We start from the raw sequence: 70,955 nt of genomic DNA on the forward strand, positions 1-70,955 counted from the left end.
ATAGTCCCACAGTGAGGAAATGTGTACAGCAAAAGTGCAAAGTTAGATAGCAGAAAATGAGAAAACAGTGGAATGCAAGAAAATACAATACTATAGTACAACTGAGTGAGGAAAATACAAAAAAAAACTTCCGTGCAGAAGGAAAATTGTACAAGAATGCACAGTAAGCAGTATGCCAGTGGGGTGTGAAACCAGCTGCAAAGTCTTATGTGGAGTCTGACAGCAGGTGGGGAGGAAAGACCTGCGAAATCTCTCCGTCCCACACCGTGGGTGCCGCAGTCTCCCACTGAAGGAGCTGCTCAGTGCTGTCAGAGTCTCATGCATGGGGTGGGAGATGTTGTCCAACAGGGATGACATCTTAGCCACCAGAACAGAGCTAATGACAGGCCACTAAATCCAGAGTTATGATAAAAATATATATAAGCCATGCTTTTTTCTAAATACACTCTAAAAAGTAATTCATCAGGCCTTTTACCACCACTTGATTAAATCCATAGCTGCAACATAAAAATTCTAATTTATTGATTAAGATAGGCCTTCTAAGTTGCAAACTTTATTTTTTGGGTTGTGTTGAATTAATAATGTTGGTAATTACATTAAATTAATTTTATATGTAATTTGAAATTAAATCCCAATGTTAGTGGGTTCAAAATAAAATTCAAGTTGTAATTACTTAAAGAAATTGAATAGATAACTTATTTTTTTTCTTCTGATTTCAAATTCCCTCCCCTACCGACTTAACTAGTCCGGGCAAATTCACACATGTTGGGTTGCATGGTGCAAGCTTTTGTAAAAGACATTTCAAGGTAAGTAACATTTCATTTACAAATAACAGTTTCTACCAAAGCAAAGCATTTGTGCTAGTCACCTGTAGTGGATTTGTGTTGATGTGATGCTCATACAGATAAGGAAATTACTTTGCACTACCACATGTAGCTAATGCTAGCCATTCTAAACTTTAGCACAGCAGAGGATAAGACTTATAAAGTTTCATTTGAGTCTTCAGCTTCAGCTAGAGAGTGCAACTGTGGCTAGGAAAAGCGTGGTTAAAGTTTTGCTACACAGTGCAATCTAATTTCGATCTTAGGCTAATTTTGTTTTTCTTTTTACCAAAATTAGAAGCCTTTAAACTGTGAATAGTTTTGTCAGAGGGGATAACCTAGAGGCTTCTTTTTTCCATCTGGCTCACCTATTTTATGTCTTTATAAAACTTGCATGACCTAATACATTTTTTACAAAATGGGCTGGGAGTGAACAATGTGTAAATTCGAAACCTCTGCAAAAACAGGGTTGCTTAAAACATTAGAGATTACACCACGTTATGGTGGGGAAGTCTCCCTCGTCTTCACCAAGATTGTTTTTCTTCCCTCAAAACTTTGGGGTAGCCTTAGATCACTTCTATCCTCTTTAAATAATGTATTAGAGCATTCATTAATGCAGTGTAGCTAATAGTCTGCAAGGTTTAATTCTTCTGTTTGTGTGGTCTACAGATAAAGGAGGAGTTCAAGAGAATAACCACTGTAAGCCTTGAATGGCTACACTTGACAATTGCACCCCAAAACTGATGGATGTCATTTTATCAAGGGGAGGAGCTAAGGGAGTGAGAATCAGGCAGATCAAGGACATGCTTCTTGAGGTAGGACAACCTTAGACTTTGGGTAGCTTTGAAATGCACTTTGTTGTCAGTCACCCATGTATTTTATACTCATATTTTATTTTTCTTAAATAGCACAAGACAATTGAAACAAGCAGAGAAGTAGCCATCTGCTGCCTTATCACTTTCCTTGGAGAGAAGGACGAGGACCTTTTCATGGAGTTTGGTGTAAGTAATTCAGCATTGTGTGTGTGTGTGTGTGTGTGGTGTGTGTGTGTGTGTGTGTGTGTGTGTGTGTGTGTTCGTTCCATTGATCATCTGAATTCATTAAGATTCTATAATTCACTAACCTATTTTTTAAAATTTGCTTTACAAGGACACCGAAGAACTTAAGGCAGGTGATGAAAACTGCCATCATCAGTAACCGGTACACCCCTGGATCTAACCATAAGACTGCAACCATTGTGGTGGAGGAAACAAAAATCATGGAGGGCCAGAATTTCCCAAGGTGCTGTGTTTTGCTCATGGGCATAATATATGCTCTCAATCTGAGCTAATGCAAGGATCTGAAATATACTTTTGAAGTTGTTCAGAAGCTGTTCCTTGACCTTGATGGAACCATCATTATGTTAAAGATGTTGACTCTGTTTCAAATTGTTAGCTGTTTTGAATCCTGTATGTGTAAAATTGATCTTAAAGGTGTTTGCTGCATTGTGTAATAGAAAGATGCAAGATCTTGTAAAGTTTGGTAGGCATTGAAAGTTAACATTTACTGAACACTTGCATGGAAGTATTACTGCAACAAAATGTTTTCTAAGTAGATTTTTTTAACCAATTGAACACATTTGTTTCTGTGGTGTTAAATACATAAAGGCATATTCTATAACTTGGCTGTGATGGTATAAATCTAAATTTCTGGTTTATTTTCACTTTTTAAATACAAAGTGTTGAAATGCCTACTGTTAAAAAATAAAAAAAGTTATTTGATTAAAAAAATGTTTGAATGAATTCCTTTCTTAAAAGCTATTACAATAAAAAAAGAGAAAGCTAAAATGATGATAATAATGATGAAAATCAGCAACTTAATATTTTAAGTAATGAACTTTAAAAAATTGTTTTTGTAATTGCTGTAATTGATTACATAACACTTAAAAATCATTTCAAATAATGTGGAAAAAGTAATTGGAGGAACATAATTTTTATGAGTAAACAACTTAAAAATATGTTTTTAAGCTACCAAATATTACGTAAATGGTAATTAAAATCACCTTTGATTATGGAGGATAATTTAATTCCCGTAACTCAATATAGTTTGTTGGTTCAATCTAATTTCAACATAAGTTATCATAACTCAAAAAGAGTAATGGAAACTGTTGCGTTAATTTTTTTTGTTGAGCTTAAACAATAGTTTTTAGAGTGTACTATTGTCACAGTTTTTTTGTTGTTGTTTGTTTTAAAAGCATTTCTAAGGTCAGCGTGAAAACAGTAAAGTAAAATGTACCATGTCGACCAATTTTTTAAAAGTCAACACGTGGGATTTGGTTGTTTAGGAAGAGGGGGCAGAGAGACAGAGCAAGCGAGTGACAGAGAGAGAGCGAGTTTTGAGATGGGCGAGATTTGTGACGTTTAGCTTGGAGTGCATAGTGTGCGTTGTGTAGTTAGTCTTTTATGTTGTTTTTGTGTCAATGAGGGCACTAATGACTGTCACAAATGCAGATTACAATGTAAACACCGTCTCTAGGTGGAAAAGAGGAGTGATACACCTCCTGTTGTTAGGCCTGCAGGTTTATCCCTGTGGTGTTCTCCTTTGTCTTGTGGCGGACAAACATTTTTTTTTTTTACTGGAACAAATAATTTGTGGGGCATCTTATTGCAACACCTGATTGTTCTCTCATTTTAGTTATAGTAGTTTTTTTTAATTGGTTGCACAAAATTAAAAAACGGCAGGTGTACTGGCTGCATTTTTAGATAAATAGTTGTACATGTTTACAAAATGTGTGCATACGTTTTCAAAATGTACATTTATATTTACATTTCAACTTATAAAATAATTTACTCAACATGTCTGTGATTTGTACAGTAAAAAAAAGCTATGACTAGGATTTTATGTTTTTTGTGTGATTTCAGATGAGTTGTGTTAATACAGTATGTCAATGAAAAAACAACTGTAAACTCGTGAGGTTGAGCTGAAAAGAATGATACCAAGCAAGGCAAGACAAAAAAATGGTGAAATACAAATGTGAAATCAAAAGGAGTCAAACATGGACGGTTATATTTTAGACCTCAGTGGGTTAATCCAACAAATCATGAAAAATTTGGTTTAAATTTTTGCTCATGACAGTGCAGATTTCTGACATTTTGTGTAATTTAATCGTGTAACAATTCGATTTTTTTTTTCTAACAAAAAAGTGTGACACTTAAGTTAGACTTGTGTTTGTAAATGAACCGCCCCACGTTGTGTAGCTTTCTGGATTGTATACTTAGTGGGCTACATATTTATTTATTATACAGGCTACAGTACATAGTATTAAAATTCGCATGTTTAATTATGTGGGCTACAGAAAATAATTAAGTTTATTAATAATTAAGATTATATTTATATGAAAAGCGTGTATACTTACTGAATTTGAATAATTTTAACCATATGTAACCACCTGTATATGTGTTTGAAAAAAAAAAGCCTTTGATTTTTCCACCCCATTTGATTCCGTTGACACCCTAATTTCTCTAGATCCGCCCCTGTTTAAACAGTCAGGAAGCTGTAAAACTAGGAAAACTCTGGTAGCTGCAGGAACTGCAGAATAGTTCTTCAATCAGTCAAATTAATTTAGTTTGATCTGCATACAAGCTAAGAGATCTTTTATTAGACTGGCACAGTGGCCTTAAATGTTTAAATGTATGCAGTTTAAAGTTTCTGATTCTGATGTGCAGCTGTCATTTAGTGCAGAAGAAGCGGCACCTGACCCCTTTGCTCGGGAGCGCGCACTGGGCAGTGAGATTGGGTCCAGTTGACTCCGCCTTCACAGTCCAACCAACTGGACGTGGAAGCAGTGATGTTTTACTTTGAGAGTCATTTCATTACCGTTCAACTTGTGGGTTACAACATAAAGTGATACATTTATTGTTCTCACATGGTGTCGACTATTTCAACAAACTGAGGACGTTTTGCTGAAAAAGAGGATAATCATGTCTGTGTGAACTTGATTCATAGAAAGTTGAACATTAAAAAAACATGTTTTTCCATGATTTGGACACAAATTGTGGCTGGATTAGAGAGAAGGTGGGTCAGCCCCTGAGAGCATAAGGAGGATCCGTGGCGGTAAATAAAATCCATTAGCAGTGGTTGAACTTTGACCTCTGACTTTACCACTTTCTGGCATCGTTTCAAATTACAGAGAGGTGTGTTTAAACAAATAGAACTGTGACAGGAGAGCGATTAACTACTGATGAATTTACTGGGAGGGATATAGAAACAGAACATATAGAGTTACATGAGATACACATGAGCTGCTGGACAGAGAGGTGATATTCATGTGAATGACTTCTCTAAGTACGAGTTTGAATTCTTTCTTTATTCTTTTGTCAAATCCCGATGATTTTTGTCATGGCTAGTGGTCGGAAGTACTCAAAATGCAGATTTCAGTACAGTGTGTTTATTTACAGTGACACATGATCACACAGCAAAGCAACAGTCTGATGACCAAATCTCTCATAGGTGTGGTAATCGACCCAGGTGCAAATAGGCTGAGACACGCCTTTACAAAGCAAGGTGTGGCTAGTGACAACAGATACAGAGGGGTAGAGAAACACAGAGAGAGAAAGAGTGAGAGAGGAGAATATGAGCTAGGAGACTGGAGGACCATGATTTTTTGATTAATCGGATTATTTCAACTGACTGTTTTAAAGAAGCCAGTAGGATTGTGTAGACAGTTTATATAGACGGTAAGTGATGCATGAGACTGTTAACTACACAGAAACTAAGGACCAGAAAAATGTTTTTTCCTGTGTGACTGTAGGGCAAAGTTTCAGATTTCAGATTTGCTTATGTAAACTTGATTGCTTTATGGAGGTACACCATAATATATACGATATGTTAAGGTATATGTGTTTTTGTTATCATCCTGAGGGTTGAAGACTTTTCCATAACTGCTCACCAGGTGATTATTTTTCTCCAGTTTACTTTTGCATTAAGGGAGCATGAGGTTTTTTTTTCTCTGTGTTACAAACCAAAAGTGAAACCAAATAGAAGGGAGCTGATAATAGTGCACAGTTTCTATGAATCAGTGATGGCTTCAGTCACAAAGACTGGGACCTAAAGTCAAATGATTACCTTTGAATCACTATCAGCACTGTATACAGCTGTAACTCACACAAACCTGCTTCACCAACACTTCAAATCCCAACCATGACACCAGAAAACCTGCAGCCTGCAAGCTGCCAGAGTCTGAAAGAGCTGCACAAACCAACCCACAGTGTCATTATTTCCACTGGAACATCTGCCATCCTCTGAGCTCTGCTGTGTTTGGATCAAACTTGCTGTTGTTTGTTTTCTTTTTCAGTTTATTGATTTATTGCTAAACAATAACGACGCCTAATCTAAACTTATCTATTTATTTCAGTGTTTAAGTTCTCCTGTTATGTCCGACACTGTCTGGTATTTGCATTCATGGCACTCATCTCTGAGTTCCTATTCATCTCAAAGCTGAAGGCACTTCTAAAAACATTTTCCCAAATAATTTAAGATATCCTGTTTCCAACTCAATCACTTAAAGATGAAGAAGGACATTAAAATATACATGAATGCAAGAATAATAACTATTCCGTTGCATATTTAAGTTTCACCTGTGCTTTTACTGTCTATACTTTAACTTCCCTTTGCTGCTAAAACATCTTTGCTTTTATTTCATGAATTTATGAATGGTTGAGATCAGTGGTGCAAACAAACAAAAACATAAGCTCTGAACTACAGATGTGAGGGAAAAAGGTTAGTCTATATGTTCTCCACAAATGTGACAGTGTGTGGCATATTAACGTTTTGATGAGAAGGTAAAGTCAGAAATGAATCAAATATATAATTAAACCAGTAAAACTATTTTTTCTGTTCAGGAATCTAAGTACATATCTGTGATCTGACGTCTTAATCAAAAAAATCATGATAATAATGTGTTTTACTAATGATTTCAGAATTTTGTCAAAACAATATATTTGAAAATTCATGGCTTACAATAATTATATGTTAGAGTTAAAAATAACATTTAGATCAAGAGCTTATGCATGCTGGTGGATTAACCATAAGAAACATAAGAAAATATTTAAGTAATTAATTACCAGAGCTGTTAATTTAGGGCAACCAAGGCATAAACTTTACACTGAGTGGTAAATTTGTTAAGCACTGTGTATGAATCATCCCCTATGACCTTTAGATTTACTACCGCTCCACTCAGTTTAACAACAGCAGAAGAGGTATTACTGATTAGCACATGATTACCAAAGTAAAAGCACAACGCAGCATTTCTTTTAAAGTTACAGCAATACTAAAAGAAAAAAAGGTAACTGGATACATTTGTGATATTTTCTGTGTAATAACTGCAAATCAGGGCTACAAAATGCTGACTGCATATTTTAATCACAATGCTACTGCATGTAAATAAGTGTCACCATTTTCAGCATAGTCTGTATTACCACTCATCAGATTTTCCTTAAATTTGTTAACTTTAAATGACAGGATGTCCAACTTTCAGCTAAGAAACATTTAGCTAGATTAACCCTGTTACGCATAGTGGTCACTACAGTTGACAGCTATTCAAAGGCTGTTTTCTTGTATTTGCGTCAGTGTTGATGGTATACTTGCACTTAAACCACTACATTGGACACTGATGTGTCACTCCATACCCTGCCATTTAAAAAACAAACAAACAAACAAAAAAAAAAACCACGTTTAAAAAAAGTACATGTTTAAAAAAATGAAGTTCAAAATGCACATGTTGCATGCACATAGTTCAGAAATCTTTTTGTCATGCCTAAAGATGAATAAAAATACTTAAGAAAAAAAATCCTGATTGAGGTTGTCATAATTCCTGCATGAAAGGGTTAAAAAATATCTATTTCTATCCTGTGTTCTCTGTGTTGGAATTTCTATGTGATCACATGTGTAACCACGGTAACTTCTGACCCCACTTCCGCCAGTCCCTTTATTGTGGCGGGAATGAATCCTGTATAAGTTCCGGGTCAATCAGCTGCATGTCCCTGCTCCTCTGGCTGCTGTTGTCCCTGTGGTTGGCGTACTTGTCAGATCACGACAAATTTTGCACTACAGGCCAGTTGACAGCGTGCAATAACCCGGCCGATTCATTCATCTTTACACTACCTCACACTCGACTCAACGGTGAGTTATTTGTTTGTTTTGTTTTGTCACAATTAATGTACATGCGGAGCCGCGATCGCGCATCCTACAATGCCGGTAAGCTAATGCTAGGCTAGCGACAGTAAGTGCAATTACTAGTGTCATCTATTGAATATTGTTGTTTTTGTTTATTCCATTATGGCCGAATGTTGACTTAATGTATCTAGAGTTGAACGAGTGATTTGATTTTTGTAGTTTTGTCCGATTTGGATGTTTTTTGTTACTTTTCTGATGAAATGCCGAAACGGCCTATGAGATTTTGCATTGAGTTAAATTCCATTTACATTATTGAATCTGTTGCGCAACACCTGTGATTAAATGAGTTTTTTAAATATATTTGATTAACTTTGGATAATATTTATTAGCTTTAACGCTGATATACTTTGATGGGACCCATGAGAATGTCTTTCTATAATAGTATTTAGAATGACATTCATTATAAGAGATGATGGTTTATTGATTGTTGTATGAAACGTGGCATTGATTACTTGACTCTGTTATTTATGGATTTATGTATTTATTTTGTCACAGCAGTAGAATGCTGTTTCATTTTCTTCTGTGAATCATAATTTCTGTTTTTTGACCTTGTTTAGGTCAGGTTTTTTTTTTTTTTTGTTCTCCCGCGATCTGCCCTGATCAGCGCGAGATGGCGAGCCACCCGACCACCGCTACGGTGCGGTAGGAATTGTGAACCTATGGACTGAATCACAAATTGTTGACAATGACCTATCACAGGTCCATGGAACTAAACTAAATCACATACTGGACTACACCTCATCCCACCTCCTTTTGGAACCTACTAAGCTGTTTTGTATTGTCAACATTATTTTTGTTTGTGATATATATGCATATGTTTCTATTTCTTTTGTACATCCGTCTATACACTTCTCATAACAAACATTATATATATATATATATATATATATATATATATATATATATATATATATATATATATAAAAAAAAAAAAAAAAAGCAAGCTCTACTTTTGTTTCCTGTGTTTTATTCACACCCTCAGGCTCCATAGTCGAATCTTAATCTGATAGCTCATTGTCTATGAGGCTGCAGTCAGGCGCCCTGGTCCTTTAACCGCGTTACACATGACATGAGAAGTCCAAGGCAGGGTTAAACAACAAAAGCCCCATTTTGAGACAGAACAGAGCGAGCATCAGAGACAACAGAAAATTCTGACACAGTGGGGAAAAGAGCTGTTCTGTGTACAAACTGATTGTTTTCTATGTTACTTAGTGGGCGTTCCCAAAAATGAGTTTTCTGTTCCTGCTGCAGTCTTTTGATGCCACTACAGCTGAAAGTTTTGTTCACTTTTTAGCACACAGCTGTTTGATACATGCTATTATACACTAAGAGATTTGGTAACATAGATTGGTATGGAAATCAAGAAAAGTAAATGCTACATTCATCAGAGCATCTGACGCTGTTTACTGCAATAATAGCTGCTCATCAGAGGCAACATACAGCAAGAGCAATCATGCTCATAAATCACTGATATTTAAAGTCTCACTGCTGATCAAAATCCTTCAGCTTTTAGTTTGTTTTCCTCTTTTCAGAAAGCCAAAATGTCAAAGATAAATGAGATGAGCATTCTGGGGGTGAGGAGCTTCGGGATTGAAGACAAAGACAAACAGGTCATCTCTTTCTTCACTCCTGTGACTGTGCTGGTTGGACCCAACGGAGCAGGAAAAACAGTACGAGGACATTCAGATGAGATCAAAAGTTGACTGTGAAGTCAAACAATACATCATTTAGATTTTAATATTTAATTTTTTTTAAATGATTAGTGTTGTTTGTGTTTTTATCTATGTGCACCAGGACTTGTGTTTCCTGTTTCATTTTTTTAGACGATTATTGAATGTCTCAAGTTTGCGACTTCAGGAGAACTTCCACCTGGATCTAAAGGAAGTGCTTTTGTTCATGATCCAAAGGTTTGTCTTCAGTTCTCTCCTTTTAGCTGATTAGACTCTGAATTTAAAAATGTCCTTAAACAAAGAGTACAAAGAATTTTTTTACAGCAATTATGAGGTTGGATGGGCCAGTTTACATCATGACTTACTTATTTGTTTTAACGCATTGGTTCCTAAATTGTGTACTGAAAGGCAAACCTCCAAGTGTTGACCACATTTTATTATTTGAATACAACAGAATTAACACGTGGTTTATATATATATTGACACCATAGAAAAGATATATTTATTTTTAAAATGCTGACTTAAGTTGAATGTATTCCCAAAGCTACCGGCCTTATGGCTTCAGTTGTTCATACTAGATCCAAAGAGCACAAAAGTCTTGTCAGAAATGTGTTCATCTAAAAAACCATAATCAAATGTTAGACTGAGAACATGAGACTCCTGCCTCTTTTGTACCTGTAGGCAAAATCTTTATCAATATAATGAATGTAGATTTTGTAGTGTGGGCACATCATATCGGAAAATCTGAGATTTGGTGTTGTACTTGACTTATTGTAGCCTGTCTACAGTTGCTGAGTCTGCAAGCCGATTTGCAACCCACCCTACCCTAGATTCTGTTTTTCATCTATTGTCACTGATGTCAGTAAAACTCCACCCTCTGTAGTTACAAATCTTATCATTTTTATAAATGTTGCAGGACGCCCAGAGGACAGTTGTACGAGCCCAGATTGAGCTCTCACTCTCAGACATCAAGGGAGAGGAAATCGAGATCCAACGCTTCGTGTCCTGCTCTCTGATAGAAAATAAATACTCCTTTAAAAGTGAAGAGCAGAACATTAAAAGAACAAAGTAAGAACCTGAGATATTCTTCATTTCCGGTTAATACTTGTACAGCTGCTGTTATTGTGTATATATTTATTTATATTTATATTTCTTCATACATTCTTATATAGTTCTATATTGTGTATTTTGTTGTACAGTTATTTTATTTTCAACTTTAATTTATATATTTTATCTTATTCCTTCCCAGTTAAATTTACCCTTCATTCTAATTTGTGTTGTACAGTTATTTCATTTTTAACCTTAATTTATATTTTATTCCTTCTTAGTTAAATTTACCCTTTTTAATTTTTCACATTTATTTCCTATCTTATTCATAGCCTTTTCCTTTTTTGTTTTCTTTAGGTCACGAGCAGTTGTCCAAGCATTTCACTACATATTGTACTGTGTATGACTGTGTACGTGACAAATAAAATTTGAATTTGAGTTGTTTTAACTGATGTTTAAAAATGTATAATTTGGATTGAGGTGATATGGTGCCTGTCTTCATGTTCTTGTAGGGATGGAAGGAGGGTGAGCAGGTCTGTTAAGTGTGGCGACCTGCACCAGGAGATAACTTCTGCGCTGGGTGTATCAAAGTCAGTGTTGAACGACGTCATCTTCTGTCACCAGGAAGAGTCTAACTGGCCACTTAGTGAAGACAGCGTTCTCAAAGAAAAGTTTGACTCCATCTTCAATGTAACCAAGTAAATCCAACACTTATTTGTGTCTTTTTTCACATTAAATCACTTCAAACCCAACTAAAGATTTAAAAAAATATTGACCAGTACGCTCCTTTCAGATATTACAAAGTAAAGAATGTCCTGTCTTTCTTACAGGTATAACAAAGCGAGGTCAAAGATGCATGAGCTGCGTTTGAAGCAAAGTCGGAGAGTGGAACAGTGTCAGGCAGAGCTGTTTTACCTGGAGAAAAACAAGGAGAAGGCCCAGCATCTTAGAGACAATGTAGCCCAAAAACAGGCTGATCTGAGGGCCTCACAAAATCTGATCCTGCACATAGAGAACCAGATCGATCCACTTGAGGTGGGTTCATGAAACAGGCAAGAAAATTCTGGTACTACTTTTCTGTAAACCGTTCACATGAAGTGTAATCGATTCTGATTCAGTAAAGGACTAGATGTTACAGTTCCTGACAATGCATTGCTTTAAATGGAGAAAATCTTGGGGGATGGCTCTTATGAGGAAAAGTACCCCAGAAACTTTACCAGCGGCACACATCGTTGTGTGCCTCAACTTTCGTTGTTTTACCCAAGCTAATCTGCCATTTTTCCTTGGTTAGGTTTAGGGATTAGAGATCTGATCTAAATTCTCATATTAAAATTTGGGACACATCGTCAGCAATGTTCCCTCTAATTTTTCATGTGTCTGAGCGAACGCACAAACCCCCTGAGCGGTCCCTTGGTCCACTGTGAGCAACAGCAGACGTGTGCACTGTGGTCACGCCAGCATTGAAGCCATCCAAGTTACATGGTTTATTAAAATAATCAAATTACAGCATTTACATTTATGTTAGACTACTTTTAATTAAGTGCTTTAGCCCACTTACAGTGAAAATTTTAAAAAGTCTTGTTCATGACCTGTGTAGTATGTTAGCACTATTGGAAGTAAAAATAACTTGAACTCCAATTTTGAAAACACAACTTTCTTTTACATATATATAAAAATATAAAGCTCTGACTTGTACTATGAGTCTGAGTCTGTGGTCTGGGAGAGAGTCCTTTAACTCTCTGTCTGCAAAATACAGTATATAATGACCAATGCTGGGCAATTCATTTTATAGTTACTTTTTCAAAAAAGTTACTGAGTTTTGTGAACAAAGGTTTTTGCAGCTGTTTACTTAAAATGCAGCCAAGACGTTTTCTAAACAAACATTTCACAATATTTACAGAACAATCAGCTGTTCTGCATCAAATTTGATGCCACACAAATCATTTGTGCCACTCCAAAAATAATTTCCGTCCACTATGAGATAAAGGAGAACAACAGCCTGATACCTGCAGGCCTGACAACAGGAGATGTATCACTCCTGTAACATTCAGCAGTCGCCTCATTGCTCTGACACACACAACAAAACTATTGACAACACTACACACTGACTACACAAGATTTGCACTAAATGTCGCAAATCTCTCACATCTCAAAACACCGCCATCACTCCTAAAACTTCCCCCTTCCTAAACAAAACTAAATGCCATGTTGCCATATCATTTTTTGATTGGTCGACATGGTACATTTTTCGACCAATAGGAAAGGCTGGGTCTTTTTTGGTTTTGGCTTTTCTCACAGGCGGAGAGCGTTTTTCCTTACAAAACACAGTTTTTATATAAGATATAAACTATGATAGTATTCAGGAAGAAAACCAAACATTGCAGATATTTTTATCATAACTCTGGTTTTACGTGGCCTATCAACACAATTTAAAAACTGGTATAAAGTCAACACTTTTCCCGTCAATTGTTCCGTCTGTCCTGCTCACATCTCCAATGGTTGTCCACGTTGTCATTAACGTGGCTTCACTCCACATCAGCCATGCCGCTTTGCTAGCTAAAACACCGGTGTCGGCACATAAGGACGCTGTCGTAGCCTGTCAACGACGTTGATTAGCTGCCTGTATACGAATGTCAATCGCATCATTGGCTGGACTATGGGATAAGGTGGCATCGTTCTAATCCCATACTGGAGCAGCCAGTCACTCACTGACTAACACTGCAAAACAGAATTGTTAAAGTTTTAATTTTAATTTCAATTCAGGTTAGATTTTTTTTGTGTGCAGAGACCGTGCCAGCAGTGCGCAATTGCGCACGCGCGCAGCTTAGAGGGAACATTGATCATCAGTAGTGGACCTTGGATTCATCGGGTGTTTCGGCTATTATCACTAGACGCCCTCATCCAAGGAGGCCCTGCCAGGGTTGATCAGGCCCCGGAGTGTGTCACTGGTTTATGTTAAAATAGTTTTTCTCTTCTTCTTTTAGTTTTCTACAGTTTATTCTATCTATTCACTGCAACTAAGAAATACTTACCTCTTTAACATTTATGGAGCCTAATTTCTTCAAAGGAACAGAAAAGGTGATAGAGAGAAGTAAGGCAAGTAAGTAAGATAAGATAGGAGAGAGCAGAGAAGAGAGCAGGAAGGGGGGCGCCCAATCTGGCTTCCCACACCTCCCTGCCAAATCGGGCTGTACGCTCTACCTTCCCACTGCCTCCCAGAAAAGGGAAGAAGAGCAGAGGGAAGAAGAGCGGAACATTTTTCTTTTCTTTCATTCCTCCTTTTGGGTTTACTACAATAAGGTTAACTGCACAGTCCCCAGGAGGTCCTGAGCTGTATCAGTCAACCAGCAAAATTTCTAATGTTATGTTTTAACCTTTTGACACCCCTTGTTGAAGCAGGCCCACCATGGGTTGATCAATCCTGGGCGTGTGTCTCGCGGTTAGCTGACTGCCTTAGCTGCCCAAGTGATGTCAGCCCTTTTTAGCCATAGCCAGTGACTGGTCCTCTCAGCAGTGTTAGCTAATTCTCTTATAGCCTGCCATTGTGCCTGTCCTCTGATCCCAATCTCTCTAAGTAGTTTTGCTGTTGTAAAACTACTTAGAGCAGGACAACAAAGCCCCTGCACCCCACTTCCACCGGGCGTACCTTGATCTTCCAGCCTCTGTCCTCTGCCTCAGCTGCCAAGTTGGCATACCGCAGCTTCTTACGCTCAAATCCCTCCTCAACGCTTCCTCACATGGTACCGTCAACTTAATGACATACGCAAGTTTTGTGGAGTTAGACCAAAGGACGAGGTCTGGTCGCAGAGTAGTTGTTACAATCTCTGTCGGAAAAATTAGCCTCTGATCCAAGTCCACTTGCATCTACTAATCCCTGGCAACCTTCAGCGGGCCCAGGTCCGGGGTTGAGGGGCTCGTCCTCGGCCTGTCTCCCTCCCGGACAAATGCTGATGAAAACTGACGCTCCTCTTGATTCGTGAAAGGTTATCCAACTCTGCCCACAGAAAGCAAAAACAATACCTGATTAATGTGGCCACTATGCATTTCACGGTCATCTCCTTCTGCACTTCTGGACACTTCCACACTGGTTCTACCTTTAAATTACTCCCATCAAAATAATGGTTTTATTTTGGGGAAGAAGTTGAATTTTCAGGGAACCAAATCTGGAGAACAGAGCTGACAGCAAACAATAACTCTTAACCTATCCCTCCTGTTGCGTTTACCTCCCACCCCCTTACTTTAGTGTACCTGGGGTCTGTTTTAACAGCTCTTAAATTAGCATAACAAACATTTTTCACCACCAAATTCAGTTCAGTCGGTTGTTCAGTGAGTGAGTGGGTTCCCATTCATTTCCTATGGCGGACACTTTTGAACAGGAACACCAAACACATGTCACAAGGTTGATTAAAACACTCACAATTCAACAAATTCATCACTTTTATATGTTCAAGTGCATAGTGTGGAGGACATGCTAAGACCTTGAGGCAATCAGATGTAAAACACAATATTTATGAGTGTTTTAAGTTGTAAATCAGTCAGATTTGACCCGAACGTGACAGGAAGCTTAAATGAGCTGAAAGTGCACAGTGGCACAGATTAGGTGGTTTCTGCTGAATTTTCTCATTCAAATGCCTTTAGATAATTACAGCAGAGCAACGTTCATGTTTGTTCTTGGCACAAGTTTGAGGGTCATGCTGATCTAAAAGTTGCAGCAGAGCTTATTAATATGTATGTTGTAAACAAGTGATACCAGGAGAGCACAAATATAAAAACAATGGGGGTTAAAGAAATGTATTTTATTATTTAATGTTTTATAATTTTTTGCAGACACTGCTGAGCGACATAAAAATGAAACTTGAAAATGTGACGAAGCTAGAAAATGAAACCAAAGCTCTGGACAGCTTGAGGAAACAGATGGAGGAGCACAACAAGGAGCTGGAGGAAACTATGGAAGAGGTAACACAATGTGTGAAAAATGTCTGAACAAATATGAGATGTTTTATTTTTTAGTTACAAAACTTCGAAAGATACTGCACTTTGGATGAAGTTTCATGATCTTGAAACTAATCGATCAAAGATTCATGAGTGTTAGATCTTTGTGATTTTCTGTCAGGTCCAAAATCTTTGCTCAGTACCTGATGTACTCGTTGGTTTTTCTTCCCTGTGACTTCCTCCACCTCCTGAAAGGGAAAATAAGATGACACAACGGAAGAGATCCAAAATACATGACAGAGCCATAGAGGATAACAAGATTTCCAGGGATCAACCTAAAAAACAGTCATGCTTATTTTAGTTTGGTTTTTGTGCTCCTTTGTGGGATCAATCTTAAACAAGAATGACCAAATTTAAATTAAGTTAGGTTTCTGAGGCTCCCAGGGCCATTTCTAGAAGTTCTTGATCACTTCTTTGACATTTTCATCACTGCAGTTTCCACTGGAGTCAGACCTCAAGAACTATTCATTTAACTGTAGAACAATTCCAATCCATTGACCTTTGTCTGTGTGTTTCAGGTGTTTCAGGGTTCAGACGAGCAGCTACAGCATACTTACGATAACCACCAGAGGACAGTGATGGAGAAGGAGCAGAAGCTGCAACAGCACCAGGAGGAGCTGCAGACCTTTGACCAAGAATACCAGAGACTGACCAGAGAAACGAATGATCTGCTGGTAGAAAAAGGTTCACTCACCTGCATATACCAGAGTAGCTCCTGACATTTTCCTCCACACCTGAGTATGAAAAGTAGGAGTGGGTTTTGATTATCAATTTTCCGATTAAAATCAATTCTAGCTTGAATAACGCGATGTCGATTCATTAAAATCCTGAATCAATTTTTATATATACATTTATTTTGCCCGAAACGCTAAAACAGTAAATGAGAGCAGATACACGGATTCTGCACAAAGATGTAAACACAAAGCGTGGCCCCGCCGACGCTTCAGAATCTGTGAGATGCCCGCTTTCTCACTGACGGCACGCACACGGACACGCCATTGGATGAGAAAGCTGACATCTCACAGATTCTGATGCGTTGGCGGGTCCACGCTTTGTGTTTCCGTCTTTTTTTTTTTGCGCTTGATTATGAAGCTGCAGGTTTTGTCTCTCTCCAACCAAATTTGACTGAACCAGCAGCAAAAGATCCAAACTATGCTTCACATTTCGCTTTACATAAACATCATCATGAATTCCCTCTTGCTGTTTTGCTTCCACCACGGTAAAATGACACTTCATGCACAGCTCTCTCTCTCAGGTATAGTTTCCCATCTAAAAATATCTGTTTTCTGGTCTCATAGCTGCTGATTCTTGTCTGTGTACAATATTTACCATACTGCATGAAAAACTCTGTAGTGGGTCAGTTTAAGCAAAAGGTTTCCACTGAAATTGAGCCTTTACGATGTTAACCATGAACTGGTGAAGAGCCCTGACAGCAAACATCTCCCAACACTTACATCACAAACGTGTGATTGGTCAGTAATGATGGTCCTGGAACAACACTGTTAAGAAACAACATCAGCACAGTCCTATTAGATCATGTACTTATCACCATATGTGTAACGAGTCATTCGTTAAGTCGTGTCTTGTTGTCGTGACATGTTTTCACAGTAAATATATCGCTCAGTACACTGACAGAATAAAAAATACTAGAAGTGGAATAATGCACAGGGTGGATGCTGTGTTTCCTCAGTACAGAATTAGCAACTTTTTTCCCACAGTTCGTCTACAACATGAAGCTGAACGTCACACTAAGAACACCGAGGACCGCGACAGCCTGGTAAGAAGAAAGAAAACCTCTTCTTTCTTAACTTGTTTGTTTCTGTCAGGATAAAGCAGACATCGAGCTGTTTCTGTGGAGTCTGTAAATACACTAAGGTGGACTTAATCACTCAGAGCCAGCAGTGACATTAAATATGCATGTGGATTAATACAAGTACACAATGACTCTTTTATTTATTCACATGTCATCTGTGTCACAGGTCCACTCTTTGTCATCCTGTCTGGAGATGGAGGGTTATGACCAGCTGCCCTTTACCGTTTCTCAACTCGAGAGCTTTTACCATCAAGTCACACACAGGCTGGAGCAGGAAAATGAGAGAGTCAGTCAGCTCTTAGTAAGACGTGCTCTGTCACTCTCAGTTTTTGTCAGTATTTGTGTGTAATTTTTCACAGATAAAATAATGTCCAACCAGTCATGGCATATTGCTGCCCCTCCCTGAGCCTGGTTCTTCAGCAGATTTCTTCCTGTTATAAAGGAGTTTTTCCTTCCCGCTGTCACCAATGTGTTTGCTCATAGGGGGATCATCCGATCTGTCGTAGTTTTCTCTGGTTCTCGGTATTATTGTAAGGTCTTTACCTTACATTTTAAACTGCCTTGAGATAACTGTGTGATCTGGTGTGATAAAAATTAAATTTAACTGAAAACAAAATGGGCAGCACGGTGGCACGGTGGTTAGCACTGTTGCCGCACAGCAAGAAGGTCCTGAGTTCAATTCCACCATCAGGTCGGGGTCTTTCTGTGTGGAGTTTGCATGTTCTCCCCGTGTTTGCGTGGGTTCTCTCCGGGTACTCCGGCTTCCTCCCACCGTCCAAAGACATGCAGTTTGTGGGGATAGGTTAATTGGATAATCCAAATTGCCACTAGGTGTGAATGTGCGAGTGAATGTGAGTGTGAATGGTTGTCTGTCTCTATGTGTTAGCCCTGCGACAGACTGGCGACCTGTCCAGGGTGTACCCCGCCTTTCGCCCTATGACAGCTGGGATAGGCTCCCGCGACCCTGAAAAGGATAAGCGGAAGCGAATGGATGGATGGATGAAAACAAAATTCCAAGATAAAATACACGTTAGCTAGAGATGCCTGCAAAAAAGTCATCTGAACAATCATATATGAGATATTTGTGCTCTTCACTTCTGTTCTTCCTCCTCTTAATATTTGGTTCGATCAGGCAGAGCTGCAGAAACTGGAGCAGCAGAAGCAGCAGTCTGTTGATGAAATGAGGGACAGGAAGACGTACATGGAGAGAACGGTAGAGATGAAAAGAGACGAGCGGCAAAAGAAGCAGCAAGAGCTGAAAAACATCACAGAAGAGCTGCAACGACTGCAGGATTCATGTAGTCGACTGCAAGAGCTGGAAAATAAACTGGCTGAAGTGGTGAGAATGCACACACACACGGATCATGATGTTTTTGAGGTTGTGAAATCGTCACAGATTGATTTCTTTGATATTCTCTTTTTCTGGATCAGAGACTGGATATATCATGTGTGTCTCTTACACTAGATTGATCCTACTCTTTTACAGCTTGATGTATTTAACCACTGACTCTGTTACAGCTGCTTTGTATGAATCACAGTTCAAAAGCATCCTTCTTTGTCTGACACTTGTCTCCTCTTGAGCCTCTTTCATGTTCTTATATCATAGATTGTGTTTTGTGTGTGTTTCTCTTCAGGAGCGTGAGGATGCAGTTCAGAGCTCCAGCGTGGAGGAGCTGAAGGCCGAGGTCGAGGAGCTCCAGGAAGAAAAGGCTGAACTCGACTGCACACAGAGACAGCTCGACGAAGAGATGGAGACACTCAACATGCACACAGCTGCACTCACACAGATGGACATACTGAAAAAGGGCAAAGTAATGAGGAACCTAAACTCACTTGCTGCTGCTTTTCTACTTCTCTTACTGATCATCTCCCTTCTTTCCCTTCTCCCCTCTCATCTTTCCTCTTTCTGTCCTCCAGGCCGAGATGGAGGAGCAGATTCTTCAGATCCGGTCTCGTCACTGTGAGGATCTGGTGTCTCTATTGGGCCACTTTCCAAACAAGAAAGAGCTGGAGGACTGGGTCTCTTCCAAGTCAAAGGAAATCAGCAGCACCAGGGACAGACTTACAAAGCTCAAGTTAGTAACATTTAAGTAGAAAACAATGCTTTTAAGATGGATCTTTTCCCGACACTCACCACTGTTACATTGTGGTTTTCATCTCAGAATGGACTTGGCATCAAATGAGCAGAATAAAAGCCACATTACTGCTGAGCTGCTGAAGAAGGAGCTGCAGTTAGCCACAGATGAAGAGAAGTTCTTGAATGTTTGCAGCAGTCGAGATCTGGAGCAGGACCTGAGCAACCTGCAGAGAGAGCTGGATGAGATATTCAAGACAAAAGGTAAATGGTCTCAAACAGGAAGAGTGGTAGCTTCTTTGGACCTTGCGATCAGTTTTACGTGGGATCTATTTTCTTACTACTGTCTTCATCCACCAACCAAAAGAATACTGCAGCTATGTGACATTAGGTCGTCTGGGAGGTGCAGCATGAACGTTTACATCCTGTCATGCTGTCAGAAGCTCTCGTCACAGTTGATGCACGCTTCCTTCTGCAGAGGTAGTCAGAGAGTTGAAAGAAAATAGTTTCTACTTGCTCACAAAAATGTTTGTTTTTTTGTCGTGAGACACTGCTTCTAAATTATTATTATTATTTATATGAAGCTCTGAGCACCACAGGACAAGCACCATTTAGAAGAGAACTGCTTCTTTAAGCCTCCTAATGTAGTATCCATATGAATAATCATGATTCCTGTGTCCTTCTTTCTGCTTCTGTCCTGGTTTAGCTCTACTAGCTGGAACTAAAGTGGTGTACACCCAGTTCATCAGCGAGCTGAGCGAGCACAGGGAGCCCTGCTGCCCCGTGTGCCGACGATCGTTTCCCTCAGAGTCTGAGGTGCAGGAAGTTGTCAGAGTCTTGCAGTCTAAACTACACCTGGTGCCAGAGAAACTGAAGATCACTGAGCAGGACCTGGAGAGGACAGAGAGGAGGAGAGAGGAGATAGTGGCTCTCAGGCCTGTGAGGTACAGTGTCAGAGACGTTTGTGTCAAACCAACAGTCCAGTCTGTCCTCATTTCTTTGTTAGAGATAAAAACGAAGAATCGACTGTCGATTCATTGATTTTTCTATTTTATGTCTCGTCAGGGAGGCCATTGTGCAGTTTCAGGAAAATGAGCTGCCAGCATTGAGGAAGCGGCTGCAGACTGTGGACAGAGAAGCTGAGAGGCTGAAGGGTGATGTGGAGGAGCAGGAGGCTCTGCTCGCCGTCCTGAGGTCTGAGGAGGAAAAAGCCAAAGACTGCCTGCAGGGCATTTCCCTCATGGACTCATACCTGGTACCAAACATTTGTCTGTCTCATTCTTTCTCACCACATGTGCCAGACACAGCCAGGACCTGCACACATCTGTGCTGTTTTCATGACAAAGAATCAAGTTTAGAAAGTACATAAAAAGTGATGAGATCTGGATTTCCTTCTCTGTAGAGAAACCTTGAAGAGGTGGAAAGGAAAATTGATCAGCAGGCATCCAAACTCCAGGAAGTAAACCTGGACAACACATTTCAGCAGCTCAGTCAGGACAAACATGAAACTCAGGACCAGCTCGACACCAGTAAGACAACCAGCTCTGTTTCCAGCCCTGATTTTAACTCCGACCCTTGATTTCTCCCATGAAACCCACGACAGTTTTTACAAACTGTGTAAAAACTGGACTTACTTCATATCTTTCATATCTGCGTCTCTGCATTGCAGCATGATTTCCTTTCCTTTGGCCTTTTGTGTCCTTGCAGCTTACAGCACAATTGTGCGTAAACATAAACAGATCCAGGACCAGCAGGAGCAGATTCAGAGGCTGAAAAGTGCAGCGATAGAGATGAGAGACGAGCAGCTTCAGCTGATCAGAGACAAACAGAAGCAGCAGCACCTGGAGGAGCTGAGTGCAGAGATCGCTGCTAGGATGGAGGCCTTAACCACAGAGATCAGGGTGCTGTTTATTTATTTATTATTATTATTCATTTACCTATTTTTATTTCTCTGTAAGTGGAAACAAATATTTAACGTTGCATTTTTTCCTCTGACTTTGTGGTCGAACAGGAGGGAAATGAAGAACTGTGCCCTCTATCAGCTGCTCTGGAGAAGCTGCAGCAGGAAAAGCAAAAGCTGGTGGAGCAGAAGAAGCAGAGAGAGGAAGAAGAGCAGAAGAAGGTGGATGCATACATGCTCTATTAGTGGGAACGTGTCCTTCTTTCTATCTGCTGCACATTGTCAGGTTCCTTTGCTCATAACCAAAACCAATGAATCAACACAGTTCAAATAACACACAGTTATAAAATACATTTGCACGTAGAACTGTGTTTAACATAACATCATGTGTGCAATGTTCTTAGAGCATTTCTATCAAACAGAGTTGTGATTGTTTATGAAGTAACTGCTGTAACTGTTACTGACAGATTCGTAACACTGAGGAGAGACTGAAGGAAATCACTGCTTTGCAAAGAGACGTCACTAAATATGTTGATGAGGGAAGAGACAAATTCAAAGAGGTAACGTGATGATCGCTGCTGGATAAACTGGATTTGATGTTTCTGTTTAAACAAAGGAAGCACTGAAGCACCTTTCCTGAGTGTTTAGAGTGTTTCACCAGTTTCCTAACTAATATGCACTTCAGTTAGGACTATCTCATCACAACTGTATCCATTTATTTTAAATGTGGACTGTAATCATGCTGATTTCTTATTTTTTTATACTATCTGTCTGCCAATGTTGCAGGACAAAGAGTCAGAGTATCGAGCAGCAATGACTCAGCTCCAAGAGGCTGAGAGGAATAAAGAGAGGATCAGCACAGAGATGGGAAACATCCAGCAGGACATAGACACTCAAAAGGTATCAGAGTCGGTGTTTTGATTCAAACTTAGGGTTATTTACTCTCATTGCTGATGTCACACCCACCTTTGCATCTATTTAAAAGTTAAACCACAAACTGTATATACAAGATGGTTTTAGCCCCATGAAATCAGTCCAGAAGTGACTTAAACCTGCATTGCTTCTAATGAACAGCAGGGGGCGACTCTTTCCTGATTGAGTTTATCGTTTAAACCTTATTGAATAGAATCTTATTTGAAATATTTTTGTAAATTATGGTCTTCATTAGGCTGATAAAGCAGGGAATGCGTTAGGGCGGGCCTACCTTTTGATTGACAGGTCGCTGCTGTTTCTCAGCCAGATCCACAGCTTGCTCGTCACTCTTGCTTGTTGCTAAAAAAGGGAGATGCCAGGAGTTTAATAACTCTACTGAAGCCTTTAAAACTTTGATTTCTTTACTAAATCGTGACGTCACAGTGGCTACATTCATCTTTTATATACAGTCTATGAGGAAACTCTGGGCTCGTTGTCCTTTAATTGCAGAAAAACTTCTTCAACATCCAAATTCTTGTGAGGAATGTAGCATAAAAAAGTCTGTTTTATTATCACACTGACACTTTGTGTGCTCACTGACTTCAATGCTGCCATTATTGAAATGTTCCTTAGGTCAAAGAGCGCTGCTTATGGGACAACCTGACCTTGAGAAAGCACGTTAATAAGCTGAAGAACATGGCGGCCAAACGTGAGGCTCTGCAGGAAGAACTGAGCTACATGCAAGTCTCGCTGCTTCAGCGGTGAGAGTGCTGCACTGTCAGCCCCAGCCTCTGCTAAAGCAGCAGTGTCACACCTCAAGATTACTCAGGGCCAAGTCAGACTCAGTTTTTTACCCTCATGTGTCTTTCTGTGTGTGTCCAGACAACATGAGGAAGAGGAAAGCAAGCTGGCCGAACTGAGGAGCGAGCGCAGTCGGGAGCAGGGCGCACAGAAACCCCTGGAGGAGCAGATACTGGAATACAGGTTTGTTACGCTGCTCTTTCTTCGGCTCTCACCATATCAGGTTAAAGCAGATTGCTGCACACCCTCAGCCTGCTTCTGCTGGACTTTTCTTCCTCTTAAGGGCTTTTTTCCTTGCTGTCACCAAATGCTGCACAAAGGGAATCGCTGGCTTTGCCTCTACAGTACTGCGAGGTTGTGTACTGGCTGCGATCCACCACCTTCTGCTCCACATTTACTCTGTCTGCCCACTTATTTTCATACCCAGTCACATTTTCTGCTAAGCAATCACTTCTACTTTGACACAGACATACAGCACTGTGCAAAAGTCTTGAGCCACCTGTCATTTCTTTATATTTTACTTCTAAGGAGCAAAGCTTGTGTAATGTGTTAACGTGCTCTGGAGCAACAGTGACCTTAAGGTCTTTCAGAGTGTTTCTTTGGACAGTGGCTCAAGACTTTTTCACAGGCCTGTACCTAAAATAAGATCATTTCAGTGATCGATGTTAAAACCACAATGAAATCAATAAAATTCCTTTGACTTTGTGCTCATGACTTAACCCTCTGGCTGTGTTCACCCCCCCCTTACTTTAGTGTTCCCAGTCAAAATTGACTGGTCAGTTTTAACAGCTCTTAAATTGACACAAGAAACATTCTTCACCACCAAATTCAGTTCAGTGGGTGGGTCAATGGGTCGTTCATTTTGTCATTCAGTGGCCCATTCAGGGGGTCAGAGGCCAACATGGGGGGGGGGGGGGTAGATTCCCATTCATTTTCTATGGTGGGCTTTTGACCGGGAACACCACAGATGTCACAAAGTTGATTAAAATACCAACGAAAGAGGTGCTCATCACTTTTATATGTTCAAGTGCATAGTGTGGAGGATGTCATAAGGCCTCCAGGCAATCGGATGTAAAACACAATATTTATGAGTTTTTTAATTTGTAAACACGACGGGAAGGTTAAACACATTTCCCATAATTCATCGCTGTAACCCAGAGTACTTCGGGTATCTCAGGGTTATATGACATGATTCACACAATAAAGGCGACAATTTTCAGTATTCAACATCACATGTGAAACGTGTGCAAAACACTAGAAAAACTCCACGCTGAGTGTGGAGCCTGGACAGAGCTGAGAAATTCCCTGATTCTCCCTGAAAGTTCACATGAGCACATGAAACAAGAGCCCTTCACTCACTTTCACTCATCTCTGATCTGAACCTTTGATTGCAGCAAACAGCTGGAGGAAGATCAGTACGGCAAAGCCGAGGAGCTCCACAGAAACAAGATGATTGAGATGAGAACCACACAGCTGCTCAGCAAAGACCTGAAACTCTACGAAGAGGCTCTAGATCAGTAAGTTTACCGCAGGTCGTCGCTTGATCATCAGTGTGGGACAGAAACCATGTGAAGGTCACCAGAGTTTCTGTTTCTCTGTTGCTTCCACAGAGCCATCGTGAAGTTCCACAGCATGAAGATGGATGAGATCAACCAGAACATCAGAGACCTGTGGCGCAGCACTTACAGGGGTCAAGGTGCATCTCACTGACTCCCTCAGACAAAAATCAGCTCAGTGATTGAAGACGTGCTTGTATCTATGAAACTACAGCAGAGTGTGATCCAGACGTCTCAGACACATTTTACACGTCTGATCACCAGAAAACTGCTCAGTGGGTAAATGTGAGTGTTTGGTCTTCACCTCGTGTCTCCTCTGCAGATATCGAGTACATCGAGATCAGGTCTGAGGTGGAGGAGAGGTCGGAGAGGCGGAGGAGCTACAACTACAGAGTAGTGATGATGAGAGGAGACGCAGACGTGAATATGAGAGGGCGCTGCAGTGCTGGTCAGAAGGTATTTAAAAGATTTTCTGTGTCAGCGCCTCCGTCACTTAAACTCTTGTTTAGTTGGATGGATTGATCCTGTGTGTGTTTAGGTGCTGGCATCCCTGATCATCCGGCTCGCTCTGGCAGAGGCCTTCTGTCTTGACTGTGGAATCCTGGCCCTGGATGAGCCCACCACCAACCTGGACCGGGAGAACATCGAGTCCCTGGCAGACGCTCTCGTAGAGTCAGTGCATGCAAACGATGTGTTACCCAGAGAAACCTGATGTTTGTTCAGCCTAAAGCCGAACCTCTGACTTTGTGACTTTCCCTAAAGCAGACGGTGTAAATAAAAGCTCACAGCTTCAAAGTACAAACTTATAATAAATGGATGAAAGATCTCAAAGATAGCCTGACAGGACAAACATTAAACACACTCCAGACCTTACAGAGTCGTAGCTTCATCTGTTGCATTATTCAGGCTGCTTCTTGAATCCTCTCCACTTCTCTGTCTCCTCTGTCCTCTCCAGGATCATCAGGACTCGCTCTCAGCAGCGTCACTTCCAGCTGCTGATCATCACTCATGACGAGGACTTTGTGCAGCTGCTGGTTCGGTCCGGGTGCATCCAGCACTTCTACCGCATCAGCAAGAACCAGGACCAGAACTCAAAGATCACAAAGCAGAGCACAGCCTTCCTCTCTGTGTGACACCTTGTACCTCAACAGCTATGAAATCACTTCATGGTTCACCCTCTCACACACAGCCACGTGAGCTGCTCGCTCGGCATCAAAATTTGATGAAATTTGGATTTGGCGTCTCAGCTGATGACACGTCAGCACGTGAAAGTCTGTGGACTAAAAGACACAACCTGTTCAGCGATCAGAGGCAGCTTCCTCTGAGGGGACAGAGTTCTCTTATGAATATTTTTATGGGACAAAGAGGTGTGAGTGGTGTGTGCTGTGATTTAGTTTTTTGTTTGTTTTTTAGATCTCCTCTGGTTCCTCTAAAGGGCACCCAGGACAGTTCTGAACATCAGCAGCTGTTATAGAGCCAGAGGTGACCTGCATGCATTAAATTATGTTAATGCATGCAGGAAATCCTTTTTCCTGTTAGGGTGGCTCAATTTTGTAGTTTATTTTTCTTTACTGTTAAATTTGTTTTCCCTACAAATATTTACTGCTGGACTTGGTAGAATAATGCACATTTGTCAGCACTCGCTCACATACGTATGTAGTACCATCGACACTCTATTCGGTGTTTCAGTATTCATGTCTTCTGTTAAAACAGGATGAAGAAACCTTTATGTCTGAGAGGTTTTCATGGCAACAAAGATCTGTCTGCTCTTTGGTGAACGCTGTTTGGCTCATGCTGCAGGAGGTGCAGGTGTTTTTATAGGACAGCTGAGGGGTCTTTAAGACATGTTTGATCTGTGTGAATGTGACACATCACTTTATTCAGGTTTGTGAGAACATTTATTTATTTTATATTTAACCTCATCATAAATAATGTTGTATACAGCCTGTTTAACAACATAAAAAATATACTGCTATTAAAAAACAGAAAGAAACTCATTGTTACTTCATCGGATCTGGTAATAAGATCATTATGAGAACAACGGCCCTCGAGCGGGAGAAGTAGGAACTACAAAAACAGTAAAGGTTTAGAAAAACAACACAAACACTACTTCCTGTTAGCGATTTTAGTGAAGGTTATTGTTTTCGACCAAAGTACTACAGCTTGGCTTTATCTGATACTGTTTTAAACATTAATGTGTGACGATGGGCTGAAGATGTTAATGTGTGAAATTTTTTTCTTTCAGCCGTCTAAGCTAGCTCTCGCTAACTGGCACAAGCTAACCCGAAGACAGTAGGATGACATTTGAAGCTGAGTTGTAACTACCACTAGCTAGCTTCAATGCTACCTCAGATTACTTTCTGTAGAAGTGTTAGTAAAGTTTAAAGAGTAAAACAGCCGCTGATCACGTGAACCACACCGCTGTATCCTCTTTGACTTTATGTCCGTGGATCATAAACTACAGGATTTTCCCTGCCCTCTAGTCCATCGGTCCCCAACCCTTTTTTTGCGCCACGGACCGGTTTATGCCCGACAATTTTCATGGACCGGCCTTTAAGGTGTCGCGGATAAATACAACAAAATAAAACTAGTACCGGTACCGAAAAAAGAAAATTTATTCATAACACACGTGAAAAGACCCAGGAAAACAGAGTAAACGATAACAAAATAACGCTGAAAACCGATAAAAACCCTGAAAACTACACATTTCACACCTGAGCCTCAACTCTCGCGGCCCGATACCGGTCCGAGGCCCAGGGCCGGGGTTGGGGACCGCTGCTCTAATGGACAACTGCATGTGTATAATCAAACTAGAGAAATTACATATGGAAATAACATCCGGTCTGACACTTCAAAATAAAAGGCCCCAATGTGGTTACGCGTTGTGACCACCAGAGGGCGGCATATATCAAACATACTGATTATAAAACTTACTGTAAAGTCTTAAAAAATGTTTGTTAAATGTTTAAAGGTAAGACAAAAGACACACAATTATTCAATTATGGATAAAAATACATTTATAAACCAATAACAGGTACTGTCTACAGGATATATATATATCAGAATCAGAATACTTTATTGATCCCTGGGGGAAATGATTTTTTTAATTAATTTAATTTATATAATACTTATATAATACTAATATCCTACATAATCGCTGATGTGACTGAATTAATTTTTCTGTGTTGTTTAATTTTTCATGTGAAAAGATATCAAAAGTTGACCTTAATATCTATTTGATCATAAGCTGTTTTTTAAGACACACTCTTTCCAGATCACTTTTCTCATGGGCATTTTTTTTTTTAACTTTTCACTTCCAGCTACATTATGTTTGACATGTTTGGACACCTTCTTAGAAAAGCTTAAAGTGCTTCTTATCTTTAAGTCTACAAATTCCTAGTCTGCAGCTAATTGAGCTGAAAGTGTCATCTGGAGAGGCTGTCTTTCAGGGTTTATTGTTCTGATCCCTCAAACACAACTGATGGTGCGTTAAATTAAAAGAATTGGAATATTAAAATCAAGTGATCAGACTGATTTACTTCACTGCCAATTGTGCTAATATTTCTCACTGAAAAAAAAGCACCTGCAGCATGCTGCAGAGATTTCAGAGCTCATGTTGGAAGAGTGAGACATTTCTCCACTCCTGTCAGTTTATTTGTAATGTCAAATGAAGATGTGATTAAAAAGATCAAACCACCTGATTCTAAATGCGCTCAGTGGAGTTACAGATGACCTGGAAAATTTCTGGTAAGCTAACAGAAGACTATAAGGAGACAATGCAAAGACAGACAGTATGTGTGGTTGGAATGGGTCCAGTTTTGCTGCAGGCAACTGCAAGTGACAAAACTTCATCACCATCATCAATAAAGTATATTAACAGAAGTAGCCTAATTTGCTTTAGCTTGCCTCTCATTCTGGTTATTCGTTGTAGCAGGTCAGTAAAGTTTACACAGCTGATATCCAGATAAACACAGCTCATTTATGTTAGCATCAAATAAAGTAGGCTTCATGCCAACTATTGGGTACAAGCTGAAAAAAAATAAATAAAAAAATGCTTTTGTTTGTTTTGTAATTTAAAAAAAAAAAAAAAAAAAAACCAAAAAAACCAAACAAACAAAAAAACAAAACACAAAAAAAAAAAACCCCACATCTATGTTTCTGGCAACAGCATGTGGTTTCGCACTTTGACCACCAGAGGGCGGCGGTGGTCGCCAAACATGGGTGAAAAAAAAACTGTCTGAAAATGTGTTCATGAATAAATGAAGAGGAAAAAGATACACAATTGTGAATTGGGTTCAAAGTAAATTAATAAACAAATACATGATGACGACAACTATTATAGAAATAAAGATACTGAAGGTTGCCAAAAGAAAAAAAAAATCAGTAGAAAGTAAGACTGAGTAAAATAAATTGACAATGGATGTTTGTGTCAGCATTTACAGTCTTTTGATTGGGTGGATGGTGAACAGTCTTTGGGTGAGGTAAAAGAAAAAAAGTCCATTTCGCTCATGGACGGATACTGCTGCTCCAAACGGGAAGAGCGACGGCGGCGTGAGCCTAGCTGCTCCCTAGCGGACACAGCTGAGCGGCCGAGCGGGAGAGCCTCCGCTGAGCCAAGGTGGGAGGCGGAGTCGCTGGGCATGGTGAAGTGGAAGAGCCGGAGAATAAAACAGCTGGCTTGCGAGCGAGGAGCGGGGCGGCGGGAGAGCGAGCGGGCGAAGCTTGCCCTTTGACGCCCACTCTCCGCGGCGAATGCTCCGATGTAGGTGAGGCAGCAGGTGGAGGACCGCGGGGTCTCCGAGGCCCGCCCAGAGCCAGACGAGTCCCCTCAAAGACGTGCTCCCTCTCTGAGCAGAGCCGCTGTTTCCACCTGAGCTTCTCCGCCCAAATGGAGAGGGCTGCGTCCTGCCGCTCGAATAGGTCCGAGTCCGCTGGGTCATACACGTGTCTTCGTGGCACGGGTCGTGTCATTCTGTCAGGGGTTGTCGTGTACGGAGGCGAGGAAGAGACGAACCAAACGCAGGACTCACGGTGCAGAATGATGATGATTTATTAGAGCGAGTGAGTGAACAGAGCAGGGACGGCAGGACTGACTGAAAGACTGAACGGCTGGCTGAACAACGGAATGTAGACGGGAAGGACAACATCAACATCAATGACGCGAAGATGAACGGATGGAACTGAGGACTTAAATACAGGCTGGGTGATGAATGTTTAGAAACCGGTGAGTACGCAGCTGAACTTAGTCTGACTAATGATACATGGAAATAACTGGAACACAATACACAGGCGGTGGCACAGAAAACGAGAAAACTGAATGTGGGAAATAAATTGAACATGAGAAAACTGAAAACGCTGGACCCAGGAAACCTGACAGTAGCACAAGGACAAAGTTCTGATGGTTGAATGGTTTGTGATTTTGTTATGGACTGAAATATTGTTACCACCTAAATCTGGAAAATATGTGCTCATAATGTAATGTGTGTGTGATAGATCTAGAAGCACATCCATTAGAAACGATTGCTGAATGAGGATCTCTATAAAAGAGTTTGGTTGTTGGTACATCCAGTGAGGCTTTGAGGACCTGTGGTTAATGGACTTAATGACAATAAAGTTGTCTTTGTGTTATCCTAGCATGCCTGGATCTGTTTCTGCCTTGTGATAGTCTGGTTGAAGAAGATAATGTGAGGTTATAGTATAAACTGACTGTGGTTGCTGTCCATGGTGCTCACCAAGGGCTGCAATGATGCTATTTATATTACTGATTATTGCCATAAATTATTTTTGCACTTAAAATGTGTGTTTGAGGGAAAGGGAGAAAATGTGAGATTCTGTGTTTACTTAAGTAGAACGTGGCAGTAAAGGCCAGCAAAACGTCACAGTGTTTTTAAGTCTGAGACAGGGATATAGACTAATATCACTCTTTCTAGCTACACACTTTACTGTGTGGGTGAGGTGTTAGTGTTTGTACACTCGACAGGAAACTTCTAACATGTGTCCACATTATTCTGCAGATTCTTTCCTTCGGCCACTGTTTAGGGGCTGAAATCAGCTTACAAAGAGCATTAGTTATGATTCTGCCATGAAATTAGGTTTGTTTCACTTCAGGTCTTTGAATAATTTTCCAGAATGTTAACCTTTCAGCCTGACATGCAATATGCTGTGTTGGTTACATGGCATCAGTGTAACGCAAATAAATGATTGTAAACAAAGGTTCTAAAAAATATAGAACTGAAAAGTTATTTAAAGTATAGCAAGAAGACTGAAGTAACAGTAAAAGTGAAAAATTCTACCTGTACAGGGGGCTTAAAGGTAAATTAGGGTCTTTCCTGTTGGTGCCCTTTGGTATGTGTGGTCAAACAATCCAAAAGCTTAATGCTCTGATGTTACACTGTCAAAGAGAAAATGATGTGGTGTGATCCTGGTTCCTCTGTGCGACTGTGCCAGCTGTACTGACACATCCGAGTCTGCTGGATCTTTTATCTAAATGAGACTGACATACTCGTTAAGTATTTCCTGAATGATACAATCTCCCCATCCCTCTCAAGCTGGCATTTTGTTTCTGTACAAATTTCCTGAATTACAGATACTGTATAATGACTGACTTTCTATAACTACAATCACTGAAACAGAATCACGTCGATTACAGACATCCAAACTTTTATTATTTATTCCCCCAGTCTATATGAAGCTCTACATTAATATGGTAAAAAAAAGTTACATTTAAAAACCTGAAATGCATTAAAGGATAAATTCTTGCACAGTGTTTTTGTATACTCCTGGAGCACTCAAAGCACTTTACACAACATGCCTCATCCACACATTCATACAGGCACTTTCTCTGTGCTTAACTTGGGGTTAGCATTTTGCCTGAGGACATCCGACATGCAGGCTGGAGCAGCCAGGGATCAAACCAGCAACCTTTATATTAGTAGTTGACCTGCTCTACCCCGAGCTACAGCCACCCCTCATTATAAATGAGACAGAAAGAGGGCAGAAAATGATCATTATCACATGTATCTCTTAACATGAAATACAAACTAAAAATGATTTACATGTTTATGATCATTTCTTCCAGTTATGTTAAAGTACCAAACACGGTTTTATCCTAATTGCTCACTTATTGCATCGTTAATCTGAGACATCATTATAGAGTCTCTCTACTTTGTCCTGTTGAAGCATGTAGACCAGAATAAATACCATTATCACAAAAGTACAAATAATAAATATGACCGACTCACTGCACTGATAAATGGTGATGGCTTTTGTGTTTTGTCTCAATAATAAAAATAACAGAATCACAATTATTACAGAAATATCAGATGTGTAAACATCAAGATGATCATCTGGCAAGTTTCAGCAAGGCCAGTATGCAGGACTCTCAGGTTTAACAGGTAAATATAAAAGTGGGCAGATTAATATGGAACGCCAGGACTGCCATAATGAATTAATTAAATACACCATTAAATAATTAATTAAATGTGGCAATAATTAATTAAAATTGGAATTAATTAATTAAATAAATAGTTATGACACATGTAATTAATTATTGACACATTTAATTAATTATTTATGTATTTCACATTTTAATTAATTATTGACACATTTAATTAATTATTGACACATTTAATTTATTATTGACACATTTAATTAATTATTTAATGATATATTTATTTATTTCATTTTGGCAGTCCTGGCGTCTGGCTCTCATCTTGAAGAGATGCGGTCTGCCTCCCCCCACCGCAGGGAAAAGGGTAACACCACCTGGGTCTGGGTGCAGTTCCCCCCTCCAGTGGCAAGGGTACCTAGACCCGGTTTGTAGAGTATGCTTGGGGAGTGTGATCGTGTGTACAGCATCTCTTTATGTCTGTCTCCACGTTGGTTGAGTGTGGAGTAAGTGCATATGAGAGCATGAGGGTGGGAATGGATGTTTGTATATGTGTGTGCCTGTATGTCTGTGTCTATATGTCAGGTTGGGTGTCAGGCGCCACCTCTCTGGGGACATCTTAGGCCCTCCAAGGTTTGGAGGCCTATCTCCCCCTACCACCACTTCCCCTGCCAGTGGCAGACTCCCTCAGACATCGGTGCGTTGGTGGTTCTTTGTGTCCGGGGATGGGCGTCCAGGTACACACCGGCTCACTCCTTGGCGGCCGCTTATACGACACCAACTCTCTGCCATCTATAATCCAGTTTTGAGATCCCTTCCCAGATGCCTTAACGCCCACTCACATCCTGGGCCATCTGATCTCAGGAATTCGCATGATAAGGTGGGGCCAGGTTTCACAATGAACACACCCGAAACTCTGGCTGATTGGGACCCACACCCAGTTTCACACCTTGGCCCAGGCGATTAGAGGATCATCAGGGGGTCCTTTTGTCCCTCTGTGGGGGGTTACTCCCACTAGGTTTATATCTGGGACTCTCCACCATTTGACCTTAGAACTGAAGAAGCTTCTCGGATGAGAGGTGAAACGTCTTCAAGCAACTTAAAGAAGTCCAGACGCTTTTCTTTGCAAGCTCCTTTAACCACTGAGAGCTAAAACTCAGCTGAGGTTTCAAAGCTGTGTGCCGGTGATTGGACATCAGCCGCTGATGAAGCTGTTCGCCTAAAAAGTGCTCTGTAAGGAAACAAGCTCCAGCAGCTCTGCGCTCGGGGAAAATACTATATTTACTTATCTTGTGCAGAAAAATGCGCTGACATTGCTTTATATCGAGCACCGACTGCCCAGTTAAACTGTGACTATCACCAGGTAACGTAGGCGTGTTTCTTGAATTAGCAGCAGGTGTTAAACAGCTGACAGATGAGGAGGAGGATGCATGCAGGTAAACTGAGGGTCTGTTGAGCTGATCGCTGGTTTCGTGAGAAAAATGTCAGCTCGTTCTTTATGTTACAGAAGCACAGAGACACAAGACCAGGCGGAAAGAGACGATCGTTCGGTGAAAATGAGAATCTGCGAATGCAACATGTGGAACACGGAGAGTGGAATATGTAAACAAACCGGTTAACGTAACCCCCTGGGTGCACTCTGCATGCTAATTGTTAGCAGAGCTAGTGAAATCTCTGAAAACATCTGAGCACTTTTGCAAACATGTTCTATGTTGACAACCTGACCAGACATACGTCGCGACATTCGCAGCTAAAACACTGTTAAAAGTGTAGCTGGTGACAGAAAAACTAAACCACCACCATTGCTGCCTGTGATTTGATCTGCATTCTGGGATACCTGGCTGCCCCAAGTCTACACAAGCAATCGATTATCTAGGATCGACCTGTTTTGACTTACTTTGCACGGCAACCAATCAAATGTTAGAGAGGCTGCATGGGCAGCGTTAACCCCGCCCCCTAAGTTTGATGGGTGAGGCTGACAGATAAAATTATTTCGAGAGCCAGGCGCCAGGACTGCCAAAATGAAATAAATAAATATATCATTAAATAATTAATTAAATGTGTTAATAATTAATTAATTACATGTGTCATAACAATTTATTTAATTAATTAATTCCAATTTTATTTAATTATTGACACATTTAATTAATTATTTAATGGTGTATTTAATTAATTCATTATGGCAGTCCTGGCGTTCCATAGTTAAGGGAATGAGACACAGCTAAAACCAATCAGGACAAGCAAACAAAAGGAACACAGACAAATGACTATCAAAATAAAACAGGAAGTAACTGCATGGGGAAATAAAGACTTGAAATCCAAAAGATTAGACCGAGAATGCAAAACTCAAAATTGTGGGTCCAAGACCCAGGACTTTTACATCATCACATGACCAGTTAGACATCTGACCTTCATCAAAGAAAAATCTGCAGTAGCTCAGAAACAAAAGCAACAGTGGGTAATTGAAACAAACACTGTTGGCTGCTCGTTGTCTCCATATAAACTGTCTTCAAGTCATTGTAGAAAAAAGAAAAAAAATCAAGATGGTCTTCAAAACCCATCTGATCTAATGTCAATGTGTCGTACACTACAACATTACACTGAGTCCATGAACACAGTATCAGTGCTCCCACTCCACCCAATATTTTCATGTAATGATGACAAGAACAGAGGAAACCAGTGAATCCCAGATAATGATGATGTTGATGATGTTCATGATGATATGATGGTGACGAGTGCTTCACCAGATCTCACACTGCTTGTGTTCCTTGAAGGCTGCTCTGTGCACGATGTTGTTGCTGTAGAGTCTAGAAAGAGACCAAAGCAGAGAGAGCAGACGTCACTCATTCACTCAGAACAACATGAATCCATGTGAGCTCAGACTGTGAATGATTCCTCTGAGAGTCTGAGGAGAAACTCCTTCACTGATGGAGACTGATTCATGTTGCCTCACCGCACACAGTCGATGGAGGGGTTGATGGAGAGCAGCTGCAGTAACACATCAGTCGAAGCATCAGTGATCTGATTGTGACTCAGACTGTAACACAAACACAACAAGTGGCTCTAAGTGATCACTGCACATCATATTATTGTAGTGTCTGTGAACAGGCTGATGGTTATTGGTGCCTCCCAGAGAAGGATCAGTGTGTGACACTCACTCCAGGACTTGGACTTTGTGCAGATGTGTGATGAGAGGGAGCAGCAGCTGGTCAGTGAGCTGACAGTGACTGAGGTCCAGCTCTGTCAGCCCTTCACACGAGTCCAGCATCTGGACCAAAGACCCACAGGCCCTCTGATCCAGCGTGCTGTGACTGAAATCCAGCTCTCCACCCAGGGCTCTACACAGGGACACCGCCCGCCTCACTGTGTCCCTCTCACTGTTCACAGGAACCAGAGACAGCAGCTGCAGGAGGACAGTTTTACTGACTCTAAACTAGAGATGGACCGATCCGATATTACGTATCGGTATCGGTCCGATACTGACCTAAATTACTGGATCGGATATCGGAGAAAAATAAAAAATGTAATCCGATCCATTAAATATCACGAAAGCACCTCACAAAACTTGCAACACGCCGTAACTCACCTCAGAACGTTAGCACGTCGGAGCAGTATGCATCACGTGATAGAGCGGCTGTGGCATGCGGGACCTGTCGGTGGTCTGGATAGCATTTGGAGCTTCGCTAGCAACCCAGCATTTCATCTCCGACAGTGTGTAAGTCCATCTCTGAATGTTTGTAAAGCATTCCTCCGTTAAGCTTAACGAGCGACTGCCTCTCGCTCTCCGGCTGCTACTTCAATCATGAAACTGCTTAATGATCAGCTGATCGGCTTTTCTGTCGGGAGTACGTCTCTCTTGTTTGTTTTTGGCCCACTTTGCACCAGAAAGAGGAAACCAGCGGCTGAACAACAGCAGAACGTTTAAGCTTGATAAGCTGTTGTTACAATTTATTTAATATTACTTTCTACTCAAGGATCTTTTTCTACATAGCTGACGGCTGGTAACTGTGCAGGGGCGGATCTAGCAAAGTTTAGCCAGGGGGGCCGATAGGGCATGAACAGGGAAAAGGGGCACAAAGACATACTTTTCTTTCTTATTCTCATTTAAAATGTCGAGCTTTTAATAAATAATTATCTGACAGCCAAAGTTTTAATTTGATGTAAAATGAATAGAAGTCAATTACTGTATATAGTGACTATTAAGTCTAATATATATACCCTAGTAAGCTATAGTACTCTTTACTTTGGGAAGGTACCATCTGTGCAGTCTGCAATTTTGTTGAAGAAAGATGTTGAATCTATTTAATATTTCTTGAAAAATAATTGATTTCTGTGCATTTTTTTTCGCACTGCATCAAATTAAGGTTGATTACGTCGATTAAGCATCATGAGGTGGAGCGTGAGGGGTGGTTCCCTATTTTTTATTTATTTATTTTTGTTGTTGCTGGGAGTTGGAACCCTATTAGTTAGGTTGCTTAATATTTACACTAAGTACTCTTTAAAATACCAGAATAGGGAGGATGGTGTAGGTTTAAGTTTATTAGATTGATCAGTATTGCTGAACTATGAAATATTTTTTTGTATACAGGTATAACAGAATAGCTTTAGTGTAGTTGTTGTTTTAAACTTGAGTATGAACTTGCAGACTTGCAAAATGCAGCAAGATATTTTAAAAAACAGTTTTGTTGGTTAAAAAACACTATATCGGATTCATATCGGTATCGGCAGATATCCAAATTTATGATATCGATATCGGTATCGGACATAAAAAAGTGGTATCGTGCCATCTCTACTCTAAACAGGACAAACAGAGCAAAGAGAAAATGTCAGGATGCATCAACACCAGTGTGAACGAGCTTCTCTCTGGTTTAGACTCTTCTGTGGTGTTTCCCACCTGAGGCGGACCCTGTGGAGGAAAGGAAACAGCAGGTCCAGCACGCTGTCCTCCACCTCACAGTCTCGCAGGTCGAGCTGTGTGTCCCGGCTGCTGTGTGTCAGGATGGTGGAGACGGCCCTGCAGTCATCAGCAGTCAGACTCAGAGGCTCAGGCTGATCCTCCTCTGGTAGCTCCACACAGGAGGAGCAGGACAGATCCAAGCTGTGCTGCAGAGTCCTCAGCAGGCCTGACGCTGCCTCCTGCTGGACGTCACAGGCAGCACAGCAGTGGATGAACCTCAGCAGCTGATTCCTGTCAACACTGCAAGGAAAAATGCAAGGAAAAATACAGGCAAACATAAACCAATTCATGACTACTCAGTTTACCTCAGCTGTTCAGTTACTAACATCAGCTTCAAATCCAAATATCGCAAACTAAAAATAAAGCACAGGAAATTAATTTAAAGGGAATTTATTGTCCATTTCCATTTTTGCCTTCATGATAATGTGCGCTTATTTGTCAAACTTGTTAATACTATAAGAATGTTAAACTCTCTTTCACTGGGAAGATAATGGGGATATGGAAACTCCTAGAGTCCAACCTTAAGCCAATTGCACAAGTCACCATAAAGTACAGGATTTACCAAGGAGAGAGTCCCCACTACTGTATAAACCATTGCCACCTGCTCTACATCAGGGACATCAAGCTGTTTGCCATGAGTGAAGAATAGCATTGAGGACAGGTACAAGTACCTTTGAACAAATGGGAACCATGAAGAGGCCATTGGGAAAGATGCGTCTGCAACATAACCTCAGAAAGTAAGGCAAGTCGTGAAGAGTCAGCTGAATTGGAACAAAAGAATTGGGGCAATCACCACCTATATGTATCCTGCTGTGATATTAGCTGGCCAAAGGAGGAGATAGAAAACACTGTCATTAAGAAAAGAAATCCCCTTGCTATGTGTGAAATGTTTCACCCCAAAATCCAGCACCCTGAGACTGTATGATAAGCAAAAGGAACAATGCCAAGGACTAGTGAGTGTCAGAACAACAGTCCAGGGTAAAAAAACAAATATTCAAAGAGGAAGTGGCTGATATCGAGAAATCCGGCAAATGGCTGAACAAATCTGGACTGAAAGACAGCACAGAGGCACTAACCATGGCAGCACAAGGACATGGTCTACCACACCAGGCAAGACCCCAGCTGCAGGCTGTAGAAATATGCCCCTGAGAAAACCCAGCACTTAACAGCAGGATGCAAAATGGAGCGCCATAACCAAGTGGCTGGCATAGTATAAAGGACGTGCTTGCAGATGTGAACACTTTCCTAAGCACGATCCCCAACCATCATAACTTAACCCTTTAAGACCTACCATAGAACCAAGTCCGCCAGAGCTTATATTATATTTTTACATGTTGTAGAGCCATTTTTGGGAGCATTTCAAGTTGCTATACATCAATACAACCATTACAGCCTAAACTTCAATAATATGCATGCATTAAGTGCATAGTAATGACATAAATTGCAAAAAGTGCAATAAACTACAAAAAAATTGAAAATCGTTTTTGTTTTTTTAACATATATTTCTAGTTAGAGAAATTTTAAGAGGCTTATCCCTCAAAACTGTAAATACAAAAAAGTTGCACAAAATAGTTTCCCACCATACAAAATTTATTTTGAGTGTCTTCATAGTTTTATTTTTGAAATACAGCAATTTCTATACACTGCAGGAAAAACGAAAATAAATATTATAATGCAAATTTGCAAAAAAGCAGCATATGCATCAAAATGTTGTTCCCCTACTGCATAAAGATGGCGGCGCGCACGGATGCAGCGGCTCTTCTAAAATTGAAGCCCACGCTTCAGTTCCCCTTCTTGAGAAGGGTGATCATCACCCTGGTCTGCCAATAGAGGCACTGACTCCCGTGTGACGTTGCAGAGACATGTCAACCAAGACAGCCCTACAACATCCAGAACTTTAGGAACTTAGGGTGAACTTCATCCACCCCAGTGGCATAGCCATTGGAGCTTTTTGACTACTTCAGAATCAGAATATGTTATTAATGGTAAAACGAATGTTAAATGGCCTGTATTTGTATAGCGCTTTACTAGTCCCTAAGGACCCCAAAGCGCTTTACACAACCATTCACACACTGGTGATGGCAAGCTGCATTGTAGCCACAGCCACCCTGGTGCGCAACACTGGCGCCACCGGGCCCTCTGACCACCACCAGTAGGCAACGGGTGAAGTGTCTTGCCCAAGGACACAATGAACGAGACTGTCCAAGCCGGGATTCGAACTGGAAACCTTCCGATTATAAGGCAAACTCCCAACTCTTGAGCCACGATCGCCTCTCAATCCCTAATGAACTTATGTACAAAGAAATAAGTGAACTAAAGACAAAACGCAGGAACAACTGTAACAGGCTGCATGAGCGGTTGACGCATGCACATTTCAGGTACACAAAAACAGTGATTGGTAAACAATCCCCCTTGTCCCCAGACTCTGCTTCCAATACAGCGTCTGGCCCGAAATGCCAGAATCTCAGGTTAAACCTTACAAAATTTTGACAATCACCAAACAGCTAAAACAGTAAATGAGAGCAGGTACACGGATTCTGCACAAAGACGTAAACACAGAGCGCGGACCCGACAACGCGTCAGAATCAGTGAGATGTCGGCTTTCTCACCAGACGACGCGTACACGGACATGGACATGCTGTCGGGGTTGAAAGTCGACAGCTCACTGATTTTGATATGTTGGTAGGTCCGCTCTTTGTGTTTACGTACTTTTTGCACTAGATTCTGGAGCTGCAGATTTTAGCTCTCTCTCCAAACAATATCGACTGAACCAGCAGCAAAAGAAGATCCAAACTATGCTTCACATTTCGCATCACATAAACATCGTCATGAAGTCCCTCTGACTTTTGCTGTTTTGCTTCCACCACGATAAAATCACACTTCATGCAGTGCTTATTACCCACCAGTCTACCGTTGTTTTGCAAAATTGCAAAATGCTTAGCTCTGTCTCTAATAAAACCTCTGTAACTTTGCATTGCTTAACTTCAGCAGCATCAGCTAATCGTCATATGTTGATTAATGTTTTTTTTTCAGTTTTTGTTCTACTGCACAATATTTTTAAGGTCATCTGCTAAAAAATCCCAGGCCAGGAAAATCTCCTTCATGTTTTTCTGTGTTTTATCCTCAGTTACTTGGACACAAAGGCATCTGCTGTGATGCTTACACCTCTGATGAAGTCTCACAAGTCAGCTGTCTTTTTATAAATATAAAAATATTGATATGTACTGATAAGTGTTTTATAATATTTCTGACTGTCTGATGCAAAGTTTGCCCGATTCGAATTATATCGAATCGAATCGTGGATCGAATTGATTCAAGACCTTGTGAATCGACGATACCCAGCCCTAGAACAGATCCTCAAAATATTCTTTCCATCACCTTTGCACCAACAATTTCCTAAAAACTGACTGCAATGATGACAGAGACACCAATGCCCATTTTAGTCTTTAGTCTAAACTTTTTTGTTTGGTGTTGTATCTGGTCAGAAAACCTGGGAATATTAATTTTAACATAAAAATGGGTGTATGTAAGATGTAAAGGAATATTCTAAACAGATTAGCTTAATCTGATTTACATCACTATTCTTCTAATCAACTAACCCTTTCATGCATGAATTATGATAGTCTCATTCAGGATTTTTTTCTTAATTATTTTTATCCATTTTTAGGCATTAAAGATGGATAAAAATAATTAAGAAAAAATCCTGATTAAAGTTGCCATAATTCATGCATGACAGGGTTAAATAACAATAATTACAATGAAACAAGTGATACATCTATAGTAACATTAAACGATCAGTGGGTGGCAGGGTATGGAGTGAAACATCAGTGTCCAATATACTGGTTTATGTGCAAGTATAAACCAGGTATAAATATATAAGCTTCACTCTCATCATGTGAGCAGCCTGTCAGCTCCACTTGTTTCTTCTCTGGTTGGAGTTTCAGCACTTCCAGGAGGATGGAGGTCTTTCTCTGTGAGAGGTTTATGGACCAGACTGCAGGAGCTGACTGGAAAACTGACTGTAGAGATGGAAGGACACTCAAGCCTGTTTTAGGCTTACAAGAGTACAGATCCATAAGGAAATCACCCCATAAGATGAAATCCTTTGTATCTGCACACTGATGATAACAGCTCCTGTCTGTTGTTCTCTCTCTGCTGCTGCACAGAACAGATTCCCAAGGAATTTGATTTCAAATAACTGAGAAAAGATGCTGAAATCACAAGTACAAAATGTGACAGTGTTGTTATAAACTAGAAATACTATTCTTCAGACTGTAGAACTGAATTTATGAGAAAAGAAAGTATCTATATGCACGCAGACTTAAAAAAGACGAGGCAGCTACAAGAACAAAAATGAGAGAAAGTTTGTTTACCTGAGCTGTGAGATATAAGGCAGACACTGAAGGAAACTCCTCACTTCACTCTCTTCATGTGAGCAGCCTGTCAGCTTCACAGTTTTCTTCTCTGGTTGGAGTTTCAGCACTTCCAGGAGGATGGAGGTCTGACTGTAATGATGGAAGGACACTCAAGCCTGTTTTAGTCTCATAATCCTTCACATGGGAGTACAGATCCAGCAGGAAATCACACCATTTCAAGGTAATAGGAAATCCTCTGTATGTGCACACTGATGATAACAGCTCCAGTTTCTTCTCTCCTGTCTGCTGTTCTCTCTCTGCTGCTGCACAGAACAGATTCCCAAAGAACTGGATTTCTTCCCATGATTCTGATAACTCAGGAATTACACTAAAATTATAAGCACAATAATTTGAGATTGCTGTTCTAAAAAAGAAATACAGTTCTTTCAAGTGTGGAATGGAATTTTTGAATACGAAAATATGTCCATCATTCAGAGTTACAATAGGTGAGGCAGCTTCCAGAGGAACAGCAGTTATGAAAATTATAATCATTTACCTGAGCTGTGAGATATAAGGCAAACACTGGAGAAGTTTCCTCAATTCACTCTCTTCATGTGACCTTTGAATGTGGAACACTGAAATCCATCTGCTGTCAGACGTTGCCTTTTCACATTGTAATTAGATGTGTAACTTTTACACTCAAGCCTGTTTTAGTCTCATAAGAGTACAGGTCCATGAGGAAATCACACCATGTGTGTTTAAGAGGACTGTTTTTGTATCTGCACACTGATGATAACAGCTCCAGTATCTTCTCTCCTGTCTGTTGTTCTCTCTCTGCTGCTGCACAGATAAGATTTGCAAAGAACCTGGTCTCTTCTGAAGGTTCTGATAACCGAGGAACAACACTGAAACAATGTGGATTGGAAAAAAAGAATAAATAAGCAATGATATACTTTTTATCAAAATCCTTGTTTTTCAGCAAAGTTGTAGTTAAAATGTTTTACTGAGAAGCCTGTCACAAAAAATTTATAAAATAATATATGCAAAAAAAAACCCCATATATAGTATAACTATTTTGTTAATGAAAACAGATATCTGCTGCATTTTCTGTAAATTGTGAGTCTTATTGGATTCTTTAAAGTTTAGAAATTTTCTTCATTGGATTGAATTTATTTCAGCTGAGCACTACAAGGACTTACCTTTAACTGCATTATTCACATATTCTGATAAAAAAAACAAAAACTCTAATACAACTGGAAAACAAAAAGATTTCAATTTTAACACCAAAAGACTGGATAAAACAACAGTTACATACCTGAGTGAGTTGATGAATGGCAAAACCTTTAGTAGAGACTCACACAGACTCTGGCAGTCAGGAGTTTCTCTACAGGCAGACATTAACCATCTGGTTAACCATCTGGATGACTCCCACAGCTCTTTCAAACAGCTGTCTTTCACCTTTAACTGGAAGATGCAACTGATTTCCATCAAGGCTGAGTAAGGTTACAAAGTCCATCTGCTCTTCACTGAGAAGAAAAGTCACCCACAGCTGTCGAGGCAGAGGATCACACCTATGATTAAATAAAAGATAATTACAACATTCTTGAAACCATATTCAGAAAAAAGTTCAGAGCCTGGTACAACATAAATTTAAAAAAAATTATCCAGTGATTTGAAACCTCATAAACGTATATCGTGTTCACAACAGAACTAACATTTAAACTGAGAATATGTCCTGCTTTAAGAAAAAATATTTTCTCATTTGGAATTAGACAGTAGCATGTCAACACTCAAATTTGGTAGAAATTAACAAAAGCCAGAAAAAGTAAATGTTGTAAATAAGAAACAGGTGGAGGAACATTTTCCAACTAATTATACAAACCGGATTCCAAAGAAGTTGGGACACCAAACAAATTGTGAATAAAAACTGAATGCAATGATGTGGAGATGGCAAATGTCAATATTTTATTTAGAATAGAACGTAGATGACAGATCAAAAGTTTAATCTGAGAAAATGTATCATTTGAAAGGAAAAATATGTTGATTCAAAATTTCACGGTGTCAACAAATCCCAAAAAAGTTGGGACAAGTAGCAATAAGAGGCTGGAAACAGTAAATTTGAGCATAACGAAGACCAATTAACAGTAATTAGGTTAATTGACAACATGATTGGGTATAAAAAGAGCTTCTCAGAGTGGCAGTGTCTCTCTGAAGCCAAGATGGGTAGAGGATCACCAATTCCCACAATGTTGCACAGAAAGATAGTGGAGCGATATCAGAAAGGTGTTACCCAGCAAAAGATTGCAAAGACTTTGCAGTTATCATCATCAACTGTGCATAATATCATCCGAAGATTCAGAGAATCTGGAAGAATCTCTGTGCTTAAGGGTCAAGAGCGTAAACCCATACTGGATGCCCGTAATCTCCGGGCCCTTAAACGACACTGCACCACAAACAGGAATGCTACTGTAAAGGAAATCACAGAATGGGCTCAGGAATACTTCCAGAAACCATTGTCAGTGAACACAATCCACCGTGCCATCCGCCGTTGCCAGCTGAAACTCTACAGTGCAACGAAGAAGCCATTTCTAAGCAAGATCCACAAGCTCAGGCGTTTTCACTGGGCCAGGGATCATTTAAAATGGAGTGTGGCAAAATGGAAGACTGTTCTGTGGTCAGACGAGTCACGATTCGAAGTTCTTTTTGGAAATGTGGGACGCCATGTCATCCGGACCAAAGAGGACAAGGACAATCCAAGTTGTTATCAACGCTCAGTTCAGAAGCCTGCATCTCTGATGGTATGGGGTTGCATGAGTGCGTGTGGCATGGGCAGCTTGCATGTCTGGAAAGGCACCATCAATGCATATGTTGTTCTAGAACAACATATGCTCCCATCCAGACGTCATCTCTTCCCAGGAAGACCCTGCATTTTTCAACAAGATAATGCCAGACCACATTCTGCATCAATCACAACATCATAGCTGGGTAGGAGAAGGATCCGGGTACTGAAATGGCCAGTCTGCAGTCCAGATCTTTCACCTATAGAGAACATTTGGCGCATCATAAAGAGGAAGGTGCGACAAAGGAGACCCAAGATGATTGAACAGTTAGAGGCCTGTATTAGACAAGAATGGGAGAGCATTCCTATTTCTAAACTCAAGAAACTGGTCTCCTCGGTCCCCAGACGTCTGTTGAGTGTTGTAAGAAGAAGGGGAGATGCCACACAGTGGTGAAAATGGCCTTGTCCCAACTTTTTTGGGATTTGTTGACACCATGACATTTTGAATCACCATATTTTTCCCTTAAAATTATAACTTTTCTCAGTTTAATCTTTTGTTCCGTGATTTATGTTCTATTCTGAATAAAATATTGACATTTGCCATCTCCACATCATTGCGTTCAGTTTTTATTCACAATTTGTTTGGTGTCCCAACTTTTTTGGAATCCGGTTTGTATTAAATAGAAAAACTGGCCTTATTCCAACTTTTTTATAATGCGTGGCTGCTACATTTCTCAACATTTGATATGTTATCTATGTTCTACTGAAACTGAAATCTGGGTTTATGCGATTCATAAATTATTGCATTTATGTACAATTCATGGTAAAAAGTGAATGGACTGATTGTTATATAGCGGAGCAGCTTAAGTGCTTCATACAACATGCCACATTCACCCATTCACACACATTCATACTCCGATGAATGCATCAGAGAGCAACTTGGTGGTTGGTATCTTGCCCAAGGATATTTGGCACGCAGACTGGGGGAACAAGGGATCAAACCACCAACATTCTAATTAGCAGTAAAGCTTTGTTCTCATACTTTGTTTATTAACTGTGATGTGACACTAAAATACAGTCATACCAATGGACATTTTCAAGGCATCCAAACGGCTGTCTCATTCCTTGTTCTGATATGATCACATCCTCGAGGTTCAGCCTTATTTTCCTTTCCTTTGACTGAGTGACCATATAGGCCACAGCACAGCAAGGGAAACGATCCAGACTGTCTCCACTGAGGTCAAGATGGTAGTCCAGTTTGTTTAGAAGGTAGATGCATGCTTCAGGACTCTGGGACTCATACAAGCACAGAACAGTATGTCAACATGGAGACCACTGTTGTCACGGTTCGCTTGAGGACTCACACGCAGGACTCAGAAGCAAAGTTGGTATTTATTACAGTTCCACCAGGTGTATATACAAATAGTGCAGGGGTAGTGCTATATACAAAGCGGTGACAGGGAAAAAGGCTCCGGGGAAATCCAGGTAGGGAAAAGACACTTGCTTCTCTTCAGACACTCTCCTCTCGTAACCAGTCTCTCTCCAAACACAGGGTCGGGTCCAGGGGACAGAAGAAAACACACGTTAGAGGTTTCGCGCCGGGAAACGAAAAGAGAACTTGCTCAGAGCTAGGCTGCACTGACACGAGTCACACACAACGATCCAGCGATGAGTAGAAGCCACTTCCTGGCTTAAATGCTGGCTGCACTGATGAGGCCCAGATGTTTTCTCGTCAGAGGGGCGTGGGCCGAAGTCGTGAACCCGCAGTGAGTTCCGCCCTGGCGAGAGAGCAAGAGAGAGAGCTCTACTAGTCAGTGGCCTGCTGATCCCCCTGGCCATGACAACTGTCCTCAGTATCAGCCTCTTCTTGCTCACACAGATGAGGAAGAAATGTGTTAATCAGCTCCTTGAAGAACCAGTTAGATGTATTCTTCAGGTCCTGATCTGGAATCAGATGCTTCATCAAACTTGGGCTCTTCTCATTCAACAGTCGACACATGAAGGGGATCAGATGTTTCATGTGTTTCTTCTCCTCTGTGAGGCACTGCTGAAAAACATCTCTGACTTTATCAGGATTCTTCAGGAGCCACAGTGCTGCAAAAAACTCCTGCACTGTGTAATGGAGGAATGCATATGTGGTTATTGTTTCAGTCACGGCCTCCTTAATGAGAAGTGGTTTCAGGAAGGACAGGACACAGATGTCTTTACAGGTCAGGTCTGTCAGGTTCAGGGTTTTTCTTTCAGCTGAAAGAAAAGCAGCTTCAGCCAGAGACAGAATTTCTTTTTTCTTGGTTTTGATGAATGAATTTAGATCTTTGTTCGTTTTGCTGTTTATCTGAAGGCAGAATCGAACAATATTGATGTAGATCTCAGTTACTGTACATGGCTGTGGTACATGTTTTGATGAAAAGCAAACAGCCACCATCAGTGCATACATGGGGACATGACAAAGAGTTACCAACTCCAAGTTGGTAGTCCCCAGAAAGGAAGTCTTCATCCTCATCATCTGGTCTGCATGTTATGATGATCTTTGCAAGAGGAAGTAGATCTTTTTTAAAAATTTTCTCCACCACTGATGAGCAGAGATCAGCAATTCCATCAAAAATGACTGTAATGTTGTCAGAGTACTTCTTTATATCCTGTAAGACCTCATCTTTGCCTTCATCAGGTTCACAGAACACACCAAAAAGAAGTTCCTCTAAGTTTTTGTCCCTTATGTTGTCAGATATTTCCCTCATGTCAAAGTAAAACATGTAATCAAGCTCTTTGCTTTCTCTTTCTGCCCAGAATCTCAACATTTCACAAGTCAGTGCTGTCTTTCCAATTCCAGGTTTTCCAACCAAGAGAATGTTTTTATCCGTTTTCAGCAGCTCACTGGGAGAAATGTCTGATTTATCATCAGGGATGTATTTCCTCATCTTTTTAGGACGACTCATATTGCTTTTCTTTCTTTTTGATTTCTTTATTTTAGACGGAGAAACACTTTCGTCTGTGTCTAATACAAGTGTTGCGTACAACAGATCAGGCTTCTTGTTTCCTCCAAACAGAGTTTTACTTGCTGCCCAAAACTCATTTGATATTTTTTTTTGCTTTTGACTTTAACTTTTGATATCCTTGGCACGGCCTGGGTCCTGAAAAAGTAAGAAAACAAATTTACTCTGAATTAAATGCAGTATAAAAAAACACACATATTTATACTGGGGAAGATTAATGTCATTTTAAAGAATAGGCACATCAAAGATATTAAAAATTTGATAGATTTTTAATCTAAATTTTGCTTCAGAATACCTTGTAAGTAGTTTGCATTCATTTCTGTGTCGTCCTTGAAGGGAAAGCAGCTGATCCAGTGGTCCATGTCAAACTGCTTTTTTTTCTGAGTGAAAAGTAGGTCTCTTTAAAGTCCTCTTCCTTGTCATGTCAATAATTTTGAGGAACTCATAGCAGGCTTTTTCCCCTTTGTTTGTGACTGAGTCCACTATTTTTCTGGTTTTGTCGTAGTCGTCCTTCTCTGCCTGTATTTTACTGACCTCTTCATCACAGAGAACTCCTTGCTGATAACAAATGTTAATTTAAACAATTAGTATACTTTTGATGTACTAGTTTTTTGCATTTCTCAATTACAGATACTGTACAGTCACGTGAAGGTTCATGAATGGTTTAAATCAGTTGCTGCTACATGCTTGACAGTCTTCTGCTGGGAAAAATTATGGGTGCAGAATTTCAAATGGGAGAACACCATAGTGGCACATCACTGTGGCTCATCCTCTGAAGTGAGCATATGCTTTTAATATTAATCAGGAGATAAGTGCTAATGTTTCCAAACTGGGCTGGTTTATCCTCTTCGTACTGGCTCGCAGTACGTTACACAGTAAATTTATTTAAAAGTCAGGAAGCCTGGTAGGAAGCTAAAACTGAAAATCATCATAGACCTGCACTACACTGACAACAACTCTTTATTGTGGTAACAGAAGACTGTGTCTTCGAGGCTTGAGTTTTGCGAACCTATCAGGGACATTTTCAGGGTCAATATTATTCAAGTATTCCTTTTCAAATGATAATTTGTACAATTTTATTTTTTAATTCTACCAAAGAGCACTATTTAGATTCAGAAAAGTTTATATAACTATTTAGCCTCGTTGTGCAAACAAGTCTGCATAACTTAATAAATACTATTAAACCGATTCTTTGATCCCCATAATAGAACAGAGAAAACCCGACTCAGCGTGGTCAAAACATTGATATATTATTTATTCAATCATCTTCCGGAAGAGAGAGCCCTGCACACCCCAAAGGCAGTTGCAGGATCTCTAACATTACAAGCTCAACATTTGTCTCATATGGTGTTATTTTGGTACTTCAGACGTCACACATGTGACACATGACACACACAGTTTCATTAAAAACTAACTCCTTCTACTCAGTTCCTCATTTCTCTGTGTGTCTCCACGTGTATCTGCCCTAAGTAAAGCTCGTCCTACAACCAACCAAGATGTGCTTGAGTGTTGCTGGGACTGTACACAGGGGCTAAGATGGGTCCTTTCCAAACCACAGCTGCAGATTTATGGGGGAAGGCAGCACATCATATGTCGCTCGGATGATGAAACTTAGCCTATTAGACGCCATTCCCCAGATTTCACTCCATGTGTGTGTCCTCTTTTCAATACTGTCCCAATTCATCCAGCAGCCCTGCTTGGCCAGCGTTACGGCTCTGGCATGTCTTACTGTTTCCTCCTGTCGACGCGCCTCCTCTACTATCATTTTTCGATGTTCGGTTACAAATGCCTGTTGCCACAGAGGTGTTACTGCTCCAAGTCAAAATTATTTTTGCCTTTATAGACAGGGAATGTTGACAAAAATTAGTGTAACAATATGGTAATTAAAATTTCATTCACTCATGAAAACATAGCGAAAGCTTATATTTAAATAAAAGTTGATAAACTCAAATTTACTTAAGTTGGAGTGCTTCCACTTACACTTTAACCTTCTGGGGTCGCTAAACGCCACATTAGTGACGTTTAGCGTGTTTGGAGGCTGTAGTTAGTGTGTTGTGTAGTTATTGTCTTGTATTGTGTGTCAGTTATACTGCTGAATTTCTCATTTGCTCTAAAAAAGCCATCAAAGGCAGATTCCAGTGTAAACGCTGTTCCCACATGGAAAACTGGACTGATGCCCCTCCTGTTGTCATATCTGCAAGGGTTAGGCCTGTCGTGTTTTCCTCTGTCTTATATTGAACAAAAATTTTTTTGGAGTGGCACAAATAATTTGTGTGCCTTCTTACTTGAGACAGAACACCTGATTGTTCTGTAAATAGTTTTAAATGGTTATATAAAAAACATCTGAGGACTTGGCTGCATTTTTAGGTAAATAGTATGATATAACTTTGTTGTTTGCAAAACTTATGCATTATTTTTCAGAAATGTATGTATTTCAAGTTGTAAAAATGATTTGTTGAACACGTTTGTGGGTTTTACAGTAAGAAATATAACTTTTTTCTACTCGGATTTTAAATTTTTTATCTGAATTTAGATCAACTGTGCTAATATAGTATACCAAAATGAAAAAAATAACTCAAATTTCAGATATTTGAGGTTGTGCTGAAAATAATGATACCAAACAAGGCAAGAAAAACATGTTTTAAAAGTGAAATATAGACATAAAATCAAAAGTAGTCAAAAATGGCCAATTATACCCTGGACCCCAGAGGGTTAAAAACTAAAAGGTATAACAATGTAGTTATGCAATGTGACCACGAGATGTTAAATATACTGATCACACAACTGTCACTGTAATGTCCTGAAAAATAAATTGAGAAAAATGAAACGCATAATTGTTTATTCATATATTTTATGAATAACTGACAAACAAATGATAATAGTAAGAATCATACTGACCCCCCACCCCCCCAAAAAAGAACAACAAAGAAAACAAATGGATAATGGATATTTGTGTCAGCACTGAGCTCAGTCTCCACAGTGCTGCAGTCTCCCAGTCTTATTTTATAATTGAGTCCCAGAGTTATAGACGTCAAATCTACAGGACGAATGAACATTGATGGTAAAATCCTCTGACTGTTTTGAGAGAACATGTATAAAAGTGAACAGGAGGTTGCATTTAGAGGTGATTTTTAAGGCCACGAGCTCTGGGAAAGACCTTTTCTGATGTAGAAATCTTATAACTCAAGTTTTTGAGTTCATCCATCATCCAGCCATGCTTCACAAAGTCCCAGGTGGTAGTAAAGGAATTTTCATTGATTACTGCTTATTATACTTGACTCTTTGAACCCTTAAGGTGACAGTAGTCTTTCCTCGGTGATGTAGAAATATAGATTAATAGGTTCATAGCTGAGCCATTTTTATTTATTCAGTCCATTTAGATCTTATTTAATATTACTAAATGAGGACAATGAAAGTGGAAAGTCGGTCGCAGATGGTAATTCTCCTCACTCAGTCTGCAGATAAATAAAAAAAATATGTGCATCTTACAAACTGTCAGAAAATATCATTTCTCGACATTGTATTAGTGTAGTATATTGGTAGAAATCTCCAAATTCTTGGTAAGATATTTACCTGAGCTGTGAGATGTAAGGCAGACACTGCAGGAAACTCCTCACTTCACTCTCTTCATGTGAGCAGCCTGTCAGCTCCACCTGTTTCTTCTCTGGTTGGAGTTTCAGCACTTCCAGGAGGATGGAGGTCTTTCTCTCTGAGAGGTTTATGAACCAGACTGCAGGAGCTGACTGGAAAACTGACTGTAATGATGGAAGGACACTCAAGCCTGTTTTAGTCACATGAGAGTACAGATCCAGCAGGAAATTACACTGATATTTCGTTCTATATTTATTCAAAGCCATGTTCCCAAAAGGGAATGTTTGATATCTGCACACTGATGATAACAACTCCAGTATCTTCTCTCCTGTCTGCTGTTCTCTCTCTGCTGCTGCACAGAACAGATTCCCAAAGAACTTTGTTGTGTCTTCATCTGATGTCTTAGTATCAACACTGGAACAATGAGAAGGAAACATTTAGTGATGATTTGATCTGAGCTGCATAAACACAACCACACACTACTGATGGACTCCATCTTGTCCATGTGTGTCCTGTATATAATGAAAGTCCATTTTCAAGCCATCTTCCATCAGAGCAGCTGAACATTGTTTTTAGACTGTTACTGACTCACAACACAAACATTAATCCTGTGTGTGAAATCACTGCGTGCTGAACTGTAACTGTCTTTTTATTTACTGTCTGACTTTAGAGAGTAAAACACTAAAATACAAGGAATATAGAAACATACAGAGTGGAACAAAAACATCTACACTTCATAACTAAATATAAAATTCTTTTTGCTTTTTTTTTTTTCAAATGTCTGTCAATTTAAAGGCAAAAAACCAACAGAATGATTCAAACGAACATATAGAGGAAGAAATAAAATAAACTATGTATGTCCCCACACTGATAAAGGTGCAAAGTGTAAATATACTACTAAAGACAATTAGACCTACACACATTTTTTTTTATGCGATGGGCTGTACTCATCGCATATAATCAACTGTGCTACAACATATTTACCTGAGCTGTGAGATATAAGGCAGACACTGCAGGAAACTCCTCACTTCACTCTCTTCATGTGAGCAGCCTGTCAGCTTCACTTGTTTCTTCTCTGGTTGGTGTTTCAGCACTTCCAGGAGGATGGAGGTCTTTCTCTTTGAAAGGTTTATGGACCAGACTGCAGGAGTGGACTGGAAAACTGACTGTAATGATGGAAGGACACTCAAGCCTGTTTTAGTCTCATAAGAGTACAGGTCCATGAGGAAATCACACCATTTGCCTTTGAGAGGAAATCCTTTATATCTGCACACTGATGATAACAGCTCCAGTATCTTCTCTCCTGTCCTCTGTTCTCTCTCTGCTGCTGCACGGAACAGATTCCCAAAGAACCTGACTGCTTCATCTAACTTCCATGGAATAACTCTGGAACAATAAGAAGAAAACATTTAGTTATGGGTTGATCTGAGCTACATAAATACAACCACACACTCCATCTTGTCCATGTGTAAATGTTCTCATGAGTGCGACTGATGTGTAAAGTGTTCAAAATATCCGTTAGATAACTGGTTATCCATGATCTCAAGTCGGAGAATGTGGATGTGGTGAAGATGGGGACAATTCTTTTTTTTCTTTTTTTTTGGCGGGGGGCAAAGAATTTTCAGGGGATGAAGTCCTGGGTAAGAGACCATACAAACAGCAATTCGGAAAACCCCTGTGAGTAGAAGATTTAACGAATAGTTCATCCCGCGGAAAGGAAAGTGCCTGGTGGCCTGGCCTTAGACCAGGCACAGCCCAAAGAAGGGACATTGCCCCCCCCCCCCCCCCCCCCCTTCCTGTAGGCCCACCACCTGCAGGAGTCACCGTAAGGGTCAGGTGAATGGTAAAAATGGTAAATGGCCTGCATTTGTATAGCGCTTTTCTAGTCCCTAAGGACCCCAAAGCGCTTCACACTACATTCAGTCATTCACACACTGGTGAAGTGCATACTGGGTGATGGCCAGGGGTAGAGACAGATCTGCTGCCATATACTCTGGATACTTGGGTGAAGAAAAGTGCTAAGCTGTCAACTGATCACCACCTGGTGGTGAGTTGAATCAGGGGGAGGATGCTGGACAGACCTAGTACACCTAAACCTATGGTGAGGGTGTGCTGAGAACGCTTGGCAGAGGCCCCGGTCCACAAGAGCTTCAACTCATACCTCTGGCAGAGCTTTAACACCATTCCTAGGGAAACTGAGGACATTGAGTCCGAACGGACTCAGCACCTCCATGTTCAACACCTCCATTGCGAAGACACTGCACTGAGTGCAGCCATGAGATGGTTGGTGCATACTGAACTGTAAATGTGATTTTATTTGCCTGACTTTAGAGAGTAAAACACTAAAAAAACAACAATATAAAAAACATACAGAGTGGAACAACAACATCTACACTTTATTTCTTGTAAAACAGCAGCTTTACTTTGCTCCTGAGATAATGCAGGTGGAAATCACACTTATTATACACTAAATCTGGAGGTGGAGACTGATAAAATGAGATTACCTGAAGTGCCTAAATGCTATGCTTTATATTAATAAGTGTCAAATAATCATATAGTGTAGTATTGAATGGTCGTGGCCCTGATAATAAAGGGATTGGACTACATGTCCTTTAGTGTTAGAATGTTGGAGACTCTCACCCACGCTTGTCTGTAGAAGTTGATAACAGGGAACCATCTGCTAGTGGAAATCTACTAAAAGGGAGTAGGGCAAGGTCGAAGCTTTGCTGGAGCTGAGAAAAAATGTTTTCCAGCTAATAGACAATAACCTATGAATATGCTATGCAATGTAAATGCCTGTGTAACACCGTTGTTTAGACTAGAGTGGGACAGGTTCTGTAATAAAACTGTTGAGCGCATACCGCCATTTCAAGATCCCCGGCAGAGGGTCATGCAAGACTCATCTCCCTTTTAGAAGTGTTTTGTAAGACAATAAAAGTGTGAAATGGTCTACTGAGTAGTATGTTGTCTTCCATCAGATGCCTATGAGGAATCAAAAGAACTCGGTGAAGTGTTGATATTTAAGTAGACAAAAATTAGTAACAAGTCTCTGCTGTGTGAAATCATTCTCTGTCATTGTGGCGGAGGTGTGGTTCCTGGCTCAGCTGCAGGGGAGGGGTGGTGCCAGAAAGACTGGAGGGAGAAGTGCATGTTATTAAACTAATGAGGTTTTCTCCCTTATATAGTGAAGCGAGGAGTGTGTGTGTGCTGGAGACCAGCTGAAAAGTTGAACCAGGTGTTGAACTGGAGGACTGTAAAAGAAGCACTACTCTCACCAATAAAATAAACACACGAGTATGTTGGTTCATGGTCCTTTCCACAGTCATATTTTTGGTTTCATGATGCTCCAACTGTTTTCAGATTAGAGCCCAGATAAATGTCACACAGTTCCAGTAGCAGACACATCTCTACATCAACTATTCAGAGGAAACTGTTTTAATCAGACCTTTATGGTCAAATAGCTACTAAAAAAACACTACTAAGGAAAAGCAACAAGCAGAAAAGATTTGTTTTGGTCAAGAAACACAAGGAATGGACATCTGTGCTGTGATCTGATGAGTCCAAATTTGAGATCTTTGGTTTCACCTGATGTGTTTTTGTGCAACGCAGAAAGGTAAACAGTTGGTCTCTACATGCATGAATCCCACCGTGAGCCATGGAGGAGGAGTTGTGATGGTGTGGGGGTGCTTTGCTGATGACACTGTACGAGATTTATTCAAAACTGAAGGGACACTGAATCAGCATGGCTACCATAGCATCCTGCAGTGACATGCCATCCCATCTGGTTTGTATTTAGTTGGACCATCATTTATTTTTCAATAGGACAATGACCCCAAACACACCTCTAGACTGCATAAGGGTATGTGACCAAGAAGGAGAGTGACAGAGTGCTGCACCAGACAGCCTGGCCTCCAAAGTCACCTGACCTAAACCAAATTCATATGGTTTGGGATGAGATGGACAGCAGAGTAAAGGCAACAGGGCCAACAAGTGCCCAGCATCTCTGGAAACTCTTTCAACACTGTTGGAAAACCATTTCAGATGACTACCTCATTAGGGCTCATCAAGACAAAGCCAAGAGTGTGCAAAGCAGTAAGCAAAGCAAAAATCTAAGATATAAAACATGTTTTGAGTTATTTCACACGATTACTACATAATTCCATATGTGTTCCTTCATAGTTTTCATGTCTTCAGTGAGAATCTACAATATAAATAGTTATTAAAAAAACAATTAAATCAGAAGGCGTGTTCCAACATTGTAGTTGTAGAGATGCACTCATCCAAGGGATGCATGCACTTTCATATCATGAGAGATTCAAGCTGTTGAACTGAGCTCTGGTAAAACGCTGAGTAGTCCCTGCCCTCTTTAGTCTAGAATATGAGGTGTCCATGAATTAATAATTTTATTTTTTTATTTTGTTTTAAAAAAGCCTCAAATTTGGATTCCTCAGACCACAGAACAGTTTTCCACTTTGCATCAGTCCATTTAAAAAGCTTTTGCCCAGAGAAGATGGCAGTGTTTCTGGATCATGTACAGGGGATTGTGAGTACAAGAAAACAATTATTAGAATATAATGTGATAAATTTGCTTAGATAAGAGGGTCCAGTAGTAGATCAGAGGAATAGGGAAGGATTTGTCTGTGTGTTTCAGTTTGTGCTTAACTGTAGGCTTGAGAGTGTGTAATTGTGTACAGGGAAAGGAATTTATGGACACCGGGTGTCTGCCTGTCATAAAAGAAGACAGGAAGCTACAGTTGGGGATGCTGATGCTTGTACCTTTAATAAAAGCTCATAGAAGTAGGTTTGCAGGAGACTCTCCACATGCTTATCTGTAAATGTAAGACAACAAGAGGCCAATGGCCCAGTGGATGCAGTGGTCTCAGTGTTTGTAATCTGTTAACTCTGTTTTGTATGTTTTGTAGAGGAATTTGGTGTAGCTTGGGTGAGGAGATTATTTTTATGACCGGCAGGAAGTCACATACACAGAGACACATACACACAGGTACCCACACGCACACTCACTCATGTGCACTCACACATACACACTCGCGACGGCGGTCACACTTTTCTCCTCTCCTCCTTTCCCTTATCTTCCCTGCTTAGCCTCTTATGTCCTTGTCTTTTCTTGTGTTTTTTGTATTACTTTTCCCTGAAACACTCTCTTACAGTCTGTTCTCTAAAACCTAAAAGAGAATGATGGATTTGATCAACTGGTCTCTGAATGCTATTGACAGCCTTTTCTCAACGAGAAGTCTGGGCTCGGGAGAGCCCGAGTGCCCTGGAGGTACTTTCCCTGCCGGATACACGATGGACGGGTGGCATAACTGGAGGGTCGTGTGCCTGGCGGGACTGTCGATCGAGGACGCTGAAGATATCTACCTATTCGGAATCATGATAACAGGGTTCTGGCTGATCGGAGCTGGCTTGGCCCTGGCTTGTCGAAGAATTAAGGAAGCGGAACCGGCTGTTCAAACCCCCACAAGGCTGCCAACTGCGATTGAAATGATGAGACGAGGTGCGCAAGTTTGATAACATCATGCAGAAGCTCACGGCTCTCCAACGGGTAGCTGTGGCTACAATGTAGCTTGTCATCACCAGTGTGTGAATGGGTGGATGACTGGATGTGTAAAGTGCATTGGGGTCCTTAGGGACCAGAGGTGGGTAGTAACGAGTTAAATTTACTCCGTTACATTTACTTGAGTAAGTTTTTGAAAAAAATGTACTTTTAAAGTACCTTTATTGCACCATACGTTTTACTTGTACTTGAGTACATTTGTGAAGAAGAAACTGTACTTTTACTCTGCTACATTTGCAAAATTTGACTCGTTACTTTTTAAAAAATAATTAGTTTAACACATTAGATAACAGGTAACTTTTTTACCAATCAGATGTGGCCATGCAGTCACATGACCAGTTTGAAACTGTGGCGGGCAGAGCGGCCCAAAGCGTTTCAAAGTAGCGGACACGGAAAGAAGAAACATTAAAAACATCTACGCTAGAGCTGAAGAGGATGAACACCCTTGGCCTTACATAGAAAGGATGTTTCGCGTAAAAGCAGTACAAAAGAACAGCTATGTCTTCAGCGAGAGCCAAAACAACAACTTTTCAGCGTGAAAAAACTCAGCTCGTGTAACCTGAGGATACGGTAAATTTTCTCTAAATATCTTTTTAGCTGTGGTTAGCTGGATGTCAGTCTTATGTTACAGCAGCTGTGTCGAGCTCGAGCTGCGAGTCATGTTTTCGGCGCTACGTTGTAGTGAGATAAGTTTGTGGGTGTTTTGTGCAGCTTCGGCTGTCCTTTTTAACTGCTCGCTGGTTAGCTAGCGTGAGCTGTAAGCTAACAGCTAGCATGGTTAATGACGCTAGAGTTCAACGCACATGCAAACAGCTCATCTCTACTGCTTTAACTGTTAAAACAGAATGCAATACTGCGGCTGACAGGGTTTATTATGTGAAACAGTAGCTTGTTTAGTTTAAACAGTCTGCATTAAGCTGGGAAAACACTGCGATTTATTTCAGTCACGTTATTCAGCTCCTGCTCAAACTGTACAACTGAATCTCAGGGGTTAGAAGTTCATAGGTCACGATGCAGGGTCTCACACTATACGGCCTGATGCTCTGATGCGACCTGAGTGCTCAAACTGTGCGTCCATAACATGAAGCTTATCATACAAAATCTGTCTCTCGCTCTCCCTCCCTCTGTCTTTCACTCACGCAGACACACACACCACCACCGTCAACTTTGCTAAATTACTAACGAAAAACATTGAGCAGCAATGTCCATCCAACTGTTTTCATGGTTGTTGTAGTCGTGATAATTTTGTGAGGCCACATTGAAAAGCCTTGGATACGGAAGCGTAGAGCTGCCACCCAGGCAAAAGAAAAATAGAAAAGTGAAAATTAAATTGTTCTAACAATATACCTTTCACGTTTGAGCAATATAATATCACGTTATTACAATATACATAATTATCACGTTTGTACAATATAAATATTATATAGGCTACATCGCAGCTCCAGTCACGCTTCCATCACTGTCTTTCTCGTCTTTTCCCAAAGTAACAGCCAAACAGGAGGATCTATTTGCTAGCACTGCTTAGCCTTGCACGCGTTCTTATTTTAAACTTAATCTGGAATTCATTGCAAACTGTTTGTGCAGGATATGAATGACAAGATTTTGTTTTTCTACAAGAGTTAGTAAAAACATCTCCAGTGTGATCAAATCTTCTTGCCAAACATCCACAGCTTGGCGGTGTATACAGCACTATAATGACCAGACCTAATTCTTTTGAAAACTATACGTCTTTCCACAGGTCTCAACTTCATCAGACATCACCTAGACTCAGAGCTGGATGAGGCCAGCACAAACAGCGGCCTAACCAACGAAGATGATGGATCCATGGGGTCAGGAAAGCCAGAAGCAGGGCTGGAGAGGTACCTTTCATGACCATTCACTGGAGGTATGGATCTATTGCATGGCTTTCCTCACATCAAGAAGCTGTCCATCAAAATCAATACAGCTCTTCCTGCATCTGGAGCTTGTGAAGGACTTCTCAGTCATGCAGGACTCCTGTTCACTGCTGAACAGTTAGAGCTTCACAGAAAGAACCTTGAGAGCAAACTGCTGCTGAAGCTTAATCATCACTTCACTGAGTAAAGAAATGGCACATTTTTGCTAAATATGCAGAAATAAATGCACACCCATACAATTTTATGGTAAACTGAGCTGCCTTGTATGAACATACGTTGAAGATGCCTTGTTCTAATGTTTTCTCTGAGACTGCTGCCATTTGGAACAAAAATGAATATAAAGTTTACAGCATATCTTGTCACTGAAAATTGTTTGCACTGTTTATATATTTATATTATTTACTGTAGGCATTGGTAAAAAAAGCTTTATGTTGAGGAAAAATGAAATCTGGAAATTAGAATTGTTGTGCCTTATTTTGTTGATGATTTTACATATATTCCTTTTGAAAATACTAAAATTTGTATATTTATTAATTTTTGTTTGTCTGATAGCATTTATTTCTAAAATAAATCGGATATTTCAAACAGTTACTCGCTACTTGAGTAGTCTTTTCACAAAGTACTTTTTTACCCTTACTCGAGTAACTTTTTTGAAGACTACTTTTCACTTTTACTTAAGTAATAATATTTTAAAGTAATGCTACTCTTACTTGAGTAAAATTTTTGGATACTCGACCCACCTCCCTAATAGGGACTAATAAAGCGCTATACAAATACAGGCCATTTACCATGGCTTCCAGATGTGTTTGTAGTTCTGCAAACTTTGACCCCCACAGAGTCGAGCTTTTCAGTTCAATCAGCTGCATCAGCTGCATGTCCAGCCAGTTAATGCGAGACAAATCCAGCTGCTCATTAAAGCTTTCTGGTTTGATCAGAAAAGAAAACATTGGTCCATACACCTGAAAGTCCCCAAAACACATTGTGAATTCTGTCTCGAGTCTACGGATGTATCCGTGTATTTCCGTGGTGCTGATGCTGCGCTAAGCGGAAAGCTCCTGAAGCTTCTGAAATGTCGGAATGTGGAAAGCTAAAAACGTCCCTCTCACTGGTAGGCTAAGTTATTTTTAGCCAATTACAAGTTCAATCTGGGAGTTGGGGTTGTTTTATCTAAGATACTGTCATTAAGAAGCGGCACAACTAATGTGTCTATGCGAGCTGATTTGCGATGTGCACCACTGGCCCGGCCATTTATTTATTTTTAATGCACTTCTCACTGTGTGTTGTGCCCAGGGCTGGACTGGGACAAAAAAATCGGCCCGGGCATTTTGACTAGAGACCCGCCCACCAGGTATTACAGGAAAAGCCATAAAGCATTCGAATGAAGACAAAGTTGTTGTGATAGTGATGTACACAGTCTTGCTGGTATATATGTATTATTTTTATACCTTTTACATCAGATGACTACTTTGGTTGTAAGATTCAGATAATTATTTATTAAAAACTAGAAATTTTAAATGAGAATAAGAAAGAAAAATATTTCTTTGTACCCCCCTTTTCCCTGTTAATGCCCTACCTGCCCCCCTGGCAAAACTTTGCTAGACCCGCCCCTGCACAGTTACCAGCTGTCAGCTACATAGAAAAATATCCTGGTGTTATTTGTCTCTCAGAAACAGTTCATAACTTCCCTTCAACTCATTCATGTCACCTAAAAGGTAAACCTGTTTCTCCATCACCTGTTCAGCTCTGATGATTCAGTAAGGACATCTCCTGGTTTCATCCTCATGTTTCCCTCTCACAACATAACAAAACCGATATCATGACCAGCAGCTTTACAGCTGTGGCTCCAGCAAACATCAGCTGATACTAGAAATTAATATTAAATAAATTCTAACAAAAGCTGATCGAGCTTAAACATGCTGCTGTTGTTTAGCGCAACATCCGCCGGTTTACTCTTTCTGGTGCAAAGTGGGCGATAAACAAACAAGAGAGAAAAGCCGATCAGCTGATCACTGATCAGTTTCATGATTGAAGTAGCAACAGGAGAGGGAGGGGGAGAGAATGAGAGAAGAAAAGACAGCTGTGCAGCGTAAAGACACAGAATAACTCCAGCTTTGTGTCTTTTTCCATTCTAGCTGAAGTACGGGAGAAACTGTTCCTTTTCAGCTCAATACGAAACGCGTAATATTTTCTCTGAATACGGGACGATTCCGTCTTTTTAAGGGGCGGTTGGCAACTCAAATAATTAACCTTATGAATAAAGTTCACTATCAGTAACATCAAAGCACCCACCCAGCTGTATAGAAACTCCGTCGTAGTACGAGTAATTGTAACTGACTGTAAAAAGTTAGCACAACGAAAATAAACTGCACCTAAACTTGGTTTATATCTGACCCAGATAGACTGCAGGTCATAACTTCTTACCTGAAGTTCAGTTCATCTGACACTCGACCACCTCGGGTCTCTCCTTCTGCCTCCCCTTTCCCTCATCCACCTGCTGGCATCTGTGGAAGCTCCACCATAGTCACCACCAAACAACTGAGCTATTTTACACATCTGCCAGCATCTGGCCAATCTTTCATTGTTTATACTGTTACTACAAAAAAAAAAAAAAAAAAAAAAGATTGGCCCATAAAAACGAAAAATCACCGTCTGTAGCATGACAGCTATGGTCGTGCCATCAGTTAAACACTTCGTGTGCCACAGCTGGCACGGGTGCCCAGGGTTGCCGACCCCTGCTTTAGAAAGCTTCCCAAACTGTGGCTACTTTATCTGTGGAACCCATATTAATTTCAAAGAAAAATTTAAGATAATTTTTTAGCTCCTCACTAAAACATTTATTTTGCTACAAAATCGTATTAAGCCTCAAGCAAACCCCCCTTTGTTCTATCCATGTTTAAATCAATTTGCAATTCTACCATGGCATGATCACTAATGGCAATGGCACCAATCTCACAATCTGCAACTGAATCTAACAAAGACTGATATTAAGGCTAAATCTATCCTTGAATACGTTTTATAACAATTAGAGTAAAAGGTATATTTCCTTGGACTAGGATGAACTAACCTCCAAATGTCTACAAGGCTAAACTTGTCCGGAACTGTTTTTATCATCCAAGAAACATTTCTAAACTCAGACTGGTGTCAAAGGCAGAACTTGAGATGATTCTTCATGCTTTTATCTCTACTCACTTGGAGTATTGTAATGGTCTTTTTACTTGTCTCAACAAATCAGCTCTGGAGCTTCACACTGTACAGAATGCTGCGGCGAGACTTTTAACTGGCACAAACAAGAGGTCACACATTACTCCAGTTTTGGCTTCTCTTCATTGGTTGCCACTAAATTTTAGGGTTCATTTTAACATTTTAGTTGTAACTTCTAGCGCTCTGCACGGTGAAGCTCCTCAGTGCATCTCTGACCTGTTGAAACCTCATGCTTCATACCGAGCACTTAGGTCTTTAGGTCAGAGGTCACTATTGGTCCCACAGACTCGGTTCAACACACGTGGGGATCGAGCTTTTCAGGCACTGAGGCTGTGGAACTCCCTGCTGTTATCTTTATGCTGTCTAGACTCCACTGACTCTTTGAAAAAGCAGATGAAGACATTTCTATACAAACAGGCTTTCAAATTCATTTTAACTTGTATGTCTGATCTTATTGTGAAGCACTTTGTGATTTTTATCTGTGAAATGTGCTATATAAATCAATTTTACTTACTTACTTACTTAAGATCCTCCATCAGTAATTGAATAGTCTCTGTCCCTTAGTGTAGACCTGCCCCTGGGTTTGCTCTTATTAATTATCCCATTCATCAACTAGTTGAAATTTCTGGTCAATATTACCTGCCCCTTATGATCATGTTAATTCCGTGAAAAAAATCTGGTTCTTCTTTATTAGGTGCATAAATATGTCACAATCCTGGGTCTTTTGACCCAGCGTTGTGAGTTTTAGTTTATGTTTAAGCCCTTCAGGTTTTCTAAGTTCACTTTTTTATCATGCCTACGTTGTTGTGGTTCTTTGTTATTAGATCCCCCTTGTGTCTTCCACCCCTGTTAAGTCTCCCTTGCCTTTCATGTGTTTCATGTCTGTGTCTTACGTTGTGAAGTTCAGGTTGTCACGTCTGAGTCTTATGTTTCCTGTTTTATTTTGAAGTGGTCTTGTGTTCCTGTGTTCATCGTGTTTAGTTTTACTCTTCCACTGTGACATTGTTATGTTCATGTGTGTCAGCTGTTCCCCCATGTGTTCCCACTTCTCTCATTAGCTTCCTGTGTGTATTTAGTCTGTGCCTTCTCATTCAGTCTTTGTCGGATTGTCTGCATTGTTCCCATTCCATGTCCTGCATTCAGGTTTTCATATAGCATCATCATCGCCATGTTTAGAGTTTGTTTGTTTTTCTACTTGCAAGGGTTTTTCATGGTTCATGTTTCCTTTCTAGTTTACCCAGTTTAGGTTATTGCTTAAGTTTGCGTTGTTTTCGCCCTTTCATTTTGTACTGTTCTTTCTGCTTCAATAAACAGTTCATAATCAGTTAAGTTTGAGTTTTAGAATGTCTTCACCTGGGTCCACTCCTCACACTCCACGCAGTTTGCCTCTGCAAACTGTGACAGAACGATCCGACCATTACATGGACCCAGCAGACAGTGAGCTGTATGAGTGCCAGGAAGCGGCATCGCCCAGCTGGAGGAGGAGCTCTGCTGGAAGCCGTGGCGCGCTCCGGATTTTGAGCACATATTCCGCGGAACTCGGCTGGCTTTTGGAGGTGCCCGAAGTTGCCAAAAGCCTCCGCCTGTTGCCCCGCTCACACCCAAGCCTCGGCCGCTTCAGGTGGGAGTGCTTCGTTTTTCTTCTGATGCTCACGTTCCAGCCTCTGCATTGCCATCCCGCACGTCAGAGGCTCAGCTGTACGCCCTGTCAGCTTCCTCATCTCAGAGGACGCAACGCTCACGCCGCCATCACGTTTCACCTGCTGAGCAACTCCCGGTGGTGAGTTATAATGACTGCTTTTCACACATTCCACCTGAAGCCAAAACTGAAAAGAACAATAAACTTACCCCAGACACTGTTGGAATCTCCCTTTTGGATGTGAGCCCATCCAGCAGTGTTCCTCGTGTTCTGGAGGCTTAGGAGAACTAGTTCAGCTTAATGCTTATCCACCACAAACTTCATTACAACAACCACCACTACATCCTCTGCTCCAGTCTCTAGCTGAGTCTTTAGCTCTGTTGTCAGCTCTGCTACCTGCTCAGGCATCAGTTCTGTTTCCAGTTCAGTCATTAGCTCTTTCACCAGTTCAGTCAGTTGCTCAGTCACTTCCATCCTCTGCTGGAAGCTCCAGTGAGCTTATTCAGCCAGAAGGGGACCGCATCTCTCTAATAAATTCCGGACAGACTGTTAATATGCACTGCACATCCCCAGCTGTTGCATCCTGAGCCGCCTGTGTGCCCTGTGCAGCTTCAGTTAGCATCCCTTCAGCCAGAGGTCTCCGTACCTGCTGGCTCTGTGTCTGTCTCGTCAGCTGGGGGTTCAGGAGAACCGCACCAGCTGCCTGTTCCTGCTGGAGGCCCAGGAGAGCCCCTCCAGCAGCCTTCCTCGTCAGCTGGGGGTTCAAGAGAACCGCACAAGCCTCGTGCCTCGTCAGCTGGAGGGCCCGAGGAGCCCGTCCAGCCTCCTTCTGTTCCACCACCTGCGCCCAAATGCCACGTGGTGCCATATAATTTTGGGGCTGATGTGGTGTATTTTTCCACTAATAGCAAAGAGGGAGCAATGTGTTTGGTTTTGCTTTTGCTTTAGCAATGGAAGTAAACTACAAGACATAACATGTATGTGGACATGACTGACAGTATAAAAGATTGATGTAATCACTGTAACATCGCCCATTGGTTGGTAAAGTTATGCCTTTAATTAACTTTTTATCATCACCAAGATGGTGATGATGAAAACATTTACAGATTGAGAAGTTGTTGAAGAATGAGTACATCCTGGATAATATAAAAATGCTCATAATTTATAAAATAAACTACATGCTATATCTATGATGAACTGAAACAGTGATCACATTGGGAAATTGTGTACTCATGACACAGTGAGGGAGAAGAGAGCCAGTTTGTCATATACTTCTATAGAACTAGGAAAGTTATCAAAAGTCAGAAGATTCAAGATCTTTATTGTTAATACAACAATATACACATTGCATATCGAAATGCGGTTTCACCCCAAGCCCCCCATGGTGCATTTATAAGAATATCTGGTGTTGGTGCCGATGGCGCGATATGGCAGCCTCGCTTCTGTCAGTCTGCCCCAGGGCAGCTGTAGCTACAACTGTAGCTGCCTCCACCAGTGTGTGAATGTGAGAGTGAATGAATAGTGGAATTGAAAAGCGCTTTGGGTGCCTTGAAAAGTGCTATATAAATGCAATCTATTATCCATCCATCCATCCATTCGCTTCCGCTTATCCTTTTCAGGGTCGCGGGGGGCGCTGGAGCCTATCCCAGCTGTCATAGGGCAAGAGGCAGGGTACACCCTGGACAGGTCGCCAGTCTGTCGCAGGGCTAACACATAGGGACAGACAACCATTCACACTCACATTCACGCGCACATTCACACCTAGTGGCAATTTGGATTATCCAATTAACCTATCCCCACAAGTTGCATGTCTTTGGATGGTGGGAGGAAGCCAGAGTACCCGGAGAGAACCCACGCAAACACGGGGAGAACATGCAAACTCCACACAGAAAGACCCCGGCCTGATGGTGGAATTGAACTCAGGACCTTCTTGCTGCGCGGCAACAGTGCTAACCACCGTGCCACCGTGCTGCCCTGCAATCTATTATTATTATTATTATTATTATTATTATTATTATTTATAATAATAATAATAATAATAATAATAATAATAATAATAATAACATCAAAATATATCTACAAGAGATATAAAACTAGAAATTACAAATAAATATTAACTCACTAAATTAAAGTTAAATTAAAAAGATAAAAAGGTACTAATACTAACTTTATCTATGTACAGTAAACAAAGACAGGACAACAAACAATACAAAGTGATCATGTGCTAATAATGAAACAGCTTTTATTTGTCACTAGCAGGTTGCCCTGCAGCGAGATGGAAACCCCCCCCCCCAACCGCACTTTAATACAGTAAAGTGCGATGTTGATATTGAATACCAGGTTCAAGTTATGCTCAGGATATTATAGACTGGACAGGACGAAGACATGTGTAAGATGCAAAATGTGCAAATATAGTAAATGTAGATGTATTCAGTAGGGGTGCAACGATACACAAAATTCACGGTTCGGTTCGGTTCGATACTTTGGTGTCACGGTTCGATATTTTTTCGATACAAAAAAAATGTTCATGCCTTTTTAATTTGTCATTTATTAAAATTATAAATATATATTTTAACTCAAAAGTACAGTTTTTAAATTTAACCCTAACCCTTGTGCGTGTTTTTTATTTTGACAGCGAATGCGCACCTGCGGACCACTTATGTGCAGCCCTGGTTATTTAGCTCGTCATATTGCAGCCACAGAAATTATTTTGTCCATGAAACCATAAAGCTGCACTTTCTTTTTGCCTTATAGTCTGATTTGTCATAACTTCTCCGTTTTGTGGTAAGCTTTTCTTTGGCTGTCACTTCTTCACCCTGACCTGTCTTATTTGGCTCAGCAGAACTGAAATACATATCCTGCTGCTTTTACACACGCACTCACATAAGCTCAGCGATTCTCTGCGCGATCAACCTCTCACATGTTTAAGCTGCGGGAGATTTCACTTGTCATGTTTGCATAGTAAGCTAACGATTAATAAGATGATGTCAGAGGAATTGGTGCACAAATTATCATCACTCACAGATCAGTGCTGTCGCTCTCTATACACAGTTCGCACGATTGCAAAGTGAAAGCAAAAAAACAAGCGCAAATTCAAACGCGATTTCAATATGTCACATATTGACAGTGGCTCACCGATGCCAATGACATAATTACCCAGCTACATTTCTGAAAGAATGCAAAAGCATTGACATATATTTTTCCTTCCTACAATAGCCCGACGGGCAGGGCAGAGATAGATTTTGGTAGCCCGACTGGAAAAATCGCTAGCCCCGGGACGTCGGGCTAGCGATATTGCGAGCCCTGTATCTGATTGAGGAATCATTCATCTTTGGAAAAGAGAGTTTATTACAGAGAAATGTCTCTTTCCAAAATAAAAGCTATACTATCCGCTTCTTCTGGGCTATATTCTCAGCAGCATAAGGAGAATCATGTGCTAACAGCTGTCTAAATGACTCGGCTAAAGTTAGTAGCATGCTTGTTGTTTTTGTCAACAAGCATGCTACTGTGGACCACATCAGTCCAGCTCTGAGGTCTTTACACTGGCTGCCTGTCCGTCAGAGGATAGACTTTAAAGTTCTGATGCTGGCCTATAAAGCTCTGAATGGTTTAGGACCAAAATACATCAGTGACCTCCTGACCCAGTATGAACCTTCCAGATCCCTCAGGTCATCTGGATCCGGTCTTTTATCAGTTCCCAGAGTCAGAACCAGACACGGAGAAGCTACATTCAGCTTTTATGCTCCTTATATCTGGAACAAACTCCCAGAAAGCCTCAGATCAGCTGAAACACTCAGTTTATTTAAATCCAGGTTGAAGACTCACCTATTCTCAGCTGCATTTGAATAAAGCACCAAATCCACACTTTTAAGCTTAAATTTCAAAACTTACACTAACTACTGATCTTATCTATTTCTGATTTTATCTGTTTTGATTTTATATACTGTTTTGTTTGTTTGTTAAGCTTAAATTTCAAAACTTACATTAACTACTGATTTTATCTACTGTTCTGATTTTATCTGTTTTGATTTTATATACTGTTTTGTTTGTTTGTTTGTTTGGTTGTTAAGTGGGTTTAGAGCTCTGGGTAGCTCCCCAGCTGGGTCTAGACTGGGTCTAGAGAGTATTTGAAATTCAGGGAATTTAAAATAGAAAGTAGCTCGTCCACAGAAGGACTGGTAGCTCCCCTTACGATAAGGGTTCAGATCGCGCGAACAGGTGTGAAATGTGTGTGTTTAGTTAGTTTGTTTGTTTGCTTGTTTTAATCTATTTTAAATCATGCTTTTTATTTGTTTTTGTTTCTAATGTCTCTGTAAAGCACTTTGAATCACCTTGTTGTTGAATTGTGCTATACAAATAAATTTGCCTTGCCTTGCCTTGTCTTTGCACTAGGATGATGTCAGCGTAAATGTGCAGTCATATTCGTTGTGTTCCCACTAGTGCTTTCAGGTTAATCTCGTTGAAATGACCTTAACGCCACAACACGGCAAATCTCCGTTAACGAGCTACCGCCGATCGCCCCGTGCATGGGGCTAGACGGCCAACACGTTAACGAGCTAACTGCGCTAACACACTAGTTCCCACCCATGTAATTGAGCATTGCATGGCACATCCAACATACTGTTTTACTTTAGTCCATGACTCGCTTACCTTCAGGGTCATACGTCACATGAAAACCAAAATAATTCCAAACGCCAGATCTGAATGAGGGTGGGGGAGGTCCATGTTGCAAGGAGAGCTTAACTTCTGTCTCGCTAGCTTGCCCTGCGCTCTTCCTTCTGACTATGCTGTCTGTGTTGAGCGCTCAGTGGATCTGCGCTCGACAGTGCAGCCTAGGCGGAGTAGTCGAACGCAGATTCACTGAGCGCTCAACACAGACAGCATCGTCAGAAGGAAAGTTGATAAAATAAATTACAAATGTTGTATTGTTCGATACATATGCGTACCGAACCGAAAGCACTGTATCGAACGGTTCAATATCGATACGAATATCGTTGCACCCCTAGTATCCAGTAACCATGTGACTGAGCTGTGCAAATAAACATATTGTTCCAAGGTCAAGTTTGTAGTGCATTTGTGGAAGTTTGCGTTGTTATTATTGTCTTTTGGTAAGTATTGTAAAAGTGTTTATGTTTATCAGTCCTTTGGTGGTAGTGAGTTGAGCGTTCTGAACCAGAACCAGTAACGTGTGATTATGGCTCCAAACAATTCTTGAAACAATGACTGTATTCAACAGCTGATCCATCAGGATTGTGTGGTTGTATTTATCTAGCAAAAAACAAATCATCACTAAATGTTTCCTCCTTATTGTTCCACAGTGTTGTTGCTGAGAGATCAGATGAAGAAATCAGGTTCTGTGGGAATCTTTTCTGCGCAGCAGCAGAGAGAGAACAGCAGACAGGAGAGAAGATACTGGAGCTGTTATCATCAGTGTGCACATACAGAAGACTCCCTCTTAAAGAGAAATGGTGTGATTTCTCGATGGACCTATACGCTTACGACACAAAAACAGGCTTGAGTGTCCTTCCATCATTACAGTCAGTTTTCCAGTCAGTTCCTGCAGTCTGGTCCATAAACATCTCACAGAGAAAGACCACCATCCTCCTGGAAGTGCTCAAACTCCAACCAGAGAAGAAACAAGTGAAGCTGACAGGCTGCTCACATGAAGAGAGTGAAGCGAGGAGTTTCCTGCAGTGTCTGCCTTATATCTCACAGCTCAGGTAAATGAATTCTACTTAACATGATTGCATAAGAGAACATCTCTGTTGGGTCTGCGCTGAGCAGGCCCGCTGGTTCAGACTTATTCCTGTGAACAAAGCAAGACAAACAGTTTAACTGATTTTTACTTGCTAGCAAGGGGAGGATCTCAGAGCAACCTCTTTGCCCTCGACCTCAGACGACTTCGATCCCAGTTTACGCTTGTAGCCTTTTTATTGAAATAACACGACCCCCATTGTAAACCTCATGTGGTCTGCCGTAAAAGTTAAAAGCCCTGTGTGTGTGTGAGCGTGTGTGTGTTGTCTTCCTGGTGATCACAAAGGCATCATCTCCCCTCACCCCTGTATATGGCTTAGCTTCCCCTAACGTTTTGCCATATACAAACACAGGTGAGCCCACAAAGGGCAGGAAGTCACATTCCTTACATAGAATGTGACTGCAGTTAACAATATAGCCCCCTTCACCATTCAACAGGCTAAAGAAAACAATAGAAACAAAGAATGTCTTTGATCATGCAGTTTGAAACAAGAATTACAAATTTAAGTACAATAATGACAGCATTTAACAATTCATTCTAACAGTCCCTCCTTTTAAACAAAGAAATATATGAGGGTTTGTTTTGTTTTTTTTTAACATCCATTGTGTTTTTTTCATGCTATCGTGAATATTCCTTTGATATTTCCATATTTCCAACTATTATTTTCACATGGTTACTTTTTTAACATTGGGTAATCGTTATGTATCATTTGTTATTTATTTGTTTGATATTTTCGACTGCTTTTTGTGTTTTTAATTGGAAAATTAGTTTTGTATTCAGCCCTGTGTTTGTAGTCAAAAGAAACTTGCAGTTCAGTATGAAGTGATTTCACACATAGGATTGGTGTTTGTGTTGTGAGTCAGTAACAGTCTAAAAACAATGTTCAGCTCCTCTGGTGGAAGTTGGCTTTAAAATTGACTTTCATTATATACAGGACACACATGGAGTCCATCAGTAGTGTGTGGTTGTTCTTTATGCCGTTCAGATCAAATCATAACTAAATGTTTCCTTCTTATTGTTCCAGTGTTGATTCTAAGACATCAGATGAAGACACAACAAAGTTCTTTGGGAATCTGTTCTGTGCAGCAGCAGAGAGAGAACAGCAGACAGGAGAGAAGATACTGGAGCAGTTATCATCAGTGTGCACATATCGAACATTCCCTTTTGGGAATGGAAACTTGAATGAGCTTTTAAAGAAATATCAGTGTAATTTCCTGCTGGATCTGTACTCCCATGTGAAATTTAGAAGGAAAACAGGCTTGAGTGTCCTTCCATCATTACAGTCAGTTTTCCAGTCAGCTCCTGCAGTCTGGTCCATAAACCTCTCAGAGAGAAAGACCTCCATCCTCCTGGAAGTGCTGAAACTCCAACCAGAGAAGAAACAAGTGAAGCTGACAGTCTGCTCACATGAAGAGAGTGAAGCGAGGAGTTTCCTGGAGTGTCTGCCTTATATCTCACAGCTCAGGTAAATATTTTAAAAATTTGTTTTTCTTAGTACAGTTGACCGAGTACCCCAATTCCCCAAAAAAAAGGGTGTGCAGGTTTTTAGTCATCAAGGTCATCGGTAGTTTTAAGAGCTTGAAAAGAATGCGACTTAATGTCTTTTGAAGATGTTTCCCCTCACATGCAAGAGACTTTTTCCGCTCACAGACTAAGATGGAGAGATCATTACTATGAGGTGGCTGTAGCTCTGGTGGTAGAGCAGGGCATCTGCTAATTGGAAAGTTCTTGGGCAAAATGTTGCTGTCTAATCCATCCATTTGAGTATGAATGTCTGTGAATGTTAGATAGTAAGCGCTTACAAAAAGAAAAGTGCTTTGGTTATGTCTTGTTCTTGTTCTGACTTTAATCACCACCAATGCCCCATTCCCATACTATTTATTTAGACTTTTGTGAGGGTTTTTTTTCTTTAGTTTAAACTGGCATTTAAAGGATAAATTCCTGAAAATAATTTAAAGTGTGATCATTTTGATTAAGTGATTTATGAAAAAGTAGAAAAAAATATTGTTGTATGAGGATTTTATTGCAGA

The 70,955-nt window shown here is 40.5% G+C and overlaps 5 protein-coding genes and 1 long non-coding RNA gene across 7 annotated transcripts; 3 read left to right on the forward strand and 3 right to left on the reverse strand.

Moving 5' to 3' along the window:
* Window positions 1–747: 747 nt before the first annotated feature.
* LOC113018423 (uncharacterized) lies at window positions 748–2,543 on the forward strand. 2 transcript variants are annotated; one of them, XR_003271791.1, is made up of 4 exons: window positions 748–806; window positions 1,491–1,636; window positions 1,730–1,822; window positions 1,971–2,543. It is a non-coding gene; the product is annotated as an uncharacterized LOC113018423 (long non-coding RNA). The 2 variants fall into 2 exon arrangements; XR_003271790.1 differs by lacking the exon at window positions 748–806 and having other exon boundaries at window positions 1,386–1,636.
* A 2,966-nt stretch (window positions 2,544–5,509) lies between these two features.
* On the forward strand, window positions 5,510–27,339 carry LOC113018425 (DNA repair protein RAD50-like). Its single transcript, XM_026161490.1, has 28 exons — window positions 5,510–5,536; window positions 9,566–9,703; window positions 9,857–9,940; window positions 10,620–10,771; window positions 11,263–11,448; window positions 11,581–11,785; window positions 15,578–15,706; window positions 16,261–16,426; window positions 17,461–17,519; window positions 17,722–17,856; window positions 18,688–18,894; window positions 19,190–19,366; window positions 19,473–19,630; window positions 19,718–19,893; window positions 20,336–20,573; window positions 20,695–20,884; window positions 21,032–21,158; window positions 21,337–21,530; window positions 21,641–21,751; window positions 21,997–22,089; window positions 22,316–22,429; window positions 23,075–23,202; window positions 23,324–23,425; window positions 24,637–24,759; window positions 24,853–24,938; window positions 25,121–25,254; window positions 25,337–25,470; window positions 25,754–27,339. Exons 2-28 carry the CDS (start codon window positions 9,575–9,577, stop codon window positions 25,929–25,931), a joined length of 3,915 nt encoding a protein of 1,304 aa, XP_026017275.1. The 5' UTR covers window positions 5,510–5,536; window positions 9,566–9,574; the 3' UTR covers window positions 25,932–27,339.
* A 7,090-nt stretch (window positions 27,340–34,429) lies between these two features.
* LOC113018422 (uncharacterized) lies at window positions 34,430–37,845 on the reverse strand. The gene is made up of 5 exons (XM_026161488.1): window positions 37,814–37,845; window positions 37,091–37,382; window positions 35,344–35,618; window positions 35,139–35,222; window positions 34,430–34,992 (listed from the first exon to the last, which is right to left on the reverse strand). The coding sequence occupies exons 1-5, from the start codon at window positions 37,843–37,845 to the stop codon at window positions 34,926–34,928; spliced, it is 750 nt and encodes a 249-aa protein (XP_026017273.1). The 3' UTR covers window positions 34,430–34,925.
* Window positions 37,846–45,521: 7,676 nt separating this feature from the next.
* LOC113018427 (uncharacterized) lies at window positions 45,522–46,803 on the reverse strand. Its single transcript, XM_026161492.1, has one exon. The coding sequence runs from the start codon at window positions 46,780–46,782 to the stop codon at window positions 46,084–46,086; it is 699 nt and encodes a 232-aa protein (XP_026017277.1). The 5' UTR covers window positions 46,783–46,803; the 3' UTR covers window positions 45,522–46,083.
* A 3,288-nt stretch (window positions 46,804–50,091) lies between these two features.
* LOC113018426 (uncharacterized) lies at window positions 50,092–52,615 on the reverse strand. The gene is made up of 3 exons (XM_026161491.1): window positions 51,845–52,615; window positions 50,843–51,274; window positions 50,092–50,724 (listed from the first exon to the last, which is right to left on the reverse strand). The coding sequence occupies exons 1-3, from the start codon at window positions 52,267–52,269 to the stop codon at window positions 50,646–50,648; spliced, it is 936 nt and encodes a 311-aa protein (XP_026017276.1). The 5' UTR covers window positions 52,270–52,615; the 3' UTR covers window positions 50,092–50,645.
* A 15,566-nt stretch (window positions 52,616–68,181) lies between these two features.
* On the forward strand, window positions 68,182–70,935 carry LOC113018424 (uncharacterized). Its single transcript, XM_026161489.1, has 2 exons — window positions 68,182–68,890; window positions 69,950–70,935. The coding sequence occupies exons 1-2, from the start codon at window positions 68,652–68,654 to the stop codon at window positions 70,392–70,394; spliced, it is 684 nt and encodes a 227-aa protein (XP_026017274.1). The 5' UTR covers window positions 68,182–68,651; the 3' UTR covers window positions 70,395–70,935.
* Window positions 70,936–70,955: the final 20 nt, after the last annotated feature.

Source organism: Astatotilapia calliptera, unplaced genomic scaffold, assembly GCF_900246225.1.
Source record: "Astatotilapia calliptera unplaced genomic scaffold, fAstCal1.2 U_scaffold_81, whole genome shotgun sequence".
NCBI classification, from domain to species: Eukaryota; Metazoa; Chordata; class Actinopteri; order Cichliformes; family Cichlidae; genus Astatotilapia; species Astatotilapia calliptera.

Excerpts from the sequence above, each read along its gene's own strand:
- LOC113018425 (XM_026161490.1), top strand. The coding sequence starts at position 9,575 with ATGTCAAAGATAAATGAGATGAGCATTCTGGGGGTGAGGAGCTTCGGG. Across the intron at positions 19,367-19,472 it reads ACATACTGAAAAAGGGCAAA|GCCGAGATGGAGGAGCAGAT; the intron begins GTAATGAGGAAC and ends TCTGTCCTCCAG. Across the intron at positions 23,426-24,636 it reads GAGCAGATACTGGAATACAG|CAAACAGCTGGAGGAAGATC; the intron begins GTTTGTTACGCT and ends CTTTGATTGCAG.
- LOC113018422 (XM_026161488.1), bottom strand. The coding sequence starts at position 37,845 with ATGGCCTCTTCATGGTTCCCATTTGTTCAAAG. Across the intron at positions 37,383-37,813 it reads TGGTTCCCATTTGTTCAAAG|TGTTGACAGGAATCAGCTGC; the intron begins GTACTTGTACCT and ends TTTTCCTTGCAG. Across the intron at positions 35,223-35,343 it reads CACAAAGTCCAAGTCCTGGA|TCTGAGTCACAATCAGATCA; the intron begins GTGAGTGTCACA and ends TTTGTGTTACAG.
- LOC113018427 (XM_026161492.1), bottom strand. The coding sequence starts at position 46,782 with ATGATGAGGATGAAGACTTCCTTTCTGGGGACTACCAACTTGGAGTTG.
- LOC113018426 (XM_026161491.1), bottom strand. The coding sequence starts at position 52,269 with ATGTTTTCTTCTTATTGTTCCAGAGTTATTCCATGGAAGTTAGATGAA. Across the intron at positions 51,275-51,844 it reads CCTTATATCTCACAGCTCAG|TGTTGATACTAAGACATCAG; the intron begins GTAAATATGTTG and ends TCATTGTTCCAG. Across the intron at positions 50,725-50,842 it reads CCTTACATCTCACAGCTCAG|ACTGAGTGAGGAGAATTACC; the intron begins GTAAATATCTTA and ends ATTTATCTGCAG.
- LOC113018424 (XM_026161489.1), top strand. The coding sequence starts at position 68,652 with ATGGACCTATACGCTTACGACACAAAAACAGGCTTGAGTGTCCTTCCA. Across the intron at positions 68,891-69,949 it reads CCTTATATCTCACAGCTCAG|TGTTGATTCTAAGACATCAG; the intron begins GTAAATGAATTC and ends TTATTGTTCCAG.